At 37.7% G+C, this 60,948-nt stretch overlaps 3 protein-coding genes and 2 pseudogenes across 4 annotated transcripts; 3 read left to right on the forward strand and 2 right to left on the reverse strand.

The window, feature by feature from the left end:
• Positions 1–18,970: 18,970 nt before the first annotated feature.
• LOC114402658 (dirigent protein 16-like) lies at positions 18,971–20,210 on the reverse strand. Its single transcript, XM_028365310.1, has one exon. It carries the CDS (start codon positions 19,987–19,989, stop codon positions 19,246–19,248), a length of 744 nt encoding a protein of 247 aa, XP_028221111.1. The 5' UTR covers positions 19,990–20,210; the 3' UTR covers positions 18,971–19,245.
• A 553-nt stretch (positions 20,211–20,763) lies between these two features.
• On the reverse strand, positions 20,764–28,627 carry LOC114402831 (probable serine incorporator). 2 transcript variants are annotated; one of them, XM_028365518.1, is made up of 13 exons: positions 28,280–28,600; positions 27,626–27,867; positions 26,766–26,842; positions 26,242–26,401; positions 25,868–25,892; positions 25,570–25,659; positions 24,593–24,764; positions 23,637–23,710; positions 22,975–23,044; positions 22,102–22,173; positions 21,615–21,748; positions 21,436–21,509; positions 20,764–21,206 (listed from the first exon to the last, which is right to left on the reverse strand). In XM_028365518.1, the coding sequence occupies exons 2-13, from the start codon at positions 27,864–27,866 to the stop codon at positions 21,115–21,117; spliced, it is 1,281 nt and encodes a 426-aa protein (XP_028221319.1). In that variant the 5' UTR covers position 27,867; positions 28,280–28,600; the 3' UTR covers positions 20,764–21,114. The 2 variants fall into 2 exon arrangements, 1 of the variants encoding a protein (XP_028221319.1); XR_003664531.1 differs by having other exon boundaries at positions 21,139–21,206; positions 21,615–21,704; positions 28,280–28,627.
• Positions 28,628–40,902: 12,275 nt separating this feature from the next.
• Positions 40,903–42,345, forward strand: LOC114401992. The gene has a single exon (XM_028364554.1). The coding sequence runs from the start codon at positions 40,903–40,905 to the stop codon at positions 42,343–42,345; it is 1,443 nt and encodes a 480-aa protein (XP_028220355.1).
• Positions 42,346–42,715: 370 nt separating this feature from the next.
• LOC114401993 lies at positions 42,716–49,195 on the forward strand (annotated as a pseudogene).
• On the forward strand, positions 49,192–55,760 carry LOC114401995 (annotated as a pseudogene).
• The last annotated feature ends 5,188 nt before the right edge of the window (positions 55,761–60,948 follow it).

Below are 60,948 nucleotides of genomic sequence, written 5' to 3' on the forward strand. Positions count from 1 at the left end.
TAACCTCTTGGAGGAGACCCTTACCTCCTTACACTCCTCCTTAACCATTAAAGGTTGTCCTTCTTCTTGGGGGTAGATTTCTTCACTAGATTCTTCCCCTTTTGCTTCTTCACTTTCACTAGAGGAAGGTGAAGTAGTACCCTCATCTTGGCTACTATAAATGTCTTGGCCCCACCTAATCATGGTTTTCTTGGTGGGGCATTGAGAATTAACATGTCCTCTTCCAAGACATTTAAAGCACTTCATGGAGCTAGTCTTCTCTTGCATACTAGCCTTAAGGGGTTGCTTTTCTATTGTCTTCCCCTTATCATCTTTGGGCTTAGAAGGAGTCACCTCTAAGATGCCTTGACCTTGGTCTTTCTTTGGATAAGAGTGAGAGCCATAAGATTTTGAAGTAGACTTCCTTTTAAGTTTTTGCTCTATCCTTATTTCCCAGTCTAAGTTAGACTTTACATCGTCCTTCCCGTGGAAGTATAGGAGGTTAATGTTAGCCTCTTGAGGCTTTTTTTTCCTTTTCTCTCCTATGGGAGTGAGGTCTAAGATGTGACCTATGCCTTCGTTCATAATAGTCATGAAGTTCTTAACTTAGGCTCTTGCAAGGGTTATGACTACTATAGGAGGCATGCTTTTCTTTTCTTAACTCTTTTAGTATTTTCCTTCTTTCTTCCTCTCTTATTTTCTCTTTTTCATCTAGACTTATTTCTTCTAGTCTTGTTTTTCCTTTTTCTTTTCTCTCTTGTTTTTCTTTCCAGAACTTAAGGGTTCTCAACTCATCTAATATCTTATACAGGGGGTCCTTAGGAGTAGAATTCTCACCATTAACACTAGATGAAGAATGAAGACCCATGTTGGTTCCTATGTTGTGGTTCTTTCTTGTTGGGGGTTTGAAAACAAAAGGTAAAAGAAACTATGGTTGAAACTAGCCAAAATAAACACTAAAAGAGGTGTGAAAGATAAGGTAAAAACTAATTAGTAAAAGGCAAGCTATCTAGGTGGTTTGACAATGGAAGGTAAAGGAAATAAACTATGAAAGTAAGCAAGAAATGTAAACTAGGCAAATCCTAAGAGTGTTTGGATGACCACATTTAAGGTTCCCAACAAAACACTCACAATCCTAAGGGAAAATTTCCTAAAATTATTACACACAAATGGAAGTAGGTTGTCCTATTGGAGGCTCCTAACTTACTTCCAATAAAAGACCTTTTTGTTACAAAATTTGAAAGCAATGAAAGTAAGTAAATTGTCAATTACAAAATTACAAAAAGGTCCTCAATTTTGGTGGTTGTTCTCTCTTTGGTGATTCACTCAATTTGAAGTGCTTCTTAGTCTAATAGCTCTTAAGGTGGTTTTCCCCTTGCTTCTAGACTCAAATTCTTCAAGGGATGGCACCAATCCTCCTTTCCAATTCCCTATATGGCAACTCACAAACAAGGAAACAAAGAGACAAATACAAAGAACAAAAAAATAAAATGAAAGTTAAACCAATAGAGTTTTAACAAGACAAATTTTCAAGGATTATTCAACAATTAAAGCAATGAAAAGCACATAAAAGCAAGCTAGGACTCAAAGAGAAACGTAGAATGGCTTTAGAGTAGAGTAAGAAAAACTAAAAAAAAAAAAACTCAAGAAACCTCTAGTTTTGGAACTTGTTTTCACACTAATTTTCAATTGAAATTTCAGAACTAAGATTGGTATAAAATAGGAACCAATTATAGAACAAATTTTGAGCCAAAACAACAAGCACACTTCCCTTTCACTTTTTTTTTCCTGGACACTGATTTTTCTGCCAACTTGTGTGATTTTTATTATTTTTTCCTTTGATTCAAATGGCTTGGTTCTTTTTTTTTTATAATTTTTTCCCAGATGTCTAGAAATTTCAATAAATATTTCAGCTCAAAATTCGAAGTGAACAATTCCCAGTAATTTATACACGTTCGTATGTTCAAGCAGCCAGCAACAGCGATTTCAACCTAGAAATCAAGAGTAGTGTTTATGTTGCTTAAGGCTTGGATAGTTACAATCTGTGTTTGCTTATGCTCAATTATCTTGAATAACACAAATCAAGAGAGCTTAAGACTTATTTTGATTCACAAATTCAGCCACAACTCAGCACCACAACTCAACTTCATCATAGGCATCATGTAGGAAACTTAGAAAACAAAAAATGTTCAACAACAAGACTACTTCTAGGAATTGATTTAGAACATGTTATGAACTAAATAACATGCATGAATTAGACTCAAAATTCAAAATATAGGCTAAGAATGACAAGAATACATGAAAAAATGTATCTAGAATTCAATCAAAAAAATAAAAATTCAACACAAACTTAGAACATAATGTGACAATTATTATGACTAAACATGACTCTAAGACAACATGGATTAAGTGATTTACACTTAGATTTTTGTGTTTTTTTTTCTAATCAATATTTTGGAAGAAAATTTAGATCTAAAGGTTCGGCACAAGAATATTATGACTGGAAAATGATAGAACCTAAAATTAACACAAAAACACGATTCAAGAGTAGATCTATAAAATTTGAACCATAGAAATGCAAGAACAAGTGTAGATCTAAGATTTAATTGGTTTATTATCTACTCTAAACAGCACCAAAACAGAAGACAATGGAGGATATACATGGAGTATAACATGAATAACAAGGAATTAAAGTGAATTGACCGAACGAAAAGATAGAGGAAGCAAAAGAACATCACCTAGATGAAGATGCTCTGATACCACATGATGTAGCTCCATTGGAGCTTGTAGGCCTTGGATCTTCTTTATCAATAGAGTCCTTTGGTTCTTGAAGACTAATGGCAGTGGAATGAAGAAGGAAGAAAGATGATTGGAGATGCCACTTCAAGGAGAAGATGAGTCAAGAAGAAGCTCACCACTATAGGAAGCCATGGATAAGAGCTTGAAGGTAGAAGAAGATGAGTGGAGGGAGAGGGAGAGAAAGAGCACTAAATTTTGTGCCTCAAAAGAGGTCTGAAAAAATGCACACACATGACCTCTATTTATAGCCTAAGTGTCAAACAAAATTGGAGAGAAATTTGAATTTATATTCAAATTTTACTTGAATTTGAAATTGAATTTGTGGAGCCAAATTTTGTAGCCAAAATTTCACTAATTATGATTAGTGAATTTTAGCTATGATTCAGCCCACTAATCCAAGATCAAGTCCAAGATTCTCCACTAAGTGTGCTTAGGTTTCATGAGGCATGTAAATCATGAAGGACATGCACAAAATGTGACTATATGATGTGGCAATGGGGTGTAGCAATCAAATGCTCACCTCCCCCTCTAAAATTTAATTGGATTGAGATTCTCCCAATTCAATTAAATTTATTTACCAACACACACATCAAATATTCACTCAATGCATGTGAAATTACAAAACTACCCCTAATACAAAAACTAGTCTAGGTGACCTAAAATACAAGGGCTGAAAAATCCTACATTTCAAGGGTACCCTACCTACATTATGGAGCCCTAAATACAAGGCCCAAAAATAATGAAACCTTAATCTAATATATACAAAGATAAGTGGGCTCATACTTAGCCCATGGGTAGATGAGTCAAAGTACATAGGTATGATTGGTTCTCTCTTATATTTGACTGCAAGTCGACCTAATAGCATGCTAAGTGTGTGCTTATGCGCAAGATATCAAGAAAATACCTAGGAATCTCATTTGACTATTGTCAAAAGGATTATCAAGTACCATAAGGGCATAACCAATGTTGGTTCGTGGTATCCCAAAGGTACCTCCTTGAGTTTAATTGGCTTTTCAGATTCTGACTTTCCAAGATGTAAGCTAGATAGGAAAAGCACAAGTAAGACATGTCACCTCTTGGGAAGTTCACTCATATCTTGGAATTGCAAGAAGCAAGCTTTCGTAGCACTATCCATAGCTGAAGCAGAATACATTGCAATAGGAAGTTGTTGTGCTCAAAGTCTCTGGATGAAGCAACAACTTGAAGACTTTGGGGCAACTCTTGATCACATTCCACTAAAATGTGATAACATAAATGCTATAATTTTGTCTAAGAATCTAGTTATGCATTCTAGAACTAAGCATATAGAAATTAGGCATCATTTTCTAAGAGATCATGTATTAAAAGGTGATTATTGCATTGAATTTGTTAATAGTGAACATCAACTAGCTGACATCTTTACAAAACCTCTTGCTAAAGATAGGTTCTTCTTTATTAGAAATGAGCTAGGAATCCTAGATGGATATAACATTGAATGATTTTATGCTATAGTATGTGTATCATGATATGTGCTCTTTGTATCTATCAATTTTTGCCTTGATTTCCTATGTATGTCAATATGTTTAAAAGTGTTTTGAATATTTTTTCAAAAAGGACATGTTTTATTCTATTTTTTGTGTTTCTCACTTTTTTAAACGATTACACAATGTAGTTGTGTTTCTTTGTTATAAGTTTTCAGTTGTAATCGATTATGACCTCGATTTAATCAATTACATGCTCTGGTTTATGGTTTCTTTGTTTTTTTTTTGTTCTATTTTAATCAATTACAAGGCCTCAAAGGGAGTTTTTTTGTCAAATTTAATCGATTACACTGCATTTTAGTCGATTACTTATATTATTTTTTTGTTTTTGGGAAAATGAGGGTCAATTTAATCGATTACTATGTAATTTTAATTGATTACTTGTGAGTAATCTATGTTGTAATTCATTACACCTCTTCGTCTTCACCTTATCAACCACCCAACCATCGCAATGACTCTCACCACCCACCTCAGCCTATCAAAATGCCTAAGTCTCTCTTTAAAAGGAAACCTAAACCTAACCACAAATCACTCCAACACCACTTCTCAGAATCTGCTACCAGCTCCTCTGAACCCAAACCTCCTATTCTCTCTAAACCTCTACCTTCTCTTTGGAAATGGCTAGTAACACATCAAGAGCTTAGAAAAAGGAAAAGTCTTCCAAAAGGAAGCAAGGTGAATGCTCCCAAGTTTCCATCAATCGTGTGGACACATGGTTCACAGATGAAGGAAAGAAGATTGACTACAAGTTTATTTAGGTTGTCAAGAACGTGAAGGTCCCCAAGTATATAGGCCTAGAACGGTTTTCTCAGTAAGAGTTCAACTTTCCCAATCTGCTAGAATTTCAAGCGTTAACAAACCTAGTGGTGCAATCCTCTCAAGGAGGGGACCCATCACCAGAGTCATGGCTAGGAGACTCCAAGAAGATTGGGCCAGAGATGCAGGAGAAGGCCCTAGGGTTCTCATGAGCCTTAAGATAGATTTTGGGCCCATGGGCTAAGTATGAACTCACTTATCTTTGTAAATATTATATTAGGGTTTCATTATTTTTGGGCCTTGTATTTAGGGCTCCATAGTTTAGGAAGGGTACCCTAGTAATGTAGGATTTTTTCAGCCCTTGTATTTTAGGGCACTTAGACTAGTTTTTGTATTAGGGGTAGTTTTGTAATTTCACATGCAATAAGTGCACTATTTGATGTGCGTGTTGGGAAAGAAATTTAATTAAATTGGGAGAAGCCCAATCCAATTAAATTTCGAACCAACCTAAGGGGGAGGTGAGCATTTGCTTGCTACACCCCATTGCCACATCATATAGTCACACTTTGTGCATGTACTTCATGTTTTACATGCCTCATGACACCTAAGCACACTTAGTGGAGAATCTTGGACTTGATCTTGAATTAGTGGGCTGAACCATAGCTGAAATTCACTAATCATAATTAGTTAAATTTTGGCTCCAAATTTGGCTCCACAAATTCAAATTCAAATTCAAGTGAAATGTGAATAGAAATTCAAATTTCCCTCCAATTTTGACTGGCACTTAGGCTATAAATAGAGGCCTTGTGTGTGCATTTTTTTCAACTTTGATCATTTAAGAAATTAGACTTCAAAGTTCAAACCTCCTTTGAGGCATAAATTTCGTGCCCCCCTTTCTCCCTCTCCCTCCACTCATCTTCTCCTACCTTCAAGCTCTTATCCATGGCTTCCTATGGTGGTGAGCTTGTTCTTGACTCATCTTCTCCTTGAAGTGGCATCTCTAATCACCTTTCCTATTTCTCCACCACTTCCATTGGTCTTCAAGAAGCAAAGGACTCCATTGATGAAGAAGATTCATGGCCTACAAGCTCTACATGGAGCTACATCATGTGGTATGAGAGCATCTTCCTCTAGGTGATGTTCTATTGCTTCCTCTATCTTTTTGTTCGGTCAATTCACTTTAATTCCTTGTTCTTCATCTTCTTTTCCATGTATCTCCTGCATTTTCTTTAGTTTTGGTGCAGTTTAGAGTAGATTCAAAAAATAAACTGATTAAATCTTAGATCTATACTTGTTCTTGCATTTCTATGGTTCAAATTTTATAGATCTAATCTTGAATCCTATTTTTGTGTTTGTCATACCCTAATTTCGTCCGGGGACCATTGTTTGTTGGCATGCGACCTTCGTTTGACAGCCTCAAAGTGTTTAACACCCATCCTTATGTAATTTTTAAAGTTTCGCAACATTCCGGAAGAAAAAAAACAAGCATTGTTGTGCAATCCGTAAAGTTCCGCGACATTCCAGAAGTCAAAAAGAGCATTGTTGCGTAATCCGTAAAGTTTCGCAACATTCCAAAAGGGAAAAAACAAGCATTGTTGCGCAATCCATAAAGTTCTGCGACATTCCGGAAGTCAAAAAGAACATTGTTGTGTAATCCGTAAAGTTTCGCAACATTCCAGAAAGAAAATGGGTTTCGTTACATAATCCGTAAAGTTTCATAATGTTTCGGAAAGGAATCAACAAAAAAAACACACAAGGGGGTGTATTTAGTGAAAAGGGGGTGCAAATAGAAACCAGGCCCACTTGGGCCTTCCTGAGGGTTCCAAAAGAAGGCGGTGCCTTCTGGTGTAAGCAACTTTGCTCGCCTGGGCGAGCTGGGCGGCAACCACTCCCTCTTTTCTCCTACAAATAGGGGAAAGAGGGTAGAGCAAAATGTTCAGCCCTTCTGGTATTTGAGGATTCTCTCGAAATTAGTGAGAAAAATTGTTTCCGTGAAAAACAGCCAAGTCGAGGTGTTTCCATAACGCTTCCAAGACATTTCCGTGAGCGATTTCGTGAAGCTTCTTCACCGTTCTTCATCGTTCTTCGTTCGTTCTTCATCGTTCTTCGGTCTTCAACCGGTAAGTTCCCGAAATCGAATCTTTCAATTCATTGTATGCACCCTTTGTGGTCCCTACTTGTTTGGCATACTTTTATTTTCATTTCGTTTTTTTTTTCGTACCCCCTTTTAACGTGCTTTAACCGTTTATTTAAGTCGTTTTCTCACCTAATAAATGATAAAATGAATTTCAACCGATCATTTGCGTTGTAATCTCGTTTAATCACTGTTAAAGCAGAATCTAACCGATCATTCACGCTGTAACCTCAGTTAAACCAAAAAAAGCAAAATAATAATAAAATAATCAAAATATCTTGAAAAAATAATAATAAAATAATCAAAATATCTTTGAATAAAATAATAAAAAAAATCAATCGGACATTTTTCTTTGGAAGTTTCTTTGGATGAATTGACTAATAACCAAAGTGAAATTAAAGCTAAAATCAACTCACAAATCAAGCTTTATCCGCAAAAATCACTTAAAAACCATTTTAAGGTCCAACGCCTTAAACGGTCATCTTTGCTTTTATAGGTTAACATGGACTGTTCAAAAGCATAAAATCAACATGTAACTTTACCGCTTTTACAAGAACTAAGTAGGTCTGATTTCCTCATCGTAATTAAGGATACGTAGGAGCAAAAGTCCCGCTTTTGTCGACCACCCCAAGAGATCGTTAATGGTCCAATGCCTTAACGTTTATCTCCTTTCCAAAAATCAAAAGATCGTTTAATGGTCCAACGCCTTAACGTTTCTCTTCTTTCAAAACCAAGAGATCGTTAATGGTTCAACGCCTTAATGTTTCTCTCCTTTCCAAAAATCAAAAGATCGTTTAATGGTCCAACGCCTTAAACGACTTTTGTTCGGTTAAAATATATCTTGCGAAAAAAGATAAAAACAACTTAACCAACGTTCAGTTCTTATGAAAGAACTATGTAGGTCTGATTTCCTCATCACAATTGAGGATACGTAGGAGCGAGGGAAACACCCTCGTCGACCACACCAAAATAAAAAATATAAAAAGCATAAAAACACAAAAATACATAAAAAAGGAAAAACATCTTGAAGTCATATTTGCACACTTGATTAAAGGTTGTCATCCCTTGTGATAGACGCGTGGGGTGCTAATACCTTCCCCGTGCGTAAAAACAACTCCTGAACCTTTCACACTTAAAGTTCATAGACCACACCTTTCTGGTTTTTCCAACGTTTTCCTCGAATAAACGTTGGTGGCGACTCCGCACATTTTCCTCCCGCCGAAGGGTAGGTTGCGACAGTGTTGATTTTAGGTTCTATCTTTTTTTAGTCATAATGTTCTTATACAGAACCTTTAGATCTCAATTTTCTTGCAAAATATTAATTACAAAAGAAAACACAAAAATCTAAGTGTAAATCACTTTATTCTTGTTGTCTTAGAGTCATGTTTAGTCATAATAGTTCTCACATTATGTTCTAAGTTTGTGTTGGATTTTGATTTCGTTGATTAAATTCTAGATACATTTGTTCATGTATTGTTGCAATTCTTAGCCTATCATTAGAATTTTGAGTCTAATTCATGCATGTTATTTAGTTCATAACATGTTCTAAATCAATTCCTAGAAGTAGTCTTGTTGTTGAACTTTTTTTTGTTTTCTAAGTTTCCTATATGATGCCTATGAAGAAATTGAGTTGTAGTGTTGTGTTGTGGCTGGATTTGTGAATCAAAATAAGTCTTAATCTCCCTTGAATTATGTTATCCAAGACGATTGAGCATAAAAAAACACAAATTGTAACTATCCAAGACTTAAGCAACATAAACATTACTCATGATTTCTAGGTTGAAATTCTGGTTGCTGTCAATTCTGGAACACTGTCTTTTTAACTCTGCTATGGCTTGAATACTTCAAGTTTTGAGCTGAAATTTTAACTGGATAAAATATACATATGGACGAAAACAATGGAAAAAGAATGAACAAAAATGAAAAAATAAATGAGCAAGAAAAGGTGATAAAGATTAACGTCAAAATACACGTCTAGAACAACAACAAAAAATGTGTATGCTTGATTTGCTTGAAAATTGTTCATTATTTTGAGTTTTATTACAAGCCTATTTGAATTCTTGTAGTTTTTCATCTTTTAGATGTGTTTCCAAATTGACATAACTAGAATTTTACTTTGAGTCCTGTTTTTAATTTGTCAATCTAATCTAGTGTCATTCTAGGACTTCCTTTGTGTTCCACCTTGGCTTGTGGTATTGTTCTTTTGCTTTATTTTTCCTTAAATCTCATTGAATTAATTTCATGTTAAATTTCCTTTTGTTTTATCTTTCATTTCATTTTTTTTGCTTGTCTTTTTTTTTTGTTTAAGTGTTGCCTACAATAAGGATTGGAAGCGGAAATTGGTTTTTGAGTCTTGGAGGTTAGCCATCCTAGGAGCACCATTGGACTTGAAGCAACCAAAGCCTCACCAAATTTTGAGTGAAACACTTGAGAAAACAAACAAGCATTGAAGACAAATTTGAAGACCTTAATTGCTTTGTAAAATTTGTTGTAATAGAACAATTGAGTGCTAAATTTTTTTTTTCTATTGCAATTCCATGTATTTGGACATTCTTCAAGGGTGTATTAGGAGTCTCCAAGAGATCACCCAAACCTCTATTTGTGTGTAATAGCTTAGTGTAAACCGTGTAGACTAAGTGAAAAGCCAGTTGGGACCTCCAAAGGGTCGTCCAAGCCTTCACACAGGAAACCGTCTAGCTTGCTTTAAATTTCCTTAACCTTCCATTGTCAAACTGCCTAGATAGTTTTCTTTTTAGCAATTAGTTTTTACCTTATTTTTCGCACCTCTTTTAGTGTTTATTTTGGCTAGTTTCAACCATAGTTTCTTTTACCTTTTGTTTTCAAACCCCCAACAAGAAAGAATCACAACTTAGGAACCAACATGAGTCTTCATTCTTCATCTAATGTTAATAGTGAGGGTTCTACTCCTAAGGACCCCTTGTATAGGATATTATATAAGTTGAAATCACTTAAATTGTGGAAATAAAAACAAGAGAGAATAGAAAAAGAAAAAAAAAGTGGAAGAAATAAGTCAAGATGAAAGACATAAAATAAGAGAGGAAGAAAGAAGAAAAATAATGAAATAAATGAAAAAAGAAAAACATGTCTCCTATCGTAGTCATGACTCTTACAAGAGTTTAAGTAAAGAACTTAGCAACTATTATGGAGGGTGGCATAGCTCACATACTAAACATCACTCCCAATGAAGAGAAAAGGATAAAAGGCCTTAAGAGGTTAACATTAGCCTCCCATATTTCCATGGAAAAAATAATGTTGAGGCCTACATAGATTGGGAAATGAAGGTTGAGCAACTCTTTGTTTGCCATCATATTAGTGAAGAGAGAAAAGTTCCATTGGCTACCCTTAGGTTTCAAGGATATGATCTCTACTGGTGGACTTCCCTTGTTAGGGACAGAAGGATTCATGGGGATCATCTAGTAGAGTATTGGAATGATCTTAAGAGTGCCCTTAGGAAGAGGCACATTCCCTCCTACTATGAAATGAAGCTTATGGACAAGCTCCAAAGGCTTAGATAAGGGAGTATGAGTGTTGAAGAATATAGACAACAAATGGAACTACTCCTTTTAAGAGTTGGACTTAGGAAGGAGGAAACTACAAGCATAGCTAGGTTCCTTAGTAGGCTTAATATGGAAGTGAGGGACAAGGTTGAACTCCTTCCATATAGGGACTTAGATGAGCTAGTCCAACTTTGTATAAGAGTGGAGCAACAACTTAAAAGAAAGCCTTCTTCAGAATCTTATGGCTTTCACTCTTATCCAAGGAAGGACAAAGCCCAAGGAATTTTGGGGGCTGCACCTTCAAAACCCAAGATAGATAAGGGTTAGACCATAGAGAAATCCACCCCTAAGACTAGTTCCCAAGCAAGGACTAGCAACATTAAATGCTTTAAATGTCTTGTGAGAGGTCACATTGCTTCTCAATGCCCTCAAACAAAACCATGATTATGAGGGGTCAAGACATTTATAGTAGTCAAGAGGAGATTACTTCTTCCTCCAGTGGAAGATAAGATGAAGTAAGGGATGAAGAGTCTAATGAGGATGTCTACCCCCATGAAGAAGGTGACATCCTAATGGTTAGAAGGCTCCTTGGAGGCCAATCTTGTGATCTATCCCAATCCCAAAGAGAGAACATCTTTCATACAAGATACAAAATTTTAGATAAAATTTGTTCTCTCATTATGGATAGTGGATCTTGTTGCAATTGTTGTAGCACAATATTAGTTTCCAAGTTGAACCTTACTATCATTCCCCTCCCAAAACCTTATAAACTTCAATGGCTCAATAAGCAAAGGGAAATGATAGTTAACCAACAAGTGAGGATACTTTTCTCCATTAGGGCATATAAGGATAAAGTTAATTGTGATATAGTTCCCATGGAGGTAGGCCATATTCTCTCAGGAAGGCAATGGAAATTTGATAAGAAGATCATTTACAATGGCCTAACTAATGAGATTACCCTTAACCATCTTGGCACTAAATTTGTGTTGCGTCCTCAAACAACTTCATAGGTAGCTAAGGATCAACTTACAATGAAGGACAAGAGGGACAAGGAAAAGTTAGAACAACAAAAGAAAAAAGAAAAGATATTAAGGCCTTAACTCCAAAGGTCAAGGAGAAGAAAAAAGAGGGAAGGTATTCCTCTAAGAAAGTTATAAAGAAGGGGAGTCATTTTGCAACAAAAGGAGATATTAAGAGAGTTCTTCTTCTCAAGCAATCTTTCTACCTTCTCCTCTCAAGGTAGATTTCCCTTAGCACTACCAAAATTCCCCCACTTGAGACCATTCCCCCAAAGGTCCAAGAACTCTTACAGGAATTTGGTGATGTATTTCCCAAAGAGATACCCGTTGGGTTACCTCCTTTTAGGGGAATAGAACATGAAATAGACTTAGTCCCAAGAACAAGCCTTCCTAATAGGCCAGCTTATAGGACTAATCCTCAAGAGACCAAGGAGATTGGATCCCAAGTTAAGGAATTGTTGGAGAAGGGATGGGTCCAAGAGAGTCTAAGTCCTTGTGCTATGCTTGTATTATTGGTGCCCAAGAAGGATAGTAAATGGAGAATGTGTACATATTGTAGGGCCATCAACAACATAACTGTGAAGTATAGGCACCCCATTCCTAGGCTTGATGATATGCCTGATGAGTTGCATGGTAAAAATATATTTTCCAAAATTGATCTTAAAAGTGGTTATCACCAAATATGGATGAGAGAAGGTGATGAGCGAAAAACCACTTTCAAGACCAAGTTTAGGTTGTAGGAGTGGCTAGTAATGCCTTTTGGGCTCACTAATGCACCAAGCACCTTCATGAGGCTAATGAATCATGTCCTGAAGGAGTTCATAGGTAGGTTTGTAGTTATTTATCACTTAGGACATCTAAGGCAGGTTCTTTTGGTTCTTAGGAAACACACTCTCTTTGCTAATATAGATAAATACACCTTTTGTGTTGATAGTGTAGTCTTCTTAGGTTTTGTGGTTAGCAAAAATGGGATCCATGTGGACCCTGAGAAAATTAAGGCCATCCAAGAGTGGCCCACCCCAAAAAGTGTAGGAGATATTAGGAGCTTCCATGGGTTGGCAAGTTTCTATAGAAGGTTTGTTCCTAATTTCTCTATACTTGCTTCGCCACTCAATGAGTTGGTGAAGAAGAATGTGGCATTCACATGAGGTGAGAGACAAGAGTAAGCCTTTGCTTTGCTCAAAGAAAAGCTCACTAAGGCACCCGTTCTAGCTCTCCCTGACTTTTCTAAAACTTTTAAGCTAGAGTGTGATGCCTCTAGTGTAGGTGTAGGAGCTGTGTTGTTGCAGGGTGGGCACCCTATTGCTTACTTTAGTGAGAAACTTCATGGTGCCACTCTCAGCTATCCCACATATGATAAGGAGCTTTATGTCTTAGTTAGAGCCCTCTAAACTTGGGAACATTACCTTATTTCCAAGGAGTTTGTTATTCATAATGATCATGAATCACTTAAGTATATTAGAGGGCAATGCAAGTTAAATAAGAGGCATGCAAAATGGGTAGAGTTCCTAGAGCAATTTCTATATCTTATCAAGCATAAAAAAGGAAAGACCAATGTGGTTGCAGATGCTCTTTCTAGGAAACATACATTGTTTTCTTCTCTTGGAGCTCAAATTATAGGATTTGATAACATAAGGGAATTGTATGTTTCTTATGAGTACTTCTCTCCCATTTATGCTAGCTGTGGGCATAAGGCCCAAGATGGATTCTACATTGCTAAGGGGTATTTGTTCAAGGACTGAAGGCTTTGTATACCCCAAGGATCCATTAGAAAGTTGTTGGTCAAAGAGAGCCATGAGGGTGGGCTAATGGGGCATTTTGGAATTGATAAGACTCTTCTTGTCTTCCTCAAGGAAAAATTCTTTTGGCCCCATATGAAAAAAAATGTCCATGGTTATTGCACTAGGTGTGTGGCTTGTTTACAAGCCAAGTCTAGGGTGATGTCTCATGGGCTATACACACCCTTACCCATTCCATATGTACCCTGGGTAGATATTAGTATGGACTTTGTCCTTGGGTTTCCTAGGACTCAGAGGGGTGTAGACTCTATCTTTGTAGTGGTGGATAGGTTTAGCAAGATGGCACATTTCATACCATGTCACAAGGTAGATAATGCTAGTCACATCTCAAGACTCTTCTTTAGAAAAGTTGTAAGGCTTCACGGTTTGCCTAAGACTATTGTGTCTGATAGAGATGCTAAGTTCCTTAACCATTTTTGGAAAACTTTATGGGCTAAGCTAGGAACTAAGCTCCTATTCTCCACCACTTGTCACCCACAAACTGATAGGTAGACAGAGGTAGTGAATAGATCTCTATCCACATTCTTAAAGGTTTTCCTAAAAGGCAATCACAAGTCTTGGGATGAGTACCTTTCTCATGTGGAGTTTGCTTATAACATGGGGGTTCATAGAACTACCAGGCAGTCACCTTTTGAGGTTGTCTATGGGTTCAATCCTCTGACACCTTTGGACCTAATTCCCCTTCCACTCGACACTTGTTTTATATATAAGGGGTATCTCTAGGTAAGAGTTTGTGAAGAAATTACATGAGAGGGTTAGGAACCAAATAGAGAATCAAATAAAGGTGTATGCAACTAAAGGCAATAGAGGAAGGAAGGAGTTAATGCTTAATGAACGGAAGTGGGTTTGGCTTCATCTTAGGAAGGATAGATTTCCTACTAAAGAGAAAGTCCAAACTTAGCCCCAGAGGTGGTAGCCCTTTTTAGGTCTTGGAGAGGATCAACAACAATGCTTATACACTTGACCTCCTAGAGGAGTATGGAGTTAGCAACACCTTTAACATTACTGATTTTGTTCCTTTTGCAGGTGTAGTTGATTCAGATGATGAGGGGTCTGTAGATTTGAGGACAAATCTTCTTCAAGAGGGAGGGGATGATGCAATCCTCCCAAGGAAGGGACCCATCATCAGAGCCATGACTAGGAGATAGGGTTCTCATGGGCCTTAGGGTAGATTTTGGGCCCATGGGCTAAGTATGAGTCCACTTATCTTTGTGCATATTAGATTAGGGTTTCATTGTTTTTGTGTCTTATATTTAGGGCTCCATAGTGTAGGGAGGGTACCCTAGTAATGTAGGATTTTCAGCCCTTGTATTTTAGAGCACCTAGACTAGTTTTTGTATTATGGGTAATTTTGTAATTTCATATGCATTAAGTCCACTGTTTGATGTGTGTCTTGGGAGAGAAATTTAATTGAATTGGGAGAAGTCCAATCCAATTAAATTTCAAACCAACCTAAGGGGGAGGTGAGCATTTGCTTCCTACACCCCATTGCTACATCATATAATCACACTTTGTGCATGTACTTCATGCTTTACATGCCTCATGACACCTAAGCACACGTAGTGGAGAATCTTGAACTTGATCTTGGATTAGTGGATTGAACCATAGCTGAAATTCACTACGGTGGTGAGCTTGTTCTTAACTCATCTTCACCTTGAAGTGGCGTCTCCGATCACCTTTCCTCCTTCTCCATTTTGTTGCCATTGATCTTCAAGAAGCAAAGAACTCCATTGATGAAGAAGATCAAAGGCCTACAAACTCGACATGGAGCTACATCAGCTAGTGCAAATGAAGGGGACGTTCTATCCAGAACTAGTCAAGGTATTCTACACATGTACTCGTGCTGACCTTGAAGGTAATATTTTCTCTACTATTAATGGAGTAGATATGTTCATACATGTTGTTGTGTGGAAGGAAGTTGTTGGTCTGGACATGGGTGGAGTCCACAAGTTTGATGAAACTGCAAATGGCTACCACAAGATGCAAAACTACAAAGGAATGCTTCTTGATCCTACAAGGAGATTGAGAAATTGCCTTAGAGTTGGTGGATTAACTGTTGAAGATAGGATGCTGGTTTACCTCATCACTTACATTCTCACACCAAGGTCAAGCAATCATGATTAGGTAACCAATGATGATCTGCAAATTGTCTATGGTCTGAAATCAGGAATTCAGATGAATTAGGTAGTGCTGATTGAAGACATCATGCTCAAATGTCATTGATTTATGAACTATAAGTTTCCATATGTTGTGTTTGCCTCTAGATTCATTGATTATTTTAAGGTTGATTTTTCTAATGAGATTGTAGATTACACTAAAGCCTCTAGTGAGATAACTGAAAGGCATCTCAAGAAGCTTGGTATGAGGTATGTTGATCATGAATGGATAATGGCTAGAAAGCTTGTTGCTGGAAACATTGAAGAAATGGAAGAAGATGATAAAGCTGAAGCTCAACATGAGCCTGCACCTCAATGGAGTCTTTTTGAATCCCTCATGATTCAGAAGATGGATGTCGTGCTTCACCTCTATCAAGAGCACTTAGACGAAGTTCATAGTTCCTTAGAGAATATTAATTCTAGGCTGGAAAACTTAGAAACTAGGCTCAGCCTTAGCAACCTTCTTAACCATAATGAGGATGATGCTTAGTTGTGTTTTAGTGTTTGTTTCCGTTGTTTCATTGTCATTTCTGTTTTGTTTGTTGTTAATCTTGTTTCTCTGGTCAGTTGTTATGTTTTTGTGATAGTTGTACTTTTTTTAATGATGGTTGTAATGTTTTAATATGAATGAAATGTCAACTATTCTTTCCCTTGTTCACATTTTATGTTGTTTGCTTTATCTTTATGTTGTTTGTGACCTTTTGGCCTTGTTATGCCAAAAGGGGGAGAAAAAATTGCATTGTCATTGCATTGACACATACATACATTCCTATTCATTCATTCATTCGACCACTCTACTATGATGATGATATGACATGATTTGACACTTCTCTTAGCTATAGTGTTTAGTAAATTTTAGGTGGTGTCTCACGAGAAGTCTCTACTCTCAAGCATCTCCAAATGCACTCAATGGCAATAAAGTTTGGCATCACCAAGCCAAAAAAGGGAGATTGTTAGAAATAGGGGGAGCAACATGAAGATAAGCTATGAAGAGTTTTGACTTTTACATGCCCAACTCCTTATTGAGTGACATTTGTATTGGTTGTTCCTTTTTATTCTTAATTTGTTTGTATGCACATCATGCATTATCATATATAAGTAGGAAGACAGTTTATAAGGTAAGAAACATCTTCAATGCTATATAACTATTTGTTCCAATCGATTACCATTGTCTATAATTGATTACAAAAATCTTTGAGAAACTTGCAGAGAGATCATAGTTCTGGTTTCATCAATTACCATATATTCGTAATCGATTACTCAGTTCTTTTGAGACCATGTATGTTTTCATGGGTCTCTGGTTTAATTGATTATGAGGATATAGTAATCGATAACATAGTTCTTGAAAATGTTCACAGAAGTGATCAAAAACACTTTAATCAATTAAATCAAGATTGTAATCAATTACATTGTTCTTGAATGTTTTCCAAGTTTGGGGAAGAACACTTTAATCAATTAAAAAGATAATCTAATCAATTACTCTCTGGAGATAATCGATTACATTGCCAATTTAATCGATTATAGGTGATTATAATTGTTTTCTCTATATATACCCAACTTGTGTTCTCACTTTCAACAACGAGCTTTGAATGATCTTTTACAACTCAAATCTTCAATTTTCGTTTCTTGAAGCTTTCAAAGGAAAAGTGAGTTGTAAACACATTTGAGATCAAAAGAAGTTTATTCAATCAAGCCTTTTGTTCTTGCAGTTGAATGTAAAGGTTGTATCTCTCCTTGGCTCTATCTCATATGATTTTACATATTGTTACTGCATGTGCAAGAGTCTTTACAGCATGTTAGAATAGGTGTTTCTAGTTTGAAGCTAAGAGTCGGTTTCTCTTAGGCTTAGATTCACAAAGGACCCTAGGGTTGGGTGCCTAAGTTTCATTTTCTAGGTAGAATTTAAAATTGTTTGTGATTGCTTGTAAAAATCACATTGCATAGTTAAAATTTAATTCGGGTTGAATTAGATAATTGGAATAGTTTCTCTAGAAATAGAGAGTGAACCAATATAAATCTTGTTGTCTATCTTCTCTTTAACTTTCATCTCTCTCTATTGCATTCTTTATCAATTTGCTAAGTTTCAAAGATATTTCAAATTGATGCCCTTTGACAAAAAGGATATTATGTTCGAGTGATTGATTCAATATTGGTTTTAACAGAAAATTATGATACGATCCTTGTGAAGAAAAAGTTTTTAAAACTATACTTTTCTTTTGATTTGATTTTAAAACTGTGTTCGTGGAGGAGCTCACGAAGGATCATCACCGTGAAAAAGGTTCTACCAAACCTGGTAAGAACAATTACCAAATAGGGGTAGATTTTGAAAAAATAACCGTTTAGGGATAAATCGTAAATGGAATCACAACTTTATGCACAGAAATTGTAAATAGGTCTATGACTTTTGAATTTCTTAAAAAAAAATTCTCACAAAAGTCATAAACATTGGTGCAAGAGAATACATGAATTATTTAGAAGTCGTAGAACTAATTATTATGACTTCTGCATTCAAAATCGTCTCCCTTTACGATTTATCCTTGACCGGATATTTATTCAAAATGTGTCCCCATCTAATAATTTTGAGAAAAAAAATCCCCTAATAGTAAAAAAGCCCTATACTCTATTTTCAATGAACAATTTTTAAAATGTGACCTGATATAAATATGCCACGCTTATTGCCTACGAGTAAAAACCATGGCATATCTCATGTTCCAACCATTGACCGTGGAAAAAGAATGTGATCTAAAGCTAAAAATGATAAAGTGAAGTGGTCACCATAGTCATATGACACATGTACAATGTTATACATGAGGTATCTAATCTTAATTGTTGACATAAAAATATGAAGTTAAGTAACTTTAGAAAGTACAAGAAAATGATACCAACTAAATATATATAGTTATATACATGGTCAGGCAAAAGAAGATCAGCATAGTAGACAATGACAAAGTTTGATTATTATAACCTACCTAAAACTTGACTAACTTGCATTTTAAACTTTAATGTCACAGTGATATTTGTGACATTTAGGCAATGGTACTAGCTTTGAAGAAAACAAATTTGTGCATAATGATATTTGTTAAATGACAAAGTGAGTCAAATGTAGAGCAATAGTACTAGCTTTGAAGAAAATAATGTATAAAGAAAAAGTATTGTCTGTTGTTCCTAAGCAATTTTTTTTTTCAAATCTGTTTATTGCATTTGATATATTTTGCCTTTTAGGCAATGAAGATTAACTGAGCTTAAGGCTAAAATCTTTTAAGAAATAGCAAAAATATAAAAGGTAAGAATAGTGATCATCAATTTGTCCAATATATCAATCCATTGATCCACCGTTAACCAACCTAGTCCAAGTTGTCAAATTCAAAAGAATCAACTCACCAAAAGGTTTTTCGTGGGATTACAACTAAGACTTAATTAAAATACATCCAGCAACCAAACTGAGAAAAATCTAAGAGAAAAATTCAAGACCAATTAATCATCTCATAAAATCATATCTGTAATCAAACAGAACATAACAGAACCCAGTTGCCTTCACACATGCATTCATCCACACAACCACAGTTTAGTAGTTCAAATGGACAGTGATCCTGAGCAGTGTCTCAGCACCATCAGTGGAGACTTGCCCTGGTGGGATAAGAGGTCTCAGCTCAGCAAACCCCTTTGCATTCTTGAACTTCCCTGTGCCCCCTAAAACAGACAACTGTGACATGCTGCTTCCTATCTTGTACAAGCCATAGAAGTTCAAGCTATCACCATACTCGCCTTCTTCGAAAAGCGCTGTGAATGCCATCATCTGCCTAGTCCCATCTGAAGAACTTGCTACATACACCCCTTGAGCCTTCCCAACTACTTGTGACCCCAACTCAATTTGAGAGGTCAACACATCATCAATCACAGTGATTGTGCCAAAACCAAGCCCCAACCCATCAGGCCCTATCTCTAACTGTGCATTGTTTTGGTTGTTGTTGTTTGGTGCAAAGGTGGTGCCGGCCAAACCGGTGCCTAATGGAATTCCAGTGACACCATTCACTTTAGGAATGGCACCATTGGCATTGGGGATGGGAATTCCACCTTGTGGGGTGTTGAATCCTACTGGGGTGGCAAATGGCACTTGGCCACTGTATATGCTGCCTAGTAACCCTGTCACCGGGCGTGCTGTTGGGTTACTGCCACCAAGAATGTCATGCATGTACAACTCAACTATATTTATGGGTTCTGTGTCTGCCATGCACATTGGCATTGTCATAAGTGCAAAGGCAAGCAACATTGCAACACCGAAAACAGTAGCCGATGATCCCAAAGACATGTTTTGTGCTTAATTTGTTTTCGGTCAAGGGTTAAGGAGAATAGAATGGTAATTTGGATTGAGTGAAATGGAATTCAACTCTTGGTTTTATATAGTAAGGAATGCAGTGTGTGTGTTGGAGTGGTTGAGACATGGGTGATAATGAAGTTGTTAATACTATAACAGATTAGTTGTGCCTTGAGCAAATTAGATGAGCCGATTTTATGTTTGGTTGCATTTTTTAGATATGGAATGGATTAAAGTAACCGTTCAATTTTTTCTTCTTTCAAGTGTTTTCTCATATGCTCCTATTTTTTTCGCACATGCTCCTATTTTTTTCGCACATGCTCCTTAACATTCTTTAAGAATGGTTCAATGTCCTCTAAGTAATTAAAAATTTAAACAATACGGAAACGAAGATTTTGAAATATTATTCGAACAATTCTGTTTTCCCCAATTCTTTTAAGGATTCAACTGTTTTATTTATATATATATATATATATATATATATATATATATATTGAAGTAAATTTTTTGTAACTTACTTTTATGCAAAGCATGTAACTAATTTTTGTCATTTTAATTTTACAAGAATTTCTATCAGAAGTTGGCAACTTTTTTTAACAAAATTCTAGGAGTTAAGTATACGTTACTTTTCCAAATTTGTACTATAATTAGTAAGCCCGATGCATCAAAAACGTTCCCGGGAAATTGACTTGCCTATTTTGTTTAATTCTTTTCTTATCTAATGGACCCTGCCACCCTAATCCCATGTTTATACGTTGTCCAAAATGAAGGGAACTTTATTGCTGATTTAAATTTTAAAAAATAAGATCAACAAGCACTTAAAAATTGCTACCAACCCAACCATTAGTTTGTGGTCTACTACAGCTAAACCGATCCCAGCTTGTATTACATCAGATTGTACCTTACTAAGCATGATTTGTATTTAAATACCTAGGATATAAGCACAAAGTGGGATTTGAGAACCAATGCTACTAGCTTTGATAATATATTTCAGTTAGGTCCTGCCACCCAAAGCATTTTTATCATTTTTTTTCATTATTGACTTTTAAGGAATAGAAAAAAATTTAATAGCAAAGATTTTATTTTTTTAAAGAATGTTGATGATTTTGCCTTTGTCAATCATGCCATAACCGAATCAGCTGTCTCCTGCACAGTTCCATCATTATCCATGACTCTGTTATGTCTCACAACTGGGGAAATCAGCATCCATACTGTTTAAATAAAATAAAAAATGAAATCTATTAATATATGAATTTATCAAACTGCCTAGTTATACTTCACTTTGGGAATCCACTATACTAGTTATTACTATCATGTTTTGATGTTTATGTGTACATCTCAAGGATAACGTTTCTCTTATTAATATGAGCAAGATTATGGTTGAAACTATTGAAAATTTGGATAACACTTTTTCCATGCAAGTAATAGTCATTCACTTACTATAAATTGTTGCTGCAAACCACTCATTGATAACTTTTACCCATGTACTTATCCAGCCAACATCAATGCTCCACCTGGTAGTTTGATGTGTGCATGATTCATATAAGAAGTGAAGAGCATATAAAATGCAAAATATCATCATATATAAAGCACTGATTATGATGTATTAGATTCCTTACTTTCTGGCGGAGCTATTCAGATCCCAGCTGATGAACAACATTGCAAAGTACATTGCCCCCAGGGAGAATACCATATGAAAAAATCCATAACTGTAAGGAATATCATCTTCATGTTCAACTTTGTTTTTTGAAAACTGGAAAGGACCAAAACATTTACTTCAATATGTAGGAGACAAACATCATTTTTACGATTTTATCATCACTGATCATTTTCTATCTGTCACAATAAGGACGTAGCTTAGATTAAAATTAAATAATTCTAGTTTGGATATTGAGAAATTCATGGAGTATGATCTAACTTTTTGGTAATCTTATGGAGGGAACCATTTTCCCTTGACTTCTAAAATAAAATTTTACTGCAACTTGCAGCATGATTGAGGCGTCTTGTTAGATCAAAGAATTCAGCTTTAGAACCTTAAGAATGGGATTTTGAAGCAACAAGGAATCTTTCTGGATTTAATGGTTAAGACTCAGAAGAATGATTCACCTGAAAGCACTTCGAATCAATGCCTGTGGAAAAGGCTGCCATCACGATTGCAAATATGGCAATAAGGAAGCCCTGTGAAGAAAACAGTGCATTACACAAAATAACAGGATGAGTAAAGCATTCATGTAAAGAAACATCCACAGTATCAGATTATTGTGTATTTTAATACTAATTCGCAGTCACGCGCACATGCGCACTCTCTCTCTCTCTCTCACACACACACAAAAAAAAATCCAATGATATTGCAGATTGCAGAGTCAACAAAATGAATACAGAGGGCCTACTCAATGAATTTAACAGTGGCATCGGTAAAACTTGCAGGAAACCTAGACAGCATATGCTTAAGTATACGCCAATCACTGTAAACATGATCAGTTAAAATCGCTATACATCTACTTCTATGTACTTTTTGTAGTTGAATACTACTTCATACTTTATCTTTGTAGGTGGTTCTTGCTTTTATTAAAACACTGCATTAAATATGGATTTAGTATCAAATTGAAGTATTGTTTTGCCAAAATTAAAAATGAATGACACACTAGGCTAGATATGATATCTCATCACTTTGTCAGATCCTATCTAAGTAACTTTCCTCTATCCTTAATTAATTACTAAGAATTTTTACAAAATGTTCATCCCATACTACTTCGCTTGCAAGAAAAAAGACACAATATAGTAACTTCACATCATAGATTTAAGACAAATACCAGTCTAAATAAACATTGAGCCCTTCAGCCAACGCTAACAGAAAATCTCCTATTTTAAACCTCAATAATTACCAATAGAAGACTGAAGGAAAAATTTTGAACTCTAGAGAAGTGTTGAAGAAGTAAACAAAGGATTTTCAAATTTAACATAGTGTGAAAAACTTACAAGGATAGTTATCCAGCTACTGTTTCCTTTTTCTTGATTCTTTGTCTCACATCTTATGGTGGCAGGTTCACTGAAACTCCATGATGTGGAGATCTATAAGTATACCATCTATAGAAGAAATTTCAAAATAATATATATGATTTGAAGTAGACACTGAATCAAGTGAGCACATATAAAATCCAATAGACTATAATTGAAATTGTATCTTCTTTTTTTTTTGGTGAATTGAAATTGTATCTTTAGGAAAAACTAAGTAGTAATTGTGGCATCAGGTACAGGTGAGTGAATTACATTGCATGTAAAAAGAGAATTTCATTCTATTTTCATCCAAAAATATATATGTAATATGTGGCACCACTTGATACACAAAAGGGTAATTTTCTAAATTTTATTAACTAGATTTTCAAGAAAAAATAAAGAAGACCAGCTTTTAAGTGATTCAAGATACTTGCGCCCCCCCCCCCCCCCCCCCCCCCCCCCCACCCCCCATTTCTCTTCCTTGTTCAAGAAGCTGCCCCAACTGCCAACATCCAAGGGTAAAACTACGACCTCAAAACATTGCAAGAGACCCTCAGAAGTCAGAACTAATATATAAAAGTGATATGGTGTCTAAAATTAACCAAAGAACCGTTATAGAGATTTATGGGTTAGAGAATCCTGACCTTCTGATTGCATTCCAACAAAGGAAAACAACGTAAGAAGCCATAATTCCTGAAGATAAAAGACCTCTATTAACCTGTAATAATTAAACATTTAAATAACAAAACATAGATTTTAATTGTTTTATTGGAAATTAAAATATTAGGATAACTTAATAATATATGTTGAATGTGAACGGTTAGTTACTTACTGTACTAAATTGCTAGTAAAATTAAGATTTCTAGCCATTCCGGCCTTTGTGCAGTAGCAAACAATACTATTATAGAATCGTGTTGAGGTAATTTGGCCAGAGATAATAGTTTCAAACAATGCTAATTGAGCGTTTGTTCCCATATGGAATGCCATGTCAAAAAATTTGTTAGAATTTTTTATAAAGTAAATGGGATTAATTTAATTGGTTTTGGACAAATTAGGCCCAAAAATTTAAATAGAACAGAATAAACCCTTCTATAATTTGATACTCCAATGTTACGTGCGGTATCATATTATTCCTTCAATAGTTTTAGTTACTATGCTAGTTTATCTAAAGCAACATCATATTAGTCTTCCAAAGATTTGTCACCAAATTAGTTGTTTGAAGAGTCCTTTTGAGACACCAGTCCTGCCTTCTATAAGGATAAATATTGTAACCTTTTAGACTTTTGAGGGATAAATTTGGTGACAAAATTTACAGAGAACATTAAGTTGTTTTAAGAGACTTATTTGGTAATCAAATTTTTTTAAAGACTAATGTGAAGACTGAAGATTTTTATAACTTTGAAAGACCAACATTATGATTTACTGAATGAGGGCAAGGTTAAGAGACAAAAAGTGATGTTTAACCTTGAGATATTCTACATTAAATTATATCATCTCAAGGATAAAGAAGGAAAATAAGAACATGAAAAGTCAGTTTTATCCTGTCACTGTAAACTATTAAAAACACCACTAGCTGCAACAAGTAATCAAAGCAGTGTACCTTTGAATTTAAGGATATAACCATCATTGCTGCAAGTAGAATTACTGTCCATGTGATGAAAAATATATTGAGAGAACATGAAGTTCTTGAGGCATATGATGTGTACAGATAGACAATTCCAGATATAGAGGCAACATAAAACATCGTTGACAAAAAAAGTCCAAGGGAGCACCTGTGCCAACACAATAACATGCTAATGTATCAACATACATACATTGTTATTAAGGTTATTGGCCTAACAAAATGGTCTTAAATTTTATATAATGACAAACACATCATTACAGATTATCTCTGCTTTACAGTTTTATTCCTCCCTCCAGAAAGTAAACTACTGGCCTATATTTTATGACTCATAAGCTTTAAATTATTCATTCTTGATTGGGCATATCTTATAAAGTAATATGACCAGGAAACCATTTAAGAGATGTGATCTTCTAAGTAGTAGTAGGACAACAATAATTTTTTATTCATTATTCGCACCAACATCCTTGAATTTCTTACTATCAGTAACATGGCTTACGGGATTCATTGAAATCCTTAGTGAGCTTAGGATATGAACTTGATCAATTGAAATTTAAGCATATTTTAAATTTGTTTTATGTTTGTCTTTCAGATTAATTATATATTATAAATTTGTTTTTCTAATCTCCGTACAGTGTCTAGTCATACTATTCTTAGATGATAAACAAAGTTAATGTCCACATGTAATAAACATTACAAAAACAAATGATGTGCATCCTATATAGCAAATAATATAAATCATGATGGATATTTTCATATGACATTGAAGTCTTGAGCCATCCAATGCAGGATCCCTTAAATTATGTAAAAGCTAAGTCTTTAGTCTATTTATCAAACACCAAATAACCTGTACACAATTCTGATTCAGAAGTCAAGTATGTTCCCTTCATCCTCAGAACAAGATGTAAAATTTGACTTTAGGTTTATCTATGAATTATTGCAGAAATAATGTGTACCTCTGCTTCCTTTCTTCATCTGGAGTCCAGTACTTATTCCACCAAGTGATAAAATGGATGACACTCACAAGTTGTAAAAGAAGAAATATTCTGTGTAAAATATGAACCACAACATGCATGTAACTAACAATCTGCAAAGAGAAAAATAAAGCAGATACCATGTATCGATGTCTCTTAAAGGACACATCTCTTAGATTCATCGTATGAAAGTACGCAATCCAATACTTGATACCAAGTATAAAAGATATTGACCATAATCCAAAACAAAAAAAAAAAGAGTGAAGGATGTGAAGCTTACCCTGCACCAATACGAGCAATCTCACCTGCAAGATCAAAGGTGTATTATTGTTCTTATTCAATGATATTCAAGAAATTGCAAAGAAAGAATGGATTTTTATTTTCAATGAATGAAAAATAAGAGTAGCACTACTTAGAAAATAGTACAATTTCCTGATAAAATGGTTGGAAGATTGACTTTTTTCATATTAATGATTGTTACAAGAACTTCTTTTCTCTAACCCAAATTGTTATATAAGAACCATTTGTAAAATACAAATGACCAACTATAACTAATATCCGAATGCATTGCGCCTAGAAGTACTTGTTTCATCAATATGACTATTATTAGTACTGCGTCGTTTTCAAAATTATGAAGAAAAAAAACAAACTTACCATATATTTGAACAAGTTCTGAAGGGAAGAAGAATGGGAGTGCCATTGATACAAGCAATAAAACAGACTTCACTTCCCACCAGCCAGAATGCCACAAATTTTGATGTTCACATAATTTTCTTGTTTTGACTGTAGTGAGAAACATAACTAAGAAAAATATCTGACTTCATCGTCAAGGAAGATAGTTCTTATTAATCTGTAATTCTATTGGTCATATAGAGAATATGGATAAAAAAAATTCTCTGGAATCAAATGCAACTCCTCACAACTTACAATAACAAAGAGGATCAGATGCCAAGAGTTGCAATAAGTAAGATTTGGAGGAATGTGGTCCATGTTCAGTTCAAATAACACTCATGGTGTACTTAACACTTTTTTTCTAAAAATAAGTGTCATAACCAATATGTATTTATGTATGCATGTATACATACACAATTGTGTGTGTGTGCGCGCACGCACGTGCATGCGGCTGTGTGTGTGTAATGATTCATCATGAAGCATAAATTTTGATAAGTGAAAGATACATAGCATCCCAAACTCACACGAAGAACTCCCAATGAATGAAAACAATCATCTCCTTCATTTCCACAAACTTTGATATCTGTAGAAATCAGAACAGTATCAATAACTAGAATGAGTAACAAATTTCCAGATTATCATTGACAAGAAATCCAAATTCCTTCACACTCCAAGCTGTATGGCATGATATTTGTCAATATAATAAATTCTAGCTTCTTGTGCTTAACTGAATATAGGCATTAATCATTTTAATGAAGATCTATATTTGTGTGCCATGGAATGGCATATGGGTTTATTCTAATGAAGCATATAAGCAAACCAGAGAATATGAGTCAAATGGTCTAAACCACTTGATGACCTAAAAGTCTGTAAACATGCAAAATTGGTCTATTTTTTGAGAAAATGTTTCAGCATCAATATATAATCCAAACCAGCAGTTACTTTGTTTTGTGTAGTCTCATATCTGATTGTCTAGTCCCTCTAAATATACTATTCATTACTGAACTGTAAATTGAAAATGTCTGCTGTAGGGTACAAAGAAAAATAATGTGATTTGTACATGATCTCATGATGAGAAATTGATACATCATAAGAATTAATTTATTTTGTTTAACACTTACTATTCAAGTAAGTCAACATGAAAATAAGTATGAGGCCAAACTCATACGCAGTTCCAAAGGAGTAAAGTTACCTATTACAAATTCTCACCAATTTTCTTTTTATAATAAAAAAGAATGAAGTTAGATTATGCTGTGACAACTGAGTCTGAAATTCAAACTGAAAAACTTGAAAAATGAGTGTGCCATGCAATAATTCTGGTGGCCTCTGAGACTGGAAAATGGAAATGGATAGAAAATTGACTTACAATGAATAAATGGTAGTAGAACACTCTGGCCATAGTCACGGAAAAACCAGGCAACAAGATTCATTATCAAGAATATAATGCCAAAGTAATAGCGGGCTCGCAGTGATTTGTTTCTTTCCACTGCATAATCAACCTTGTTTAACTCCAAAGAAGCAATCACTCCTTCCTCAAGCATACTCTGTGTGTCCCTTAGATTAACATGTACCACTGTTGCTTCAGCCGTTACCTCAGATGCACTCATTCTACAGTCAAAACAAACAACTTGATTAACCACTATCAACATCTCTTATCAATGGTAGTAGTATCACACACCAACAGTGTTTCAACGATTACCAAGTATCGAAATGTGTAGCAATACAGCATTAGCCTAATGTTGCACTAGAAACCTCAGATTTAGGTTCAAAGATAGTAAAGTATGCTTAAAAGCAGAAAACATCCAACAAAGATGCCCATCTTACAAACTACAGAAAGGAGACCAAATTCAACTAACAAAAATGATGCTCTCGATAATTAACTTAAGGAAAAGAAACCTATGATTATAGTAGAGCATGGTGTAAAAGTTATGAACACAATGCAGGAAAAGCCTGTTAATGCATGAACCAACTATAATGTTCTCACCTTTTTTGCTGATTAAAGAAAAAAAAATGTTCTCACCTTATTTTGGTTAAGACTTAAGAGTGCACTCTCTGAAGCTAGGACACCTGAGATGGAGCAAGAGAATGGTCCTACTTGTACCAGTTAAAAGAAAACGTCCTTAGTCTCAGCTTCAGAAGCAGCAGGTTGAGATGGGTATTTGAAGACTGAAGGAGGATGTGTGATGAGTAGTACATTGAAACTGGTGTTCACACTTCACACCCGTTGGATTCATAGGCACAATTTTGTTGGTATCCACATTTGACATGTTGTAATACTTTTACACATCAAATATATTTTTTGTCTCTTCTTTTTGACTCTACACGATTTTAGTAAATCTACAATCTTCACATTTTGGTGCAGCCCACTTATGTAGAAGTTTCCTCCTCTTTCCAAAATATTATTCTATACAGTATACAGAAAACCACCCAAGAAATAATGTTAACAAATCTAAAGTAGGAAAAGCCAGCTGTTTGATGAAATTGTCACAAGATGTAATATTATCTTGTGTCCTCATTTTCTTCCTCCTCACAAGTCACAAGTTCTATTTTTACTAGTTCAAGCTCCTAAAATTGTACAAGCTACTCAACTGTTATATATAATTTAATCTTAATGACCACTAAAACTACGCATTATGAGTACAAGAATCTAAATCTTAGAAACATAATTTTTTATATAAACTGCTTAATTACATGCTTGACTGTGTTCAATTGCAACCAAAGTTTATATCACGGTGTGAGGATGAATGCATGATCAATATCTCATAAATGCTATATGAGAATATTTATTTTAATCTTTATTTCTTATAGAATTTTTTTCAAAAGAATTAGGAGACTTATCCAACCTTGAGGGATATATAAGATTGGTTTAGTGGTTGAAAAGGGAAGATAGAAGAAAGAAGTCATCAATTTGAATCGTTTTCACTAGCATTCTAACAAAAACTAACTATTAATATTTGTTGATAAAAAAATTATTCGACCTTGAATAAACTTATCAATTGGAATCAATGACAAATACTAAGATTTACATTTATGTATTTTTTGTGATATCTATGGAAATCCAAGACAAATATCAAGATTTACAACAATTCACACATTTTAAGCAACCAATTGAACTAGATACCCTTGATGATCAGATGCATGTATGAGTGAAAGAAAAATGCTGAAGCAAAATCAAATGGAGAAAGGTTTAGGAGATAGCGGGAATAGTTTGAATTAAAAGAGTTTAGTCGGGGGCATTAATTAATAAAACCTGGAATATGGACAAAGAAGGCCAAGACAAAAATGGGTAGCCCCATGAAGACCTTTTCCAGCTTTTCCTAGCTGATCGAAGAAAATAGGTGGAGCCCAATCCAAACCTCCCCCACGCGTCTTCAATGGGGATTGGTAACCGTTGAATATGTCTGTAGCGTGGCAACTTTGGTTTATATTTTTTTAACAAGTTGTTAGTTAATTAAGCTTGAAATTACGCTAAAACTTACTAGCATAGAAAAAACTTATTAGATTATTTTTTTTAAAGAGAATATACTAAAGCCACAATTTTTTATATATTTTTTAATATTATATTATTAGATGAATTTTATTTGAATCTTTTGTAAGTAAAGATAAATGACATGATGCTAAAAAGGTCTAATTACTTTAAGTATCTTTTAAAGTAAATGAAAGATCTAATGTCTAAAGCAAAACGAAAAAGAATTAAGAAGATATTCCAAAGTTTAGTGAGATACAAGTTCACAAACGAAGAATTGTGTCATTTTTAGAACTTAAAGATAAATTCAATAAAATTAAAGACAATAATTTGAAGAGAATAATGAGCCCAAGAGTTTATACTCAAGATGTAACTATGAGCTTAAGTTTATTTGAATGGATTATATAGTTTTTGGACTAAAAAATTGATTAAGGTTCATTTTCTAATTTTCGTATTTATTTATCATGTAATAATTTTAGATCACTAATGATATGTTTTGGGTTAGTTTTTATGCTTTCCTAAGCCATTATATTGTTTATTGGAGTTTTTATTCCTAGTGGGAAATAAATGTAAGTGGAATTTAGTTCTTAGTGAGAATTAATTCCTAATGAGATATTTAAAGGAAATCCTAGCCTATAAGTAAGAGAAATTTTGTAACTTTGAGATAGATCGGATTTGAATAAAAATTTGAGTTTTCTCCCTTTATGAGAGCTTCCTTTGATTCTTGGGCAAAGAATTAAATTTAATCTTATCAAGGCAACTAGTGATGATCAAACATATGACTTATCACTTACCTTCTCACCTATTTCTTGAGTGAGACATCATTATTCTTCTCTAAAAGAAAAATAAATCAATTTCTAAGTCTAAAATCTTTAAAGTGATCTGTCTTGTTTCTGTGTTCTTATCATCATTAATATATAAATACGAAAATTCATAAAAAAAAAATGGGCCTTAATTTGTTCTTGAGTCCCAAAGTTATATCTTGAGTATAAACTCTTGGGCTCATTCTGTTCTTCAAATTATTTTTTTTAAGTTTGTTGAATAATTTATCTTCAAGTTATAGAAATGACACAATTTCGAGTTTGTAAACTTGTATCATTAAGCTTTAGAATGTTTTCTTGATTCTTTTTTTAAACACTAGACCTTTCATGCTTTGCAAAATGCAAAAGATACTTGAAGTAAATGGAACTTTTCAGCATCATATCAATAAATCTACATGATAGAATAGGAATAATAATATTTACTAGAAAATAAAAGTTGTTTTTAGAAAAATGTTCAAAAAGGTGTTAAGAAAGTATTTTTAACATTTTAGATCATTAATAATAGTGCACATGTACTATTCCGTAAGCTTGGCTGTTTGGACATTGGATTCGAGTGATAGATAAAGCCCATTTATTTTGGAGTATTTTTCTGTACTTAAGGCTTTCAAAGTACCAACAATCATAAAATCAAATTAATTAGTTTTAATTATCAAATGTTGGTTAACACTATTTCAACAATACATCAAGTAATAAAGAATAATTTAATTAAATTTTCTTGTAAGAAATTAAAAATTAATACCATTTAAAGAAAAGCATCATTAACATAGAAAAAAGCTGTCATTTTCCGTTGAACTCAGGTTCGATCATCATTATTATTTATTAACTTCTTTCACGTTCCATTTTAGATACAGGATTACAGGTTTTCTTGCTCTTTACTTTGTTCGTGTTCTTAAATATATATGACATGATTAACTTATTACTTGTAAAGAATTTGAATACATGCTTGACGTTAGGTGGGTTAAGGTTTGTCCTTTTAGAGTGAGTCAGAGAACTTGTAAGGAGTGTATTTGTGAAACGACATGCAGATTAGGTTTTGGTGAAAGTTGATGAGAAATGAATTTGGAAAAATGCAGTATCTTAAGTAAATAAAGTAAATACAGGTTCTAATAAAAGGAAAAGGTCCAAGTGAACAAGTGATTTGACTAATGAATAAGATGAAACTACTGTTAAAAGGTTTCCATCAATCAACTATTACAGATTTATTCACGAAGAAGAACAAAGATGAGGTTGACAAATTACCTGTTGGTCATTTTATATTTTATATTTAAATAGCTAGACTTAAAGAAAATATTGAACTAGACTTGGTACTTGGTAGCAATTAAAGATTTTTTGTTTTCGTAATTCTTTTAATTTTTTTATATTTTACAAACTATTATAAGTTTGTATAAAATATCTACGTAATTTTTTATTTATTTTTACGTTAATATTAATAACACAGTATGGTAGAATTATTCATATTTATAATAATTATTTTTATTATTGTTATTATTGATATTATTATTATTATATTTCATAATAGTTTTTAATGATAATTATTTTATTTTTGAACGGTTATTTTGTGTTGGATTAGGATTGTTTGTTGGTAAATGTTACACGATGAGACGTGTCGTGTGCTAACAAAAAAATGTCTTTTAAATTAGTATGTTATTCTTTTGTTTTTTTTTCCTTTTAATATTCTCTAACTCTCTTGTAACCAAAAATAAATAAATTTCATATTTATGATAAATAATTTATGTTGTGGTATGCATATTGTTATTATTAATTAGTGATAAAAAAATTTAAAATATTCAAATTAAATTTACAAGTAAAGAATTTGAAAATACTAAATTGAAAGAGATAAGAAATTGAGTTGAACCTTTTAGGTGATATTAAAAGCATAAGATCATATTTCAAATGTGTGTTAAGAATGTATATAAATTTTGTAGATAAAATATATATTTAGAATTAACTTTTAATATTCAATTATAACTTGTTAAACTGTTATTAAAAGCATGAGAGGATATATCATATGCATAAGGAGAGTGAATTTCATTACTTCATAACAAGAGAGTATTCAAATGAAAATGAATGTAAAGGAGAGAGGAGGGAAGAGAGAGTGGAGCAATGACGTGCAGCACTAATACACTTAGATATTTATATATAAGGGGATTAGTTTAAAAATAATTAATTACTTTAATTAATTTCTTGAAATAATATTAGAAATTTTGATGACATGGTAGTTTTATTTTCTTTTTTTTTAACCAAAGTTAATGACTAATCACTCGAGATATTAAACTTTATTTAAGGGGTTGACCTCTTCCAATAGATGTTTTTCCATACGCACAAGCTATGGACCAAACCCATGAGCATGACCACTAAATTAAGGGACAAGGTTATCTTACAAGGTATAGTAAAATTATTAATTTTATAATAATTATATTTGTTATTATTTAAAACATAAAATAATTAATTATAGTAATTATTATTTTTATTATTTATAATAATGAAAATATTTTGGAACATAGAAAATAAAGATAATTATTTAAATTATTAGAATTATAGAAAATTAGATTAAAAGGAAAAATGAGAAAAAAAATACTCGTTTTCTAGTAAAAATTAGAGAAAGTCAACAAGGTCAACCATAGACTACTAGGGTCAATGGCAAAGGGTTGACTTTGTCAACTCATTAATGACAAATTGGTAAATATATTAAAAAAAACTAAAAAAATAATTTAATTGATAAAGAGATTTAGTTAGAGTTGGAATTAATAATTTAGAGTAACTAAAGACTAAGGTTAAGTATCACGAAGCTTAATAGAGAGTTTTAAGATTCAATTAGGGCACCTGACCTAATTGGGCCTTAACCCAGGTGGATTAAGACCCCCTATATAAGGCCACACCAACCCTAGAATGACCTAGGGTGGTGTGCCAGTTTTGAGAGAAAGGGGGACTAAGAGTCTCAATTTGGTCTCTTGCTTAGGAGGCTTGGTTGAGTGAATTTAAGGGATTTTTGTGAAGCTTAAATGTAAAATCTTAAGAAAAATCTTGTGATTTCAGTTTCTTTCATTTTATAAGCTGAAATACTCATTCTCTTTTCTCAAACATGTCTCACATATGCATAGATTCATTGGATAAAAGCAAGTGTTATATTGCTCTTTCACCTTTGTAATTTTTTATTTCTACTTCATGGTATGGGGGGTTTTCTTCTCTCTCACATGCTTGTTTTGTATTGATGGTGTTGGACACCGTGTTTGGAGTCATGGGTATTTATTTTATGCTTTGGAAAATTGATTTGCTAAGTGTTTTAGTGTCATGAATAATGCACAAAGTTGTTTGATAATTTTCTACAATGACATGTCTCATGAAAATTGATACAACCTATTGCGACCTTTGTTGCTTGTTTGGTAAACTAGGAATAATCTAGAGATGATCTAGGGATTTTACCTCTATGTTCACAAAAAAAATCCTTCAAATCACTCAACCAAGCCTCCAAAGCAAGAGAAAATTTGAGACTCTTGGTCCCTCCCCCCCCCCCCCCCTCTCAACTGGCGTGCCATCCTACGTCATTCTAGGGTTGGTGTGGCCTTATATAGTGGGTCTTAATCCACTTGGCTTAAAGTCCAATTAGGTTAGATGTCCTAATTGAATCCTAAAATTTCCTATTAAGCTTCATAATATTTAATCATAGTCTTTAGTCAATCTAAACTATTAATTCAAATTGTAACTAAGTCTCTTTATTAATTAAACTCTCTTTTTAAAAAAGTTTTGGTCATATTTACTAATTTGGCATTAATGAGTTGATAAAGTCAACCCCTTCCCATTTACCATAGAAGTTTATGGTTGACCATGTTGATTCTTGTTGACTTTTTCTAATTTTTACTAAAAAAATGAGTATTTTTCCTCATTTTCTTATTTTTCCTTTTAATTCTAATCTACTATAATTTTAATAATTTAATTACATCTTTTTTGAGATTATTATTACTATTATTTCTAATAATAATATCTTTTAATTTCTATAGTTAATTTTTTGGGATGTCACAATGATCATTTAACATAACTACATATTCAAATACTTAAAGTTAAGATCATTGATTATGTTATAACAACTCTACGAAGATGGATTCATACATCAACAATATTAATATTAACATATTTACTATTCTATAATAAGATTGTAATCTTATGTAAATATTTTATTGATATAGATGGTACACTTTTATATTGTAGCCTGATGTGACCAAATAATTGAGTACAAAATTCACCAAATTTATAATGTTGCAGATAACATAGGTTTAAGACTACCAAGTGTTCAAAATATCTCCAAACCTTCCAAACTAAACATTTTAATGATTCTATTATTTGTGCATGAAAAACTTCGTATACTCATTTTCATTTCATTTAACATAGGAAAAAGTATTGTATGAAGGGAAGGGACTGTAACTTGCAGGTAACATTCAGTTATGAGAGAAAACTAAGATTAAGAGAAATTGCATATCAAAGAATACTGACTCTAGATTTCACTTTCACTAAATGTTCTTACCAAAATTCAGAGCTAGGGCACATCAGGGTAGACGTGGCCAAAATAGGCTCTAGGATTTCACACATCAGCTTAGAGGATGGCCTTTGTTGAGAGGACATGAAGAGGGACTTGCAAAATAAAGGAATCTGACGCTCAAGTAAGAATGAGTTAGGAAATAAAGCAAGTATATGCTTATATAAGGCTCAAGTGAGTGAGAGAGAGAAAGAGGCACATCACTTTGGTGGCTAGGGAGCATCCTCCAAAGTAGTCGGCTCACACCACTTTGGTGGCTAGGGAGCATCCTCCAAAGTGGAGAAAACAAATCCCTTAGTGAAGTTCTCTCATGACATAGTTTTCTTGTTGACTATTTAGGCATTCTAGCAAGGGTGCTATCAACCCTCTTTTGAATAGCTTGCCATCAAGGATGTCGTAGTAGTTGGCCTTCTGTTTGAGGCGTTCGGCTTCGTCCTCATTTGGTGGAAGTTCTCCCCAAATTAGGAAGTTCTTGTAAGGGGTCATCCAGTTTGGTTCCACCTCTTCTCCGGCCATAACTTCCTAAGCGTCTATGGTGGGAGTTTAGACCGTTTCTTGGATGATAGTGTTGAGGTGCCCGACCTTCTTGGTGTTGGCCAGCTTGGAGGGCATGTCTTTTCTAGTGTTTCTCTCCCTGGGAATATAGTACATTTTGAAACATTCGAAATTGTCAATGTGAGTCTTCGTGATATGATAGTGCTTGAGCAGCATTGTTTCCTTGGTTTAGTATATGTTAGCAACATGTCCTTGGACAAGTTGAAAGTCTGTGTAGCATCACAACTTCTTAGAGTGATATTGTTAGAGCCTTCGAGGATGATCCCTGCCCTGCTTCCTTTTACATTGGACGAAGCATCAACATAAAGGATCCACCAGTCTGGGGTGGTTGCGTCGTTTCCAGAAAATTTAGCTAAAAGTTCTAATGACCAGGCCACCATTCTTCCTGTGAGTTCAAGGTTTCGCAAGATCTACTTGATGGGGTAGTTCGGTTTGACTACAACTTGATGACTCTGGAAGTAGGTTCTGAGTCATCAGGTCGAGGTAATAAGTGCTAGCACCACCTTTTCTATCATTTGGTAGCACGTCTCGGCGTCATGGAGTATGCGGCTGGTGAAATAGATATGGAGTTGGTGCTTCCCTTCCTCTTGTACAAGGGTTGAGCTAACGACTTCGTCGGCTACTAAGAGATACAAGAGTAAGGGTACTCCTAGCCTGGGCCGACTCAGAATTGGTGGTGTGGCTATGGTCTTCATGAAAGCCAGGAAAGCTTGTTCGCAAGTCTTGTCTCAGAGGAAGGACTCGATTTTCTTGAGCAATTTGTAAAATGGCTTCGCCTTTTCGGTGAGCTTTGGGAGGAACCTGGACGTGGATGCTAGCTTATCATTCAACTTATGAACTTCTTGGACATTTGTAGGGTTATGCATCTATAGTATGGTAGTGCATTTGTCGGGGTTAGCATCAATCCCCCAATGAGTGATCATGAAGCCAAGGAACTTCCCTCCTCCTACCTCGAAAGTAAATTTTTCAAGGTTGAGGCGTATGTCATATTTGTGGAGTTCCCCAAAGACTTCTTCCAAGTCCGCCATATGCTAGGCTATGCTTTGAGACTTGACAACCATGTCGTCCACATATAGCTCGATGTTTCGTCCGATTTGTGGTTCAAAGACTCGGTCCATCATTCACTAGTATGTAGTGCCTACGTTTTTTAGGTTGAAAGGCATGACCCTGTAGCAAAAGTCGACATCTTCAGTGATAAATGTCATTTTCTCCTCGTCTAGAGGATGCATCCTGATCTGGTTGTATCCAGAGTAAGCGTCCAAGAAGCTTAGCACCTGGAACCCGGACCCTTCATTGACTAGCCTATCATTGCAGGGCAGAGGGTATACATCTTTAAGGCACACCCTATTCAGATCAGTGTAGTTGGTGCACATTTGCCATTTGTTGTTGGTTTTTTTTACCATGACGACATTAGTGAGCTAGGTAGAATACTTGACTTCTCTGATGAAGTTTTCATTGAGGAGTTTGACGACTTCTTCTTTGACGGATTTATGTCGTTCTTCTCCCATCTTCCTTTTCTCCTGTGATATTGGTTTGGCCTGGGGACAGATGGCAAGTTTCTGGCAGATTATGCTGGGATGGATTCTCAGCATGTCAGATGGTTGCCAGGCAAATAAATCCGCATTTCTGTGTAGCACATTGGTGATGTGTCGGTTCTCATGACTAGTGAGGTCCTTATTGAGCCGCATTTATTGCCCGGGTTTAGGTCCAAGTTGCAAGCTCTTCGATGGGTTTCAGGCCTCTATTAGAGGTATCGTCTCGTGGATCTATGTCGAATTCATCTCCCAGGCTTGCTTGGTAGACGATCAGGGCTCAGATTTGAGACCCTTCGTCCATGCTCATGACTTGAGTGCCTTCAGCCACTGTGGGGTAAGGCTTGGCAAGCTCCCTGGTGGGAGGATATGGTACTACCTTCAGGCTTTCTGCATAACACTGTTGTGCTTTCTTTTGGTCTGCCTTGACGGTTATAATCTCCCCTGTCAAGGTAAGGAAATAGGGCATGGAAACTATGGCTCCAAGCTTGTTAAGTGTCTTCTTGCCGATTAAAGAAAAGTATGATGTTTCTGTGTCAACCAGTAGATATCTTATAGTAAAGCTCCTAAAGAGCTTGCCTTGACCGAAGGTGGTCATCAAGTCCATGTAGCCTCTGGTCTCTAGAGTGGACCAGCATCGGGGGAGATCTCGAGTCTGTGGAAAGTCTTCCAATACAGGATATTAGTGGAACTGCCCTAGTCGATAAGGACCTTGGACACCATGAAGTTTGCAATGATAATAGAGACAACCACAGGGTTGTCCTTATTGACGAGGTTGATACCCTTGAAGTCCCTATCCGTGAAAGTGATTAGAGGGAGACTTCATTGTGATGGTGCGTCAACAAAATTGATGTTGATGTCCCGAATGGCGTGCAGATGGAGTTTTAGGGACTGGTTGGACTGTCCTCCATAGGAAAATCCGCCCGCAATGGTGTTGATTACACCTCTGATTTGCTGGGAGGGTTCCTGTTCTTGTGGAGGTTGTCACTCACGCCGCTACGATTGGTATCTTTGTCTACCTTGGTATTCCATTTTATCTCTTCTTTTGTCTCCTTTGTAGTTCCTATGCTGCTCCTCTTGGTGTCCTCCAGGTCTTCCTCCTGCTTGCTAATTGTCTGGCTTTTTGACAAACTAGGCTAGGTACCCAACTTGTACAAGTTCTTCTATTTTGTCCCTTAAGGCCTAACAATCTTCTGTGTTATGACCAATACCATAGTGATACTTGTAGTATTTAGTTGAGTCCGACCTCATCTTGGGAGGTTTCGTCAGGGGTAGCTTGATGGGTACCTCCAAGTTGAAAGCTTCCTCCAGAATCGTAGTGCGATTAACCGTTGTCATACCCCATTTTTGACCCGTTTTTATTTCTTTTTTTCTCGTCTTTTAAGCCGGAAATTTCCATCATTTCAGATGAAATTTCGGCAGGGAGGTATTTTAAAATACCTCATTTTTGTTTTGAAGACGACCCCTTTTTTTTTTTTATTTATTTATTTACCTTTTTATTATTATTATTATTATTCTTAGTTATTATTTTCTTCTTTTTTTTTTTCCTTTTATTAAGTGTTTTTATTATTTCCGTTTTTTATTAATATCTTTATTAGTATCTTCTTTTCGTTTTTTTTATTTTATTTTATTTTATTTTATGTTTGCTGTTTTATATTTTGTTTTTTTTCCTTTCCTTTTTTCCTTTTTCTTCTTTTCGGTCTTTTTTGGTCCAGGCCCAGAGGGGCTCTTCGTTTTTTACCCTAATTCTGTCCTTTAAATGCTGCATTAATTACTGTGCGTGTCAGAGGAGTGAATACGGACAGTCAAAGCGCCGGAACAGCCAAGCCTACAAAGAACCGCCACCCTCCTCCTCCGTGAACCACCCCCATCAGCCGAGCCTACAAAGAACCGCCACCCTCCTCCTCCGTGAACCACCGCCATCAGCCGAGCCTACAAAGAACCGCCACCCTCCTCCTCCGTGAACCACCACCATCAGCCAAGCCTACAAAGAACCGCCACCCTCCTCCTCCGTGAACCACCACCATCGACCAAGCCTACATCAGATCCGCCACCCAACACCACCAACCACAAGCACTGCGTCAAACACCCAACACCACCAACCACAAGCACTGCGTCAAACACCCAACACCACCAACCACAAGCACTGCGTCAAACACCCACACCCACACAACCCAAGCTGTAACCGATTTTACTCTGAAGCTTAAACGATAATATAAGGACAAAGGTAGTTCACTTTTTTTCTAAGATTCAAGGCTAGATCTAGGCTTTATCGGTATTGGTTTTTTTTCAAAAAAAAATAACTGTGGATTTGAGAACTAGGAAAAAAAGGGAATTCAAAACATGTAGTTTTTAAAAAAAAAAAAAAAAAAAAAAAAAAAAAAAAAAAAGAAAAAAGAAAAAAGTCAAAACCCAAAAACTTTCCATAATCAAAATTTCAAAAAGGGGGTCAATCTTTATTCTTTCTTTCTTAATCAAATCTTTAATCAATCTTTAATCAATCAAAACTTTTTTCCAATTTAAAATCAATCGAACTCATTTCTTTTATTTCTTCTATGCCTTTTCGGCCTCTTATCTTGCCTAAACTCTTCTTTTTCGAACTTTAAAATCAATCAAAACCAACCACTCGACTTTCTACCCCGAACTACATGATTTTGATCCCATTCGGGTATGTAGGCAAAAGACTTTGTCTTTCCAAATCAATAAACAAAAAAACTTTTTTCTCCTTTCTTTTAAACCTATCTCTTTAATCTTTTCACACTTAAGCATTTATTTCCAAACAAATAATCAATTTAGCATAAAGATAAAATAAGCAAGAGGTTCCTATAGAGTACTATAGACGTTTAGGGTGCTAGTACCTTCCCTTTGCGTAACCAACCCCCGGACCTTTTGATCTCTTAAAAACTAGGGTTTTTCGAGCTTTCTCCCTTTTCTTCGGAAAAATAAAAGATCGGTGGTGATCTTAAAAATTGCGAGTCAACGCTAATCAATAGCTTGATATCCAAAAATCACCGCGACAGAAAAATGGCGACTCCACTGGGGATCGAAGACTCCTAAGTGGGTTAAACCTATCTTGTTTTTTTCATCTTTATGCTTTGTTATTATTTGAAACTGTAAATACGTGCTTAAGTGTTTATCTCTTACGTGAGTGGTGAGATAAGTCCTACACCCGGACTTGAGGGAAACATAAGATAGGATGGTGGTATAATCATAGTGTCTTTCCGAGAGTGAGTTTCGGATGTGGCACATGTGATAACCCCGCTCAATGGAGGGATCTTGGGAATATTACTATGTTGGCATGAGTAGTCGTGTTCAGCATTGATATTTCCAAGCGACCTATGAAGTTGAGGACCTTTAGTTACCTTTAACCCATCTTAGCCTTTTAGGACGTAGTGCGGTGGCTAATCAAGAGTAGTCTTGAATTAGTTGATACGCGATACTACACTCAAACGAGGCTTTCCTATGGACGTTGTTAGACCGGGAGTAGTCCCGTAATCCGACAATATCCGGAAGTGGTCAATGACTTTGGGAACTTGGTAGAACCCGTGATACAGGTACATATGAAACCATAGTCCTTACCAAACGGCGTGTTTACCCTTAATTCCGACATTTTGGACTTAACTTCACCATGTTTTCTTCGTACTTTGGCATAATCATGCATACATGCATCCATGCATAAACTCTTTTTCATCCAAATTATCGAAGGACTTAGACAAGCTCTTTGTAAACTTTGTAGATATGGACATCCCACTGAGAAGCACTAGGAAGTACCTTTTCAAAAAAATAGACCTGTTGAGATTAAGGGAGCTAGCATCTTTAGTAAGTGATCCAATTGATTTTCAAGCTCATCATGGGAAGTTGCTCAGAATTCTTAGAGTAGATGTTGAGGAAGGATGCCTAGAGACCCTGGTTCAGTTCTATGACCCGCTCTACCATTGCTTCACATTTCCCGATTACCAGCTTGTCCCCACACTTGAAGAGTACTCCTACCTAGTTGGTTTACCTGTGCCAGACAAGATACCTTTCCATGGTTTTGAGCCTACCCCTAAACCCTCCGACATCGCAGCCGCTCTCCATCTTAAAACTTCCATCATCCAGGAAAACCTTACCTCTAAAGGAGGCCTCCAAGGTCTTCCCACCCACTTCCTCTACCAACAAGCCTCCATATTTGCTGAAGCAGCTAGTATACTTGCCTTCCATTCTATCCTAGCCCTCCTTATATATGGCCTTCTACTCTTCCCAAATATTGACAACTTCATCGATATCAATGCCATTAAAATCTTTCTTACAAAGAACCCCGTACCCACTCTACTCGCTGATACCTACCACTCTATCCATGACCGTACCCAGGCTGGCCGTGGAACCATTTCTTGTTGTGCACCTTTACTCTATCTGTGGTTTACCTCCCACTTACCTCAATCCCGCGCCTTCAAGACCAATGATGACAAACTTTCTTGGCCTCGCCGAATCATGACTCTTGACCCATCTGACATTGTTTGGTACCAAGCGGCTAGAGATGTTGGAGAGATTATTGTGAGTTGTGGTGAATATCCCAACGTACCTCTTCTGGGTATGCGTGGCGGAATTAGCTACAACCCACTTCTCGCTCGACGACAATTTGGGTACCCGATAAAGACAAAACCAAACAACCTTGCCTTGACTAATGAATTCTATCTTAACCATGGAGATCACTCGAACAAAAGGGAAAGATTCGCACAAGCTTGGAGCGCTATCCGCAGACTCAACAGAAGTCAGTTGGGGAAAAAATCAGACTATGTGCATGAATCTTACACCCAGTGGGTTATTGATAGGACCAAGAGCTTTGGCCTACCCTACCGCTTACCTAGATACCTATCGTCCACCATCCCACCATCATCCTTGCCTATCCCCTTCGACACCAAGGAAGAGTTTCATGAACAATTAACCAAAGAAAGGCAAGAAAAAGAAACTTGGAAGAGGAGATGCCAGGAGCTCGAGCAAGAGAATGAGACTTTGAAAGGGAAGATAGCCCAACAGAGCCGTGAGCTTTTTATCCAGAACCAGAGGATGATTGAGAAGGACGACTTGCTTCGTCGGAAAGACGCCTTGCTCCACCGAGATGCTAGAAGGAAGAGGAGGTTTATGGATTTGTTCTCCCGTGCACATTCAGATTCCGAGGACCCATCTACTCCGGGAGTTTGAGTCTGAAGTTCTTAGGACCTTATGTTTAGATTTTAGCTCCCGAAATCTCTTGACTTGTAAAAAAAAAAAAAAAAAAAAAAAAAAAAAAAAAAAAAAAAAAATTTGTAATGTTCCAATGCTTAAGTGAAGTGTTTCAGTTTATGATGTTTACAATTTCTCTAACAAGTTCTTCGATAATAATTTGTTCCCTTTCTCTTTGCATAAGCATAAGCATGCATCATGTTGCATTCATGGTTTCTAAATCGAGTCTCACACTGTGTTCACTACTTCAAAAGGGGGGGAGTCAATCAGCCGCCGCCCAAGGAAAGTGGCTCGGCGAATTCTCCACAAACCAACTCGCATTTACAACACCAGGGCCAATCGGAAGAGGATGGATATAGTTGAACAAGAAAATCAGAGTCTCAGGGAGGAGGTTGCCACTTTACGAGAGGGAATGGATAGGTTGACGACTATGATGAGTGCACTCCTATCCGCCCAGAACTCTCAAGCTGTCGCCGCTGCTGTAGAGCAGCCTTTGGTGAGCACAACCCCGCTATCTACAGTGACTTCTCCACCCCTCTTTTTGCCTCCAGGTTGTACATGGGGAATGCCACCTCCAGTCTGTGGAAGCCCCCAGCCCGCTGTATCTGAAGTTCCACCTCCTTTTGCTCAGCAGTCAGCACCAGTTCCGCAACCCAGTACCTCTTTCCCTCAAGCTGCAATGACTTATTCAGCTCCACTGATTCACACTATTCAACAAGAGGTTGAACCAATTTTCCAAGCTGAAAATGTTGTAGCCTTCGACAAGATGGAAGAACTCCAAGAAAGATTTGATGGTATGCAAAGGGAAGTCGAAGCCCTCCGAGGAAGAGATCTGTTCGGAAAGGACGCCTGTGAATTATGCTTGGTCCCAAACGTTATTATCCCTCACAAGTTCAAGGTGCCAGACTTCGAGAAGTATAAAGGGAACTCTTGTCCCCGCAGTCACTTGGTGATGTACGCGCGGAAAATGTCCATGTATACTGACAATCATAAGCTGCTTATTCATTTCTTTCAGGACAGCCTGACTGGGGCCGCTCTGAAATGGTATATGAATTTGGACAGTGCGAGCATTCGTACTTTCAATGACCTGGGTGAAGCGTTCATCCGGCAGTATAAGTACAATCTGGACATGGCCCCAGATCGTGATCAGCTCCGTGCGATGACACAAAAAGAGAAGGAAACGTTCAAGGAGTATGCCCAGCGTTGGAGGGAAGTGGCTGCCCAGATTATCCCGCCGTTGGAAGAAAAGGAAATGACCAAAATATTTCTGAAGACCCTGAGCCAGTTTTATTACGAGAAAATGGTTGCAAGTGCACCAACAGACTTCACCGAAATGGTCAACATGGGGGTGCGATTAGAGGAAGGTGTCCGAGAGGGACGTTTGACCGGGGAAAGTGCCCCTGCCGCAAGTAATGCCAAGAAGTTTGGAGGCCACTTTGCGAAGAAGAAAGATCAAGAGGTGGGAATGGTAGCTCATGGTAAGCCTCAGCAGAATTTCACCCCATATCGTCAGGTTGCGAATGTCGCATCCACTATTCCAAACCCATCATATCACCAACAAAGGCCACATTACCCCTACCAATACCCTCCACAACAATACCCTCCACAACAATACCCTCCACAACAATACCCTCCACAGCAATACCATCAGCCACAATACCCTCAAAAACAACAAAATCGCCCGCAAACCCCCCAACAGCCATATCACTCACAAAACCGCCAGAAAACAACCTTTGATCCAATCCCAATGAAGTATGCTGACTTACTCCCCGCCCTGCTCGCAAAAAACCTTGTCCAGGTCAGAACACCCCCTCGTACACCAGATGTTTTACCTCCCTGGTTTCGTCATGATTTAACCTGCGCTTTCCACCAAGGGGCCCCAGGTCATGACGTTGAAAACTGCTATGTCCTGAAGAATGAAGTGCAAAAACTAGTCCGGGCCAACTTGCTATCCTTCAAAGATCAGAATCCCAATGTTCAGGCGAACCCTCTGCCGAACCATGGGCCTGCTGTCAACATGATACAAGATTGTGATGAAGACGGTGTCATCCTGAACGTCCAACACGTTCGAACTCCCCTGGTCCCAATACATATCAAGATGTGCGAGGCAGCTCTGTTTGACCATGATCATGCAGCATGTGAAATATGTCCTGTGAATGTAAAAGGATGCCCGAAGGTACAAGAGGACGTACAAGGGTTGATAGACAACAGAGAACTAATCATCATGAGGAAGGACAAAGAAGTGTGCGTCATTACCCCTGAGTTTCAGCGGTTGGAAATAAGCTATAACAGTGGGGAATCAACTACTACTCCACTGGTGATTAGCTTGCCAGGACCTATGCCGTATGCTTCTCTAAAAGCGGTCCCTTACAAGTATAGTGCCACGATGTTGGAAGGTGGGCAGGAGGTGCCTTTGCCCTCTCTAACTCCTGCGATTTCTGTGGACAACATTGCTAGTGACAGTAAGGTTCTGAGGAATGGACGTGTTATCCCCACATTGTTTGCAAAGAAAATGAATGATCCGGCAGTTAAACAGGTGACAGTGAACGGCCCCGGTACAAGGAAGGAAGTGGGCCAATCCAATGGGACTAGCAAGAATTCTGATCATGACGAAATTCTGAAACTGATCCAGAAGAGTGAGTATAAAGTAGTAGACCAACTGCTGCAAACTCCCTCTAAGATATCCATTTTGTCTCTGCTATTGAACTCAGAAGCACACCGTGAGGCTCTAATGAAGGTGTTAGACCAAGCTTTTGTGGAGAGGGACGTGACTGTTAATCAATTGGACAGTATAGTAGGAAACATTACTGCCTGCAATAATTTAAGTTTTAGTGATGAAGAACTTCCTGAGGAGGGGAGGAACCACAATCTGGCGTTACATATATCGGTGAACTGCAAGTCTGATGCTCTGTCGAATGTACTTGTGGACACTGGTTCCTCATTGAATGTAATGGCCAAATCCACATTAGATCAACTTTCCTACCAGGGGCCCCCCATGAGAAGAAGCGGGGTGGTTGTCAAAGCGTTTGATGGATCAAGAAAGTCTGTTATCGGGGAGGTTGATTTGCCCATTACAATTGGGCCGTTTGTTTTCCAAATTACATTCCAGGTGATGGATATCCAAGCCGCATACAGTTGCCTTTTGGGTAGGCCGTGGATCCATGAAGCGGGGGCCGTGACATCCACCTTGCATCAAAAGCTGAAGTTTGTCAGAAATGGGAGATTGATCACTGTGAGTGGAGAGGAAGCCTTGTTGGTTAGTCATTTGTCAGCTTTTTCCTTTATTGGTGCTGATGAAACAGAAGGAACCTCTTTCCAAGGACTGACTGTAGAGGGTAAAAAGCCAGAGAAGAATGAAGTGTCTTTTGCTACTTGGAAGAGCGCACAGAAAGTGGTGCAGGAGGGAACAGGTGTAGGATGGGGAAAAGTTGTGCAGTTGATAGAGAGTAAAAACCGTGAAGGACTAGGATTTGCTTCCTCTTCAGGATCCGCAACGAACAGTGTTGGATCAAGCTCCATTACTAGCACCTTTTGTAGCGCCGGGTTCATCAACAACTCGCCAGAAGCCAATGCTGTCTTGGAAGACGTTCCTGAAGAGAGAGTACTTGCATTTGTCACACCTGGAAAACTTGTCCGCAACTGGGATGCGGTTGACATCCCTTCAGTAGTCCATGCATCAAAGTAATGTGTCTTTGTTTTCTCTGTTTGTTTGTTTTCCAAAAAAGATCCTTTCGTCTTGCCCAGGACGAAAGCGCAATCATGTAGGGCTGTTTTGTTTCAAGCACTACTCTTATTAATGGAAAATGTGGTTTATCCCAATATCTATACTTATTGCTCTTGCTGGAAAATGGTAACACAAAAAACCCAAAACCTTTTTTTTCTTTTTTTGTTTTCTGATTTCAATTAATTATAAAAAGTCTGCATTGTTCACTCATTTTCTAAAGTCAGTCATCAATCATATGCAGACTAAGCATTTATGAGCCCGTTGAACATAATAACCCTGCACTCTCTCCCAACTTCGAATTTCCTGTCTACGAGGCTGAAGAGGAGGAGGATGATGAGATCCCGAAGGAACTTGCTCGGTTATTGGAATATGAAAAGAAAACCATTCGGCCTCATGAGGAGGTAGTAGAGGTGATTAACTTGGGAACCGAGAAAGATAAGAAGGAAGTCAAGATTGGGGCATCGCTTGAGGCAACTGTCAGACGAAGGGTGATTGAATTACTTAAAGAATATGCCGATGTGTTCGCATGGTCGTACCAGGATATGCCCGGCTTGGATCCCCGTATTGTGGAGCACCGTTTGCCTTTGAAGCCCGAATGCCCACCGGTCAAACAGAAACTGAGAAGAACTCGCCCTGACATGGCTCTCAAGATCAAGGAGGAAGTACAGAAGCAGATCGATGCAGGTTTTCTTATCACATCAGAGTATCCTCAATGGTTAGCCAACATAGTGCCTGTTCCAAAGAGGGACGGCAAAGTCAGGATGTGCGTTGACTACCGGGATTTGAACAAGGCTAGTCCGAAAGATGACTTTCCTCTACCTCACATCGATGTATTGGTTGACAACGCTGCAAAGTCCAAGGTCTTCTCCTTCATGGACGGTTTCTCTGGGTACAATCAGATCAAGATGGCAGTTGAAGACAGAGAAAAGACATCTTTCATCACGCCTTGGGGCACCTTTTGTTACAGGGTAATGCCTTTTGGGTTGATAAATGCAGGTGCCACTTACCAAAGAGGCATGACCACTCTCTTTCATGACATGATGCACAAAGAGATAGAAGTGTACGTGGATGATATGATTGTCAAGTCAGGCACTGAAGAAGAACATGTCGAGTACTTGCTGAAAATGTTTCAACGGCTGAGAAAGTACCAACTTCGACTGAATCCCAACAAATGTACCTTTGGTGTTAGATCTGGAAAACTCTTGGGTTTCATAGTCAGTCAGAAAGGTATTGAAGTAGATCCTGACAAGGTCAAGGCCATTAGAGAAATGCCGGTTCCACAAACAGAGAACAAGTGAGAGGTTTTCTTGGACGTCTAAATTACATTTCTCGTTTCATCTCGCACATGACAGCCACGTGCGGACCTATATTCAAGTTGCTTCGAAAAGATCAAGGGGTTGTTTGGACCGAAGATTGTCAAAAGGCTTTGATAGTATCAAGAATTATCTGCTAGAACCTCCAATTCTTATACCGCCAGTTGAAGGAAGGCCTCTGATTATGTACTTGACTGTGTTAGAAGATTCTATGGGCTGTGTGCTCGGACAACAGGATGAGACCGGAAGGAAAGAGCATGCCATCTACTACTTGAGCAAGAAGTTTACAGATTGTGAGTCCAGGTACTCCCTACTTGAGAAAACTTGTTGTGCACTAGCCTGGGCTGCCATGCGTCTTCGTCATTACATGATTAATCACACCACCTGGCTAATATCTAAAATGGACCCGATCAAGTATATCTTGAGAAACCCGCTCTGACAGGAAGAATTGCTCGTTGGCAGATGTTGTTATCCGAGTATGATATCGAATACCGCACCCAGAAGGCAATTAAGGGGAGTGTTCTTGCTGATCATTTGGCTCACCAACCAATCGAGGACTATCAACCCATCAAGTTTGACTTTCCTGATGAAGAGATTATGTACTTGAAGATGAAGGATTGTGATGAACCATTGCTTGGAGAAGGTCCAGATCCGAGTCCAGATGGGTTTGATTTTTGATGGAGCCGTGAATGTCTTTGGCAATGGAATTGGGGCAGTTATTATCACTCCTGAAGGTAATCATCTCCCTTTCGCTGCAAGGTTACAGTTTGATTGCACCAACAATATGGCAGAGTATGAAGCATGTATCCTGGGCATTGAAAAAGCCATCGACTTGGGAATCAAGAACCTTGACATTTACGGGGATTCAGCTCTCGTAATCAACCAAATCAAAGGAGAATGGGAAACTCGCCACCCCGGTTTGATTCCATACAAAGATTATGCAAAGCGTTTGCTAACCTTCTTCAACAAAGTGGAGCTTCACCACATCCCTCGTGATGAGAACCAGATGGCAGATGCGTTAGCAACTTTATCCTCCATGTACGAAGTGAGTCACCGAACAATTTGCCAACAATCAGAATTCAGCGCCTCGAGAGCCGCTCACGTATTGCAGTCGGAGAGGTTGTTGGTGATAAGCCCTGGTTCCATGATATCAAGTGTTTCCTCCAAAGTCAGGAATATCCACCTGGAGCATCCAACAAGGACAGGAGAACTTTGAGAAGATTGTCTGGTAATTCTTCCTAAATGGGGATGTTTTGTACAAAAGAAACTTGACATGGTACTACTCAGGTGTGTAGATAAGCAAGAAGCAGAATTTTTGATGCATGAGGTACATGAAGGCCCTTTGGAACTCATCCAATGGACCTTTTGTAGCGCCGGGTTCACAAAAAACTGCCAAAAGCCAATGCTGTCTTGGAAGACGTTCCTGAGAGAGAGTACTTGCATTTGTCACACCTGGAAAACTTGTCCGCAACTGGGATGCGGTTGACATCCCTTCAGAGTCCATGCATCAAAGTAATGTGTCTTTGTTTCCTCTGTTTGTTTGTTTTCGCAAAAAAGATCCTTTCGTCTTGCCCAGGAACGAGAAAGCGCAATCATGTAGGGCTGTTTTGTTTCAAGCACTACTCTATTAATGGAAAATGTGGTTTATCCCAATATCTTATACTTATTGCTCTTGCTGAAATGGTAAACAAAAAACCCAAAACCCTTTTTTTTCTTTTTTTGTTTTCTGATTTCATTAATTGCTGAAATGGTATATGAATTTGGACAGTGCGAGCATTCGTACTTTCAATGACCTGGGTGAAGCGTTCATACCGGCAGTATAAGTACAATCTGGACATGGCCCCAGATCGTGATCAGCTCCGTGCGATGACACAAAAAGAGAAGGAAACGTTCAAGGAGTATGCCCAGCGTTGGAGGGAAGTGGGCTGCCCAGATTATCCCGCGTTGGAAGAAAAGGAAATGACCAAAATATTTCTGAAGACCCTGAGCCAGTTTTATTACGAGAAAATGGTTGCAAGTGCACCAACAGACTTCACCGAAATGGTCAACATGGGGGTGCGATTAGAGGAAGGTGTCCGAGAGGGGACGTTTGACCGGGGAAAGTGCCCTGCCGCAAGTAATTGCCAAGAAGTTTGGAGGCCACTTTGCGAAGAAGAAAGATCAAGAGGTGGGAATGGTAGCTCATGGTAAGCCTCAGCAGAATTTCACCCCATATCGTCAGGTTGCGAATGTCGCATCCACTATTCCAAACCCATCATATCACCAACAAAGGCCACATTACCCCCTACCAATACCCTCCACAACAATACCCTCCACAACAATACCCTCCACAACAAAACCCTCCACAGCAATACCATCAGCACAATTACCCTCAAAAACAACAAAATCGCCCGCAACCCCCCAACAGCCATATCACTCACAAAACCGCCAGAAAACAACCTTTGATCCAATCCCAATGAAGTATGCTGACTTACTCCCCGCCCTGCTCGCAAAAAACCTTGTCCAGGTCAGAACACCCCCTCGTACACCAGATGTTTTACCTCCCTGGTTTCGTCATGATTTAACCTGCGCTTTCCACCAAGGGGCCCCAGGTCATGACGTTGAAAACTGCTATGTCCTGAAGAATGAAGTGCAAAAACTAGTCCGGGCCAACTTGCTATCCTTCAAAGATCAGAATCCAATGTTCAGGCGAACCCTCTGCCGAACCATGGGCCTGCTGTCAACATGATACAAGATTGTGATGAAGACGGTGTCATCCTGAACGTCCAACACGTTCGAACTCCCCTGGTCCCAATAACATATCAAGATGTGCGAGGCAGTCTGTTTGACCATGATCATGCAGCATGTGAAATATGTCCTGTGAATGTAAAAGGATGCCCGAAGGTACAAGAGGACGTACAAGGGTTGATAGACAACAGAGAACTAATCATCATGAGGAAGGACAAAGAAGTGTGCGTCATTACCCCTGAGTTTCAGCGGTTGGAAATAAGCTATAACAGTGGGGGAATCAACTACTACTCCACTGGTGATTAGCTCTGCCAGGACTATGCCGTATGCTTCTCTAAAAGCGGTCCCTTACAAGTATAGTGCCACGATGTTGGAAGGTGGGCAGGAGGTGCCTTTGCCCTCTCTAACTCCTGCGATTTCTGTGGACAACATTGCTAGTGACAGTAAGGTTCTGAGGAATGGACGTGTTATCCCCACATTGTTTGCAAAGAAAATGAATGATCCGGCAGTTAAACAGGTGACAGTGAACGGCCCCGGTACAAGGAAGGGAAGTGGGCCAATCCAATGGGACTAGCAAGAATTCCTGATCATGACGAAATTCTGAAACTGATCCAGAAGAGTGAGTATAAAGTAGTTAGACCAACTGCTGCAAACTCCCTCTAAGATATCCATTTTGTCTCTGCTATTGAACTCAGAAGCACACCGTGAGGCTCTAATGAAGGTGTTAGACCAAGCTTTTGTGGAGAGGGACGTGACTGTTAATCAATTGGAACAGTATAGTAGGAAACATTACTGCCTGACAATAATTTAAGTTTAGTGATGAAGAACTTCCTGAGGAGGGGAGGAACCACAATCTGGCGTTACATATATCGGTGAACTGCAAGTCTGATGCTCTGTCGAATGTACTTGTGGACACTGGTTCCTCATTGAATGTAATGGCCAAATCCACATTAGATCAACTTCCTACCAGGGGCCCCCCATGAGAAGAAGCGGGGTGGTTGTCAAAGCGTTTGATGGATCAAGAAAGTCTGTTATCGGGGAGGTTGATTTGCCCATTACAATTGGGCCGTTTGTTTTCCAAATTACATTCCAGGTGATGGATATCCAAGCCGCATACAGTTGCCTTTTGGGTAGGCCGTGGATCCATGAAGCGGGGGCCGTGACATCCACCTTGCATCAAAAGCTGAAGTTTGTCAGAAATGGGAGATTGATCACTGTGAGTGGAGAGGAAGCCTTGTTGGTTAGTCATTTGTCAGCTTTTTCCTTTATTGGTGCTGATGAAACAGAAGGAACCTCTTTCCAAGGACTGACTGTAGAGGGTAAAAAGCCGAGAAGAATGAAGTGTCTTTTGCTACTTGGAAGAGCGCACAGAAAGTGGTGCAGGAGGGAACAGTGTAGGATGGGGAAAAGTTGTGCAGTTGATAGAGAGTAAAAACCGTGAAGGACTAGGATTTGCTTCCTCTTCAGGATCCGCAACGAACAGTGTTGGATCAAGCTCCATTACTAGCACCTTTTGTAGCGCCGGGTTCATCAACAACTCGCCAGAAGCCAATGCTGTCTTGGAAGACGTTCCTGAAGAGAGAGTACTTGCATTTGTCACACCTGGAAAACTTGTCCGCAACTGGGATGCGGTTGACATCCCTTCAGTAGTCCATGCATCAAAGTAATGTGTCTTTGTTTTCTCTGTTTGTTTGTTTTCCAAAAAAGATCCTTTTCGTCTTGCCCAGGACGAAAGCGCAATCATGTAGGGCTGTTTTGTTTCAAGCACTACTCTTATTAATGGAAAATGTGGTTTATCCCAATATCTATACTTATTGCTCTTGCTGGAAAATGGTAACACAAAAAACCCAAAACCTTTTTTTTCTTTTTTTGTTTCTGATTTCAATTAATTATAAAAAGTCTGCATTGTTCACTCATTTTCTAAAGTCAGTCATCAATCATATGCAGACTAAGCATTTATGAGCCCGTTGAACATAATAACCCTGCACTCTCTCCCAACTTCGAATTTCCTGTCTACGAGGCTGAAGAGGAGGAGATGATGAATCCCGAAGGAACTTGCTCGTTATTGGAATATGAAAAGAAAACCATTCGGCCTCATGAGGAGGTAGTAGAGGTGATTAACTTGGGAACCGAGAAAGATAAGAAGGAAGTCAAGATTGGGGCATCGCTTGAGGCAACTGTCAGACGAAGGGTGATTGAATTACTTAAAGAATATGCCGATGTGTTCGCATGGTCGTACCAGGATATGCCCGGCTTGGATCCCCGTATTGTGGAGCACCGTTTGCCTTTGAAGCCCGAATGCCCACCGGTCAACAGAAACTGAGAAGAACTCGCCCTGACATGGCTCTCAAGATCAAGGAGGAAGTACAGAAGCAGATCGATGCAGGTTTTCTTATCACATCAGAGTATCCTCAATGGTTAGCCAACATAGTGCCTGTTCCAAAGAGGGACGGCAAAGTCAGGATGTGCGTTGACTACCGGGATTTGAACAAGGCTAGTCCGAAAGATGACTTTCCTCTACCTCACATCGATGTATTGGTTGACAACGCTGCAAAGTCCAAGGTCTTCTCCTTCATGGACGGTTTCTCTGGGTACAATCAGATCAAGATGGCAGTTGAAGACAGAGAAAAGACATCTTTCATCACGCCTTGGGGCACCTTTTGTTACAGGGTAATGCCTTTTGGGTTGATAAATGCAGGTGCCACTTACCAAAGAGGCATGACCACTCTCTTTCATGACATGATGCACAAAGAGATAGAAGTGTACGTGGATGATATGATTGTCAAGTCAGGCACTGAAGAAGAACATGTCGAGTACTTGCTGAAAATGTTTCAACGGCTGAGAAAGTACCAACTTCGACTGAATCCCAACAAATGTACCTTTGGTGTTAGATCTGGAAAACTCTTGGGTTTCATAGTCAGTCAGAAAGGTATTGAAGTAGATCCTGACAAGGTCAAGGCCATTAGAGAAATGCCGGTTCCACAAACAGAGAAACAAGTGAGAGGTTTTCTTGGACGTCTAAATTACATTTCTCGTTTCATCTCGCACATGACAGCCACGTGCGGACCTATATTCAAGTTGCTTCGAAAAGATCAAGGGGTTGTTTGGACCGAAGATTGTCAAAAGGCTTTTGATAGTATCAAGAATTATCTGCTAGAACCTCCAATTCTTATACCGCCAGTTGAAGGAAGGCCTCTGATTATGTACTTGACTGTGTTAGAAGATTCTATGGGCTGTGTGCTCGGACAACAGGATGAGACCGGAAGGAAAGAGCATGCCATCTACTACTTGAGCAAGAAGTTTACAGATTGTGAGTCCAGGTACTCCCTACTTGAGAAAACTTGTTGTGCACTAGCCTGGGCTGCCATGCGTCTTCGTCATTACATGATTAATCACACCACCTGGCTAATATCTAAAATGGACCCGATCAAGTATATCTTTGAGAAACCCGCTCTGACAGGAAGAATTGCTCGTTGGCAGATGTTGTTATCCGAGTATGATATCGAATACCGCACCCAGAAGGCAATTAAGGGGAGTGTTCTTGCTGATCATTTGGCTCACCAACCAATCGAGGACTATCAACCCATCAAGTTTGACTTTCCTGATGAAGAGATTATGTACTTGAAGATGAAGGATTGTGATGAACCATTGCTTGGAGAAGGTCCAGATCCCGAGTCCAGATGGGGTTTGATTTTTGATGGAGCCGTGAATGTCTTTGGCAATGGAATTGGGGCAGTTATTATCACTCCTGAAGGTAATCATCTCCCTTTCGCTGCAAGGTTACAGTTTGATTGCACCAACAATATGGCAGAGTATGAAGCATGTATCCTGGGCATTGAAAAAGCCATCGACTTGGGAATCAAGAACCTTGACATTTACGGGGATTCAGCTCTCGTAATCAACCAAATCAAAGGAGAATGGGAAACTCGCCACCCCGGTTTGATTCCATACAAAGATTATGCAAAGCGTTTGCTAACCTTCTTCAACAAAGTGGAGCTTCACCACATCCCTCGTGATGAGAACCAGATGGCAGATGCGTTAGCAACTTTATCCTCCATGTACGAAGTGAGTCACCGAAACAATTTGCCAACAATCAGAATTCAGCGCCTCGAGAGGCCCGCTCACGTATTTGCAGTCGGAGAGGTTGTTGGTGATAAGCCCTGGTTCCATGATATCAAGTGTTTCCTCCAAAGTCAGGAATATCCACCTGGAGCATCCAACAAGGACAGGAGAACTTTGAGAAGATTGTCTGGTAATTTCTTCCTAAATGGGGATGTTTTGTACAAAAGAAACTTTGACATGGTACTACTCAGGTGTGTAGATAAGCAAGAAGCAGAATTTTTGATGCATGAGGTACATGAAGGCTCCTTTGGAACTCATCCCAATGGACATGCAATGGCAAGGAAGTTGTTGAGAGCAGGTTACTACTGGATGTCGATGGAGACAGATTGTTGCAAACATGCTAGGAAGTGCCACAAGTGCCAGATTTATGCTGACAGAATTCATGTACCACCAACTACACTTAATGTTCTTTCTTCTCCGTGGCCCTTCTCTATGTGGGGCATCGATATGATTGGTAGAATCGAACCGAAAGCTTCAAACGGGCATCGTTTCATTCTAGTGGCTATTGATTACTTCACCAAGTGGGTTGAAGCAGCATCTTATGCAAATGTGACTAAGCAAGTTGTGGTCCGTTTTATCAAGAATCAGATCATCTGCCGTTATGGTGTGCCCAACAGAATCATTACAGATAATGGAACGAACTTGAACAACAAGATGATGAAAGATTTGTGTGAAGAGTTCAAGATGGAGCATCACAATTCTTCTCCTTACAGACCTCAGATGAATGGCGCAGTTGAAGCTGCAAACAAGAATATCAAGAAGATAGTGCAGAAGATGGTGGTCACATACAAAGACTGGCATGAGATGTTACCGTATGCTTTGCATGGGTATCGCACTTCAGTGCGTACCTCAACAGGGGCAACCCCCTTCTCTTTGGTGTATGGTATGGAAGCAGTACTCCCTGTGGAGGTTGAGATTCCATCAATGAGAGTTCTAATGGAGGCCCAGTTATCAGAAGCTGAATGGTGCCAAAGCAGATATGATCAGTTGAATCTAATTGAAGAAAAACGCATGAAGGCCTTGTGCCATGGACAACTTTATCAACAGAGGATGAAGCAAGCTTTCGACAAGAAGGTTCGTCCTCGTGTGTTTCAAGAAGGAGATCTTGTGCTCAAGAAGGTTTTATCTTTCCAACCCGATTCTAGGGGCAAGTGGACGCCTAATTACGAAGGCCCATATGTCGTCAAGAGAGCTTTCTCTGGTGGTGCACTGACTCTTACGACTATGGATGGGGATGAGCTCCCTCGTCCCGTGAATGCGGATGCAGTCAAGAAATACTTTGTCTAAAAATAAAAGAACAGCTCGGTAAGTCGAAAACCCGAAAGGGCGGCTTAGGCAAAAATGAGCGTCTCGGTGGGTCGAAAACCCGAAAGGGCGGCCCAGGCAAAAATTAGAGACATCAAACAGAAAAAATAATTAGCCTGATAGGTCGAAAACCCGAAAGGGCGATCTATGCAAAAGTTAAGGATCAAAAGACAAAGTAACTGCATCGAGATGATCTTTGTTCATTTGGGGCACAATGGAATGTCAAGGAGACCCTGAATCTGAAGCATCCAAACAGTGGAATTCAAGGTTGTCAGAGGGAACAACGGTTATTGTGTTCAATGAACCTTCGATTTCTATTTACCATTTTCCAAACTTTGTAAGATCAGTGGAGCCATGTCATTGGCAGGTCACCACTCTTTCAAATAAATTTGAGCCTGTTGCCTTTCATTTGGAATTCTCACTTATTCAGCTTATAAAACCTTTCCTTTTTTTATGGTAGCATTTGAAACAAAATATGTCTCAAAATCATAAATTTTCTTTCATGTCTTTTTTGAGAAGCACAAACAACAAAACACTTTTTCTTTGAACTCGTGAATAGATGAAGGGTGTGTCAACAGCTACCCTGAGAATGGATAAACCTTGCAGGTTGCACGTGGTCAATTGCTTTTTTCAAAAAAAAAAATAAATAAATAAATAAATAAAATAAAAAATAATAATAATAAGCATGACCACAGAAGCACCAGCTCTCCTACCATGTTTTTTGGATTGGTACGTTCTCCCCAAGAAATGTTTATTCCCCATCAGTTGCTACATACGCCGGGTTTTACCCCGTCACTATTTTGATATACCCTAGTGGCATCATCCCCATTGAAGATTGCCGAGTGTTTGTGATGCGACGTCGGGTCACTTTCAATCTTACCTGTCCAATCTTGTTCCACCAAATTTATCATTCATACAATCATACAAGTCAATCCTCCATACGGTCATACAAGTCGTGTCGTTATTCAGGTATTCATACATTCATGCATATACACATTCATGCATATACAATAAAGACAATATCATGCGTACATGGCTGCATTAACCATCATGAGTCTTGCTTCAATTATCTTTCCATTTCGATCAATCATGAATAATTTGTAACCCTCTATTTCCCCCAGGTGTCATCCCCAGTGTGTCTGATCCAAAGATGTCACCCTCTCTTCGCCAAGTGGCAATTTCTTTAATGAACAGCTTGTGCATCATTTGCCTCTGTTTCATGTCATCAGTTGACTAGTTCGGCAATAACCCGAACAGTTGACATTTATCTTTGTTTCTCATCAGTTGACTAGTTCGGCAATAACCCGAACAGTTGACATTTATCTTTGTTTCTCATCAGTTGACTAGTTCGGCAATAACCCGAACAGTTGACATTTATCTTTGTTTCTCATCAGTTGGCTAGTTCGGCAATAACCCGAACAGTTGACATTTATCTTTGTTTCTTATCAGTTGACTAGTTCGGCAATAACCCGAACAATTGACATTTATCTTTGTTTCTTGTCAGTTGACTAGTTCAGCAATAACTCGAACAGTTGACATTTATCTTCAATTCTGGTCAGTTGGCTAGTTCGGCAATAACCCGGACAGTTGATATTTATCTTTGTTTTTTGTCAGATTGGCTAGTTCAGCAATAACTCGAACAGTTGACATTTATCTTCAATTCTGGTCAGTTGGCTAGTTCGGCAATAACCCGAACGTCTGACATTTATCTTTGTCCCTTTTTCGTCAGTGGCAGTTCGTCGTCAACCCGAACAGCTGACATTTATCCCCAGTAAAACCATGTGATCCCCAGTCGGACCCCGTTTCTTTGACAAAATCGGGTACCATTTGGTTTTGTTGTTCCCAGTCGAGCCATTTTCCTCGTCTTGCATTCATACTTGCATCGCAAGCATTCGCAACATTACATGCATAACAGATCATGCACAGCATCTCATGCATAACAGTGCATTCATAGCATTTAGTAGTTGAAATTGGTCAAAAATGGTGTACTCTGTATTTAAATCTCTTCGACCCGTCGCTTTAAAAGTTTCACTTTTAAATCTCTGTAACGAAGAGACTTAAATAGGGGCATCTGTCATACCCCATTTTTGACCCGTTTTTATTTCTTTTTTTCTCGTCTTTTAAGCCGGAAATTTCCATCATTTCAGATGAAATTTCGGCAGGGAGGTATTTTAAAATACCTCATTTTTGTTTTGAAGACGACCCCTTTTTTTTTTTATTTATTTATTTACCTTTTTATTATTATTATTATTATTCTTAGTTATTATTTTCTTCTTTTTTTTTTCCTTTTATTAAGTGTTTTTATTATTTCCGTTTTTTATTAATATCTTTATTAGTATCTTCTTTTCGTTTTTTTTATTTTATTTTATTTTATTTTATGTTTGCTGTTTTATATTTTGTTTTTTTTCCTTTCCTTTTTTCCTTTTTCTTCTTTTCGGTCTTTTTTGGTCCAGGCCCAGAGGGGCTCTTCGTTTTTTACCCTAATTCTGTCCTTTAAATGCTGCATTAATTACTGTGCGTGTCAGAGGAGTGAATACGGACAGTCAAAGCGCCGGAACAGCCAAGCCTACAAAGAACCGCCACCCTCCTCCTCCGTGAACCACCCCCATCAGCCGAGCCTACAAAGAACCGCCACCCTCCTCCTCCGTGAACCACCGCCATCAGCCGAGCCTACAAAGAACCGCCACCCTCCTCCTCCGTGAACCACCACCATCAGCCAAGCCTACAAAGAACCGCCACCCTCCTCCTCCGTGAACCACCACCATCGACCAAGCCTACATCAGATCCGCCACCCAACACCACCAACCACAAGCATTGCGTCAAACACCCAACACCACCAACCACAAGCACTGCGTCAAACACCCAACACCACCAACCACAAGCACTGCGTCAAACACCCACACCCACACAACCCAAGCTGTAACCGATTTTACTCTGAAGCTTAAACGATAATATAAGGACAAAGGTAGTTCACTTTTTTTCTAAGATTCAAGGCTAGATCTAGGCTTTATCGGTATTGGTTTTTTTTCAAAAAAAAATAACTGTGGATTTGAGAACTAGGAAAAAAAGGGAATTCAAAACATGTAGTTTTTTTTTTAAAAAAAAAAAAAAAAAAAAAAAAAAAAGGAGGAGATTCTTTTTCCGACGCGGCGGCGCCGCCACCCATGGCCAGCCAGCCACGGCGCCGGTAAACAACTTCCGGCGGTGTGTGTTAGAGAGAGAAGAGAGCTCTTGAGCGTTTTTTTTTTAGAGAGAGAAAGAGGTTGGATTTATGTTTTTTTTGTGTTTATTTTCTAATTTATACTGCTGCCATGACCAAGACTATGGTGCACGCGGATCTCTGTGTCCCCATGGACCGTCAGGGTTGAACCGTTAGATCCTAGATCTAACGGCCAATGTTATCCCCTGTTTTGATCAGATGCGTCTCACCTCTTGGTTTTTACTTTGTTCTTCTTCTCTTGTGACGTTTGATTGAGATCTAATGGCTAAGACTGTGTCTCCCCATGATCAAATCTGGACGCTTCGATCAATCTGACGATTCAGATTTGATCTGTTAAGCCCACATTTTTATTTGAGCCCGTTTCTTTTTTCTGTTTCTTCTAGTATTTTACTTTCTGCACTTCCCTGTTACTTCTGCACCCCCTTTTTTCTTCTCTATTCTTTTTTTGTTGTTGCTTTTTTTTTATGCATCATATTTACTTTATGCCCTTGCATTTTTTATTTTCTTTATTCATTTTCCAGCACCATATCTATTTTACGTCTTGCATTTTATTTTCCAGTATCATATTTATTTTTTGTCTTGCATTTTTTATTTTATTTTGTTTATTTTTATTTTATGCATCATGTTTACTTTATGTCTTGCATTTTTTATTATTTATTTTTAGCATCATGTTTATTTTATGTCTTGCATTTTTATTTTCTTTTTTATTTCCAGCATTATATTTATTTTTATGTCTTGCATTTTATTTTCTTTATTTATTTTATGCACCATATGTATTTATTGTTTTGTATTTCATGCATTTTTATTATTTCTTCTAGCATATTTATTTTAATGCATTTGCAATTTTTTATTGCCAATTAGAATGTATCTAGGTCCAATGTAAATAAAAATAAAGATGAGAATCTGCGCCGACACTCACATTTTTTTTTTTTTTGCCGAGGACGATAATGTAATTTGAACCGTATCCGAGGAAAAGGACCCTCACTTGATCCAACGTCATTTTAAGGGATCCGGCGCGTTTAGACTTATCTTTGCATAACTAAAAAAAAAAAAAAAAAAAAAAAAAAAAAAAAAAAGAAAAAAGAAAAAAGTCAAAACCCAAAAACTTTCCATAATCAAAATTTCAAAAAGGGGGTCAATCTTTATTCTTTCTTTCTTAATCAAATCTTTAATCAATCTTTAATCAATCTTTAATCAATCAAAACTTTTTTCCAATTTAAAATCAATCGAACTCATTTCTTTTATTTCTTCTATGCCTTTTCGGCCTCTTATCTTGCCTAAACTCTTCTTTTTCGAACTTTAAAATCAATCAAAACCAACCACTCGACTTTCTACCCCGAACTACATGATTTTGATCCCATTCGGGTATGTAGGCAAAAGACTTTGTCTTTCCAAATCAATAAACAAAAAAACTTTTTTCTCCTTTCTTTTAAACCTATCTCTTTAATCTTTTCACACTTAAGCATTTATTTCCAAACAAATAATCAATTTAGCATAAAGATAAAATAAGCAAGAGGTTCCTATAGAGTACTATAGACGTTTAGGGTGCTAGTACCTTCCCTTTGCGTAACCAACCCCCGGACCTTTTGATCTCTTAAAAACTAGGGTTTTTCGAGCTTTCTCCCTTTTCTTCGGAAAAATAAAAGATCGGTGGTGATCTTAAAAATTGCGAGTCAACGCTAATCAATAGCTTGATATCCAAAAATCACCGCGACAACCGTTAGAGGTGTGTAACACTCATACTTGGGCCCTTTTGGGAGAGGTTAGCGCTTGTCTAGCTTGTGCCTCTTGTCTGACTTGTGTAAGTCGGTCTTGGTACTTCCTTCTCGCTTGTCACACTTTTTTCCAACTTGTAAGGCTACATTCCTAAATCTGGACATTTCTTTGATCTGGATGTGTAGCCCTTGGCACGCTCGCGCAACTCATCCATGCTACCAGGTGGTTTTTTGCACAAACTATCTGTGAACTTGCCGAGGTGTAGGGTGAGTAGCATGGAATGCAACGCTACCTCATGGTTGAGATTTCAAATCTAGATGGTTGTGCGCCCAAATCTATCCATGATTTTTGAGAGAGAGTCTGCTTGTCGCAGACTAGCCAAGGCAGCTGAGGGCATGCGATGAGACCTATAGGTTGTGTATTGCACATTGAATCATTCGACAAGGGTGTCGAAG

This window comes from Glycine soja, chromosome 20 (assembly GCF_004193775.1).
Source record: "Glycine soja cultivar W05 chromosome 20, ASM419377v2, whole genome shotgun sequence".
Taxonomy (NCBI): Eukaryota; Viridiplantae; Streptophyta; class Magnoliopsida; order Fabales; family Fabaceae; genus Glycine; species Glycine soja.

What these genes read in the sequence shown, in the direction of transcription:
- LOC114401992 (XM_028364554.1), top strand. Translation starts at nt 40,903, where the DNA reads ATGGACATCCCACTGAGAAGCACTAGGAAGTACCTTTTCAAAAAAATA.
- LOC114402658 (XM_028365310.1), bottom strand. Translation starts at nt 19,989, where the DNA reads ATGTCTTTGGGATCATCGGCTACTGTTTTCGGTGTTGCAATGTTGCTT.
- LOC114402831 (XM_028365518.1), bottom strand. Translation starts at nt 27,866, where the DNA reads ATGAGTGCATCTGAGGTAACGGCTGAAGCAACAGTGGTACATGTTAAT. An exon ending in TCTACTACCATTTATTCATT is followed by an intron (nt 26,843 to 27,625) that starts GTAAGTCAATTT and finishes TGATTTCTACAG; the next exon opens with ATATCAAAGTTTGTGGAAAT. An exon ending in TGTTGGAATGCAATCAGAAG is followed by an intron (nt 23,045 to 23,636) that starts GTCAGGATTCTC and finishes ATGGAGTTTCAG; the next exon opens with TGAACCTGCCACCATAAGAT.